The sequence below is a fragment of the Parasteatoda tepidariorum genome, chromosome 4 (assembly GCF_982258835.1).
Source record: "Parasteatoda tepidariorum strain Cologne lab strain chromosome 4, Ptep-v5.0, whole genome shotgun sequence".
Lineage (NCBI taxonomy): Eukaryota > Metazoa > Arthropoda > Arachnida > Araneae > Theridiidae > Parasteatoda > Parasteatoda tepidariorum.
Window position 1 is genome coordinate 2405235 of NC_141758.1, and position 72089 is coordinate 2477323.

Consider the following 72089-nt stretch of genomic DNA (forward strand, 5'->3'; position numbering starts at 1 on the left):
TCGTGGATGCCGATAGCATAAAACATATGGATGGTTGACCATGTGAAACTGCTGACACAAATATTTTGTAAAAATAACAAACTCATTCCTACTTAGTTAAAAGTGGTTGGTAAAATATGCATAAAGGAAACGAATTTGTTTACGTAAAATTTTACATAAACTTTACGTTTTTTAGACAGCCAATCTTAGCTATAATTCGGCTTTTCAGTTTTACGTAAATTTGTCCAATACTTAGTAAAATTTAAAAGAGAAATATACGCATTTTTGACGTAAAATGGATGGTTCTCAGCAACCTGGGTAACTATGATGATGTATTTTACTAATAAATCGAGGAGAAAAAATTAGTATCAGTATTAATATTTAGTATTGAAGATCTCTGGGGGAAATGTTTCAGTTTAGAGAGAGAAAAAGAGAGGGAATGAGATGCAGAACTGCGCCGCCTATTGCGTATTATTTTAGCCCTTTTTGGCTTTGGCATCGCAAATTTTGATCGAAAATGTTTGGCTGCTAACAGGAAGAACATTTAAACAAATAGATATATTGAACTCTATGTGGTTTAAAAAACAGTGGTTGTCTGAAAACGGTGGACGTTTCGAATGGTCTTAAATTTCAAGTGATTTTTAGAATGAAGGTTTTAAGACTGGATACTTTGTTGTTGTTGTTGTTGTTGTTGTTACTTTACATTGCACTAGAGCTGCACAATGGGCTATTGGCGACGGTCTGGGAAACTTCCCGGAGGATGATCCGAAGACATGCCATCACAATTTTGATCCTCTGCGAAAGGGATGGCACCCCCGCTTCGGTAGCCCGACGACCTGCGCGCGAAGTCGAGCACTTTACGGTAGCACAGTTTAACGAGGACCAATACCGCACACCCTCGGTCCCTACGCAGACTGATCTAAGTGGTGACCCACCCGCACACTGACCGTAGTCAGTGATGCTTGACTTCGGTGATCTGCTGGGAACCGTGTCTTAACGATCAGTCCACTGCGGGACCTGGATACTTTGCAACGGAACCGGTTAAATAAAAAATAGTTGGGTATTAAAAGCAAAAGATTCCAGAATTTTGTTTTGTTTTGAAAATTCTCATAAAGCTCAAGTGCGAAACATTGTGAGCAGAATGTCTTTTTAAGAATATGCTTGAATCATTTGGTTTGCAAAATCAGTTTGTATCGTATTTACTAAACCAAGAATCAAGTATTTAAATATGGATGGTGGACAGCGTAAAACTAAGCGCGGATGGCCCATGGGGTTAAAATTCGTCGGAAAACTTCCGGGTTTCTACTTACGATGGATTTTTACGCCTAAGCTTGAAAAAACGTACCATCCATTATTATAATTCTTCTAGGGTTTTCAATATAACACGTTCTTTCAATCTAACTTTCAACGAAACAAACAACAAATGAATTCGGAAGACTCTGCAAACTGGCTATGATGCTACCCAAAAAATAACAAACGGTGATATTTTGTGCAACTGTATCCAAATAAGGGATAAAACACAAAACATGACTAATCTAACGATTTATTTATGCTGTTATATTTATGCTGTGGTTATGCTTATTATGCCCTCGAACCCCTTAGAGTTTGGAATTAAGCAATATCAGGTATTTTGCACGGCAAATACCCACGGCCTAGAGTCTGTTCCCCGTGCCAAACTCTTAAAAGATCTACCAATTAACATCAAATAAAAGCTTCTTTTTTACCTGCTCTGTACCTCATCGTAGTTCGAGGGTGAAACGTCTTCGGGCTGCTAACGCAGACGGAGGGGACGGTAGACCGAAGACTGCTAGTTCTGAGTTGAGCCTTTTTAAGAGATCAGAATTGCTCGATTGAAGAGATTTTAATACAAAGCACATTTTAATTGTTTTTAAGAGATCTATTTTTAACCAGATTATGCCGTTGAGTGACATTGGAGAGGAGGAATTTCCAGAAGACCTATTTGAATCCTTCGAGAAAGCACAGCAAAAATGGGCCACCTCTACCTATTTCCTGAGAGAAAAGATGATGAGACTAATCAGCAACAACATAGGCAAATCACTTACTGAAACCTATATAGCGCAATTGTTTACAATTACTTTCGAGTTTAGCGATGTGGTCTTCCGTCAAAATAGATTACTTTTATACACTAGTGCCCTCTCAGCACGAGGCTGAGAGGGCACCCGATGAAATGATCAAGTCGAATAAGAAGAAGCAGAATAAGACTTATGCGGAAGTGCTAAAAAGAACCAACAGTGTTGGGGTCCCCCAAGTGATTCCATCACACTGAGTTACTATGTTACTATAAGACCAAGAGTTGTAGATGTCGACACGGACGTGGAAAAGGTCGTTAGAGAGAAAATAAATCCTTCGAATATCAAGTTAGATCTTAAAAAAATAAGAAAAATAAGAAGCGGAGGAATTCTCCTTCAGGTCGAAAAAAAGAACGACGTAAAGGGAATTGAAGATTAAAAGAAATTCAGAAGAGATTGAAGGACAGGGTCTCAACGAAGATTTTATTTGTGAAACTCCGAAAAGGAGGAATCCTAGAGTAAATCTTTATGAAGTGAATGAGACACTAAAAAAGCAGCACCTAATTGAACAGCTAATTAAAACCAACGAAGAGCTTGAAAACGCTGAAGTGAAGGGACTATTTTCAATAAAGGGTCGACAAGGAACTCATTGGATACTTGAACTTGATCCCAAGACATTCGCTAAGGCAATGAGAAGAGGAAGACTAAATCTGGGCTGGAGATCATACAAAGCTAGAGAATACGTACGTCCTCTCAGATGTTACAGCTGTAATCGTTTTGGCCATTGCTCAAATAAGGAAACTTGAGACAACTGTGGTGAAACGGGACATGCGGGAGAAAACTGTGAAAACAAGAGCTCATGTGTGAACTGTTAAGAAGCCAATACAAGGTTCAAGATCAGTCTCAAAACGAACCATAGTACCATACATGCTAGTTGCCCGTCATTACAGTGGGCGCGAAACTCACTGAGAGCTAAAACTCGATACCAGTAGAACTAGACCCGATCTTCGATGCTCAACGATTGATTGTATTTTTTAAACTTTTATCGATTTTAAATTTGCCATGTATTTTTGTAATTTTGTTTTTAATAAAGATTTCATGGTTTGTGGGTCTTCCATTTATGAGGCGTCTCGGTGGACCGCGGTATGGCTGACACCCACAACTGTCGGCCCGGCCCGAATGCAGATGGTTTGACGTCGCTGCCCAGTGAGTCCCGGACTCTCGTCCAAATTTTCCTTTCCTCCTTTGCCTGTCGAAAACGACATGTGGTGCCATTTGTCATGTGTGATTCGGGGCTGTGCCAATTGAGTCCCTTTGCTTGGTCCTCTGTGCTGTGCTGGGTTGTTGTTGCTGTTGCTGTTGTTGTTGCGACGAGATATCAAATTTTCCGGCTTATGGGCCCAATGGCCTGGGTCACCTTAAACTAACTCCCTTGTGCTGTGATATTAATTTTGTTACATTTGTTTTAGGCTAATTACCTGTCAGAATTCATAAATTACCGAAAACTCTTATGAATGGTAATAATTACGAGCAAATTTAGATACAGATTACAATTATAAAACTTCTTAGAATATTAAGCCTGTTCACACATCGCCTCGTAGGCATAACATAAGAGAAGGGATACACCGGAAGTTTTCTAAATTTCTTCCGGTTTTTGGGAGCTTGTTATTGTTTGCATTCAGTCAAAAATCCAAAGAATGGAATATATTTTATTTTTCAAGAAATTTTCGGTGTCAAAACGAAAAAATATAATTGCCAAGCTTTTACGGGGGAAATCGAGTGAAGAAATCAGGGGAAGGGGTTTCCTGTCAATTTTAAAAATCTGCACAATAGCGGGTTGGCAAGAAAGTAACTTCGGCTTTTTAGTGTGAAATAAAACTCAGTTTTTCGATTTAAAAATTTTTAATTTAAGTCTTAAAATATCTTTCATTCGCGATCGCAAAGCTTGAGTACACCTTCTAGCGGAGCCAGAAAATATCAGGCATTTAGTTATATCATAATCATTGGCAAAGTCGGACGCCATTTTCTTTGGAACAACTAAGAAGCAAAATTTCCCTAAAGATGGAAGAAGAACTTGAAAAACCGACCCACTACATTGGTAAATCTTTCAGAAACAGAACGCGCCAAACATTTGAAGAAATTTCTCAATAAATCGATAATTTCTCAATTTCTCAATTTAATAATTTCTCAATTTTCTCAAAATCAATATTTTGAGCTTCCACGCAAGCTATAGTAGCTCTATTGCATTAAACCTTAAAATTTGATATATACTTATATTATGATAGGTATATTTGTTGTAAAATGTTAACTGCTAAATTATATTTTGATCATAATTCGCCTTAGTTATTCATAGGTATTTCTTATTCGCGATCGCAACGAACTATAGGGGGCGTTGTTGTATGAGACGCATACCTGCGATTTCTATATGAACAATCATTCAGTTACTCTGGAGACGTCTTTAATGTAGCGTATAGCATTGTAACGTTCCTTCTTTAATGTGGCTTATTAAATTTAAAAAAGAAAAATGTTTGATATCCTTTCTTATACAACCGAAAACAAGATGGTATCTCTTTTTTTTAAAAGAAGGAACATCCAAAACACATCTGAAAAATATTTGTAAATAAACAGAAAAAAAATATGTATCTTCTTATTAGAGTTAAAACCTAATGATTGAAAAATAGTTTTACTAAATTTAATGATATAACATGAAAGGCCTATTTAAACTTTACATTCCATAGATTTAAGAATCATATTACTTCATTAAAATAAGCAAAAAGTATACGTAAGCCTCATAATTTTATATAATTTAATTTTGTAAAAAAAGTTTTTTGACAACAATTTTTATCAAAAAATTTTAAGTTTAAATAAAAACCATTATTTAGAAACTAAAAAACGCAAAATAAAGAATGCTTACGAAACAAAACAAAAAGCAATTCCAAAAATTCCTCGCATTAAAATAAAGAACTTTCATGTTCTTTGTTTCTTTTATTCATAATCGGACGTAGAAAACCATTCTATAGAAAAATATCATCAAATAAGAAAAAAAAATTTTTACTAGTAGAACTTTTTTTTTTTTTATAAATTATAACACTTACTTGCTTTGTAAATCCGGAGAATTCCAAAATAATATGTTCTTCATTTGACAACTTTATTCTAAAATAATGTATACACAGATTAAAATCTAAGGGATATATCCCTTCATTACTTTAAGATGACATACCACACAATAAAATTTTGTTATTGTAAGATCTCGATATGAATTTCAATATGTAACTTGCAAAGAGAATAGCTGAATTCTTGTTGAATTATTGGTACTTACGTACTAACGCTACCGCAGCAGAAATTGCTCTAATGCGCCAATAAAAAGCAATCTTGTTGTTCGTACACAGTTATCTCTTGGATTCCTTGTTGCCTTGCTGTTTGCTAATTTTTGACGCCATTTTTTTGTACTACGAAAATGCGTCTTTGGGATTTGCCAAAAACAGAACAAGGTGCAATTTTATTTTTTCAGGAGCGAAATATTTTACCAAAAATACGAAAATGTACCAATTCCCATGACATGAAACTTTATCTTAGTAAACGTACGTTTTGGAAATGTTATTTCATTTGGAATCTTATTTACTAGAGTTCATATGGCGACAGCATCAGGTGAAAGAAAATAGAGATTGTTTTGAATCTATGTTAAACTCTATGTCAGCCCATTTCCCAACGAAATCCGATTGACTTCTTTGATTTTAAATAAAGTGTTTTGAATTTTGAAAGTGTCTTGATTTTAAATAAAGTGTTTTATTTTATAATTTGTTGCAAAAATTCTAGGTGTAGATTGGCAGCACTTAAAAACCGCCAAATCTGTAGCTGCCGTGGCGTTAATACGCAAGTACCAAATTTTTATTCCATACTTTTCTAAATCATATTACTTCAAACATTAGAATATGCAAGAAGTATACATAAACACATAATGTTATACCATTTAATTCTTCAAAAGAGTATTTTGACAACAATTTTTATCAAAAAATTGCAAACTAAAAAACGTAAAATAAAGAATTTTTTAGTATAAAAATACAATTTTAAAAATTCCACATATTGAAATAAAAAAAAAACTTTCATATTTTGTTCTTTTTTTTATTCTCATAGTTCTTAATTAGACGTAAAAAACCATTCTGCAGAGAACTATCATCAAATAAGAAAAAAATTTATTTACAAGTAAATGTTTTATTTTAAAAATCATAAAACACACCTGCTTTATAAATCTGGAGAATTCCAAATGAAATGTTCTTCGTTTGAAAATTTGTATTTTCAAATAATATATACATAGATTATCCCTTCATTACTTTTAGATAACATACCATACAGCAAAATTTTAATGTTGTAAGATTTTGATATGAATTTTAATATATATAACTTAAAAAACAGAATAGCTGAATTCTAGTTGAAATTATTCTTTCAAAGCTAAAAAATACTTACCAAGAAAACTACAAAAAATTTCCTAATAATCAGCACAAATGATACTATTTCAAGTAATTTGGATGATTCTTTTGTTTTCAGAATTATATTGATGCAGAAATATATACTATTCTATGAGGAAGACGGATATTCTATATCTATTACAGTTCTGTGCGTTCTGAATTCACATTTATTCATTGTAATGAAGAAAGCAATGTTGACATCACTTTAATTTGTATTAAATTGAAGACAGAAAAAATGCATTTTACCGTAATACGCAAATCTGCAACAATATGCGATCCCGAAATCGGAAGTTATCAGTTGCAAGTTTGTTGATAACAGAAGTTAGAAATTATTGAGGAATTTTTCTTTAAATGTTTGGCATGTTCTGTTTCTGAGAGATTTACTATTCTGGAGAGTTTTTTCAAGTTCTTCGGCCTTTTCCTTAGGGAAATTTTGCTGCTTAGAAAATGGCGTCTGACTCAGCCAATGATTCTGACGGAACTAAATGAAAACTTAATAAATAAATGCCTGATATTTTCAGGCTCCCGCTAGAGGGCGTACTCGAGCGCTGCGATCGCGATTTATAAAATTTTATTGTGTGGTATGTCATCTTAAAGTAATGGAGGGATAATCTATGTATATATTATTTGAGAATAAAGTTCTCAAATGAAGGACATATCATTTTGGAATTCTCCAGATTTATGAAGCAGGTAAGTGTTATAATTTTTATAATAAAAAATTTTACTTGTAAACAATTACTTTTCTTATTTGACGATAATTTTCTATAGAATGGTATTCTACGTCCGATTATGAATTAAAAAAAAGAAAGAAACATGTGAATTTTTTTTTATGTGAGGAAATTTTAGAATCGTTTTTTTGTTTCGTAAGCATTCTTTATTTTACGTTTTTTAATTTCTAAATAATGATTTTTATTGAAACTTAAAATGTTTCGATAAAAATTGTTGCCAAAAAACTTTTTTTGCAAAATAAAATTATATAAAATTATGAGTTTTGTATACTTTTTGCATATTTTAATGTTTGAAGTAACATAATTCTTCGAACTATAGAATGTAAAGTTTAAATAGGCTTTTCATGTTATATCATTAAATTTAGTAACACTATTTCTCAGGCAATTAGGCTTTAACTCTAATAAGAAGATACATATTTTTTCCGTTTATTTACAAATATTTTTCCGATGTGTTCTGGATGTTCCTTCTCTAAAAAAAGAGATACCATTTTGTTTTCGCCTGCATAAGAAAGAATATCAAACATTTTTCTGTTTTAAATTTACTAAGCCACAATGAAGAAAGAACGTTACGATGCTGCACTGAAGACATTTCCAGAGAAACTGAATGACTGTTCTTATGGAAATCGTAGGAATTCGCCTCATACAACAACGCAACGCCCCCTATAGTTCGCTGCGATCGCGAATTCTGTTCATTGATTTTGTGCCATCTGTCTAGTGTTCTCTAGTATTTTAAAGCAATATGTAAATTACGTATTCAATGGATGGTGTTTTCTACACTAGGGAACGCTGCAAGCTCCATACTGTCTATACTTCTGGGTTACTGTTTCTGTTGTATTTTAAAACCATTTAACTCACAACGTGATCATTGTGTTTTGAGATTCTTGCAAACGTGGTATTTGATTTCTTATTACTTATGTTTACAATGCTAACAATACTTGTGTTAACAATGCTAAAGATACTAACACTAACGTAAGATGGTGCACAGCCTGAAACAGGAACAAACAGTAATAAACAAATGAAAAGAGGCCAAGTCAGAGCTGCCAAAAAAGCGAGTTATTCAAAATCTGGCAACCATGTCACCTTTTTTAACAATATATCTACGAATGACAAAAAAAAATTTCGCTTCAAGCTCACCAGAATTTCTTAACAACATTAATATCTTATTAAATACGGCAGATTTAAGCTCAGAAATTATCTAATTTACTTCTTTTATTGAAAACAAAATTATCCGTTTGAAAATATCGCCTCGCAGAATAAGCTGTAGCAAGCAGTTGCAATCTTTCTAACCGGAACTAGAGCAGGTATTGAGCTCGAGATTGTTATTGTTTACATTAATATTGAAAACACCATCCATATATAAACTGTGCAAATTAATGTTTTTTTTTTTTTTTTTCGTTTTCTTTTTCCTATATAAAGTTTCAAAAAAATCTCTGCTCGATTTAAGATTAACATTTAATTAGCAAATTATTTTAAAGAGAATTTTAGTGTGATCAATTTTTTAAGTGCAAAATGATTCGTATGATAACGTTGTTGATAATTTGCGCCCCCTATCAAAGTAATTTACTTGTTCATTTTTCCAATATAAAAACCTAAATTGTTTTTTTTTTCTCTTTTTTTATGAATAATTTTTTATTTTTTTTACGTTTAGAAGGGAAATTTTTTCTGAGCAGTATTAAAAAAGATACCTTACAAAATATTGTAATAATTATGTGAAGTTAAAAATAAATAAGCAATTTAATTTCAATGAAGTCCTTCTCTTTTAAATTTTTATTTCTCAAGAACTATTTGACTAAGTTTTTCAAATTTCGGATATGGTCATTTAAAATGATATAGTTTAAAATGTTGTATAATTATGGATGGTGTTTTCAATAGAAATGTAAACAATAACAATCTCGATCTCAGCACCTACTCTAGTTCCGGTTAAAAAGTTTACAGCTGCTTACTACATGTTATTCTGATAGGCGATATTTTCAAACGGATAATTTTGTTTTCAAAAAAAGAAATAAATTAGATAATTTCTGAGCTCAAATCAAATTTCATAAGATATTAATGTTAATATGTAATTCTGGTGAGTTTGAAGTGAAAATTTGTTTTAGTTTTTTAGAGATATATTGTTAAAAAGAGTGACATGGTTGCTAGATTTCGAATAACTCGCTTTTTTGGCAGTCTTGAAATGGCCTCTTTCCATAAGTTTATTACTGTTTGTTCTTGTTACAAGCTGTGCACCATCTTACGTTAGTGTTAACTCTTTTAGCATTGTAAACACCAGTATTGTTAGCATTGTAAACACCAGTATTGTTAGCATTGTAAACACAAGTAATAAGTAATCAAAATACATTGTTTGCAAGAATCTCAAAACACAATGATGCCAAACGGCTTTGAAATGCAACGGAAACTGTAACCCGGAAATTCAGGCGGTACCGAGCTTGCAGCGTTCCCTAGTGTAGAAAACACCATCCATATGTAGCTTATGATTCAAAAAGTTTTCGACTGTTATTAAATAAAATAATAATAATAAATTTTTATTAAAAAATATTTTACATCTTTGATACAAATCGAAGTTGAAAAATTCTTTCACTGGCAAGGATAAATTGTAATTTAAAAGAATAAAGTTTATATGCTGACACTCCATTTTCTATTTCTCGGTGGCGAACTCGTGTGCCACCGAGTGTAATGTGCTGTCCCAAGCAGCGATCGCTGCTTTGGGACATCACATTAATCTCCACCCTCATGAGCTCAGAACGAAGTGCACTTCGTTCTTCAAAAAATAGTGTAAACAGAGAAAATATGGAACACTGACTAAAAATCCTACAAAAAACACTAAGAACCACAAAATCTAATAAGTATTATGAAGGTTACGAAGGAAAATTTACCCAAATTTGGGTCACATTCATTTCATCGACAATCACTTCATCGACACACCATTTCATCGACACCATTTCATCGACACCACTTCATCGACAGACCGTTTCATCGACTAGGTCATTTCGTCGACAGGCCGTTTCCTCGACAGGGTTGTTTCGTCGACAGGCCATTTCGTCGACAGGGTCATTTCGTCGACAAGTCATTTCGTCGACAGGGTCATTTCGTCGACAGGGTCATTTCGTCGTCAAGTCATTTCGTCGACAAGTCATTTCGTCGACAGGGTCATTTCGTCGACAAGTCATTTCGTCGACAGGGTCATTTCGTCGACAAGTCGTTACGTCGACAGGGTCATTTCGTCGACAAGTCATTTCGTCGACAGGGTCATTTCGTCGACAAGTCATTTAGTCGACAGGATCATTTCATCGACAAGTCGTTTCGTCGACAGGGTCATTTTGACGACAGGGTCATTTCATCGATATGATCGTTTCATCGAAAGGGTCATTTCATCGTCATATCATTTCGTCGACGGGGTCATTTCGTCGACAGGGTCATTTCGTCAACAGGGTCATTTCGTCGACAAGTCATTTCGTAGACAGGTTCATTTCGTCGACAGGGTCATTTCGTCGTCAAGTCATTTCATCGACAGGGTCGTATCTTCACCTAGGTTATTACAGGGTTATTATCGACAGGGTAGTTTTGTCAGCAGGGTCATTTCGTCGACTGGGTCATTTTGTCGACTGGGTCATTTTGTCGACAGGGTCGTTTCATCAACATGATCGTTTCATCGACAAATCATTTCGTCGACAGGCCGTTTCGTCAACAGGTCATTTCGTCGACAAGTCATTTCATCGACAAGTCATTTCGTCGACATGATCGTTTCCTCGACAGGGTCATTTCATCGACAAATCATTTCGTCGACAGGGTTATTTTGTCGACAGGGTCATTTCTTCGACAGGGTAGTTTTGTCGACAGGGTCATTTTGTCGACAGGGTCATTTTGTCAACAGGGGTCATTTCGTCGACAATATTAAGAGAAGATTATTTTGTAGGCAAAGTCATGCGTAATTTTGAAACTAGTCTTATGATTCTTTTACAATAGACGTTATGCCCCTTGCACTTTTTTGTAATTTAGTATATTTCTGATGAAATTTTTTAAGCCCAGCCTTATGCAAAATCTTAATAGTATGTTGAAGTTGCCGGAAAAAAGCATTTCATTTGAAAATTGCCTACTCCTCTATTCATATCACGTTGCTAAAACGAAACATTAATTGTATTTTACACATTTAAGTTGTATATTACACAATTTTTTTCTAATCATATTTAACATATTTGTTTCTAAGATTAATTTTTAATGTACATTATTGTAGATTATCATCGCAAAAGCAATTGCAACAACTATTGTGAATGATTCTTGATGTAGGGAGTGAATGACGGGTGAAATTAGGAAGGAAAAAAATACGGTATAAAATGAATCTGTGAGATAATGAAACCATCTGGTCGATAGATAATTTCAATGACAAGGTTTTTTCGTTAACAGGCCATCTCAGCTGCAAAAATTTCCTGTCGATAAAAAAGAAAATTATACTTATATAACGTTCCCCCACAATGAGTAAAACGCATTAATACAGTTTAAAATCTTGTCCAAAAAAAAAAAAAAAGAGAAGGAAAAGGAACTAACTTTTGCAATGATAACAATGGTGATGTTTACGAAGAATTTAATCCGAAAAACACAAACCTTTTAGATAGTTAGCTAGTAAGATTACTTCTTGTTTTATCAAAAATTTATATATTCCCTGTGTTTAGATATTTATTTTTTTCAAGCTCAGTTGATTTTTTTTATATGCAAGTAATCGTTAATTTTGTTACTATTGACATATTAATAAAATTTTCTTACATGAAATTTCAATATTTATATATTTTCTCTTTAAAAGAAAGATCGATATAGGAAAAAAACAAACTAAGTTGTATGAGTGGCTATTACGAAGGTTGGCGAGCGAAGTGAGCAACGGGCTGAACTTTATAGTATTATAAAAATCTTGGGGGAAAAATGCATGGGGGGAAAAATAAAATGAAAATCCAACTTGGAAAACATATTGGGAAATAATGTTGATAAATTTTTTGTTCTAATCCTCTTCCTCATGTCTTTGTAAGCTATTCTGCTGAAGAGGGAAGTTTCTGACAATTCTTGTGAAATTTAAATGAAATATTATTTTAAACAAAAATCTAGTTCTCGCATTTCCAGTTTATTTTATTTCTTATTTAATTAATTATTTATAACTTTGTGGCGTTTAATATGTATTTTATCCTGTATGTTCCCTAAACATTTATAAGTTCTTTTACCTTGTAAAATAAACTTCGCTAAAGTAAAAAAAAAAGAAAGAAAAAACTCACAATGACTCCACATCCTCGGTATGCGATGCAATCGAAATGATATAAAAAATGGTTCTAAATCAGAGGAGGGGAGGAAACCTGTCTAATTGGTTTTTATGATCTAAAACATTTGGGGGAAAAAACGCAATTTACTACGATATAACAAATAAATTGACTTTTGAGTTTATAATTGAGGAGAGTTATCTATATGCATCTGATTTTATTCCCATTAATGTTTTATTAAAATAAGTTCAGCAAACTTGTTTTTTTACTCAAATATTAAAATGTTTTTCTTTTCGATTTGCAAGAGAATAAAAATTTATTTAAATTAATAAAATTTGCAGGGAGAGTATATATTTTAAGGCGAGCAATCAGTCCTTTAAAAAGTGTAAATTTTTAAATATCATGTTTGATATGCATACATGGCAGTACTTTTACTTTCGTTACTTGTACCGCCGGTACAAGTAAAAAGTACGTACTTTTACTTGTACTTCGTTACTTTTTAAATTTAGTACTTTTACTTGTACTTTCGTTACTTTTTTAGGGAAAAAGTAAAAGTATTTGTAACGGAAATATCGAATGAAATCGTTACTTTTTTCTAAAACTCGGTAAGCTTTCTTAAAAATAAATAAATAAATAAATAAATAAAGCTGTGAATGCAATATATATGCATTCACAGCTAACTTCGTTTTTAAATACCTTCTGTTTCAACTTATACTGCACATTCAATTATTTTTTACTAGCTCAAAGATCACAAAGCTATCTGAAACCCCGTGTTTGCTTTGTTTATGTTTGTGTTTTTAAAACGCGTTTCAAAAGAGTAAAACAATTTTAAATCAATGGTAATTTAATTAAACAAAAATAATAAACTAAAAATTAAAGTCAATAGACAAAATTTCTTTTTCGTGCAAATCCATAAAAAGTTTGATATTAAAATTATATTTGATTTTAAAATTATATTATACGATTATATTATAAAACTATATTATAATATTCCTCCGAATTTAAAAATAAATTAATATCCATAACTTTCAAAATTAAAAATAATTAAATAAATAACAACAATTTTGCAAAAACATTAAAGAACATAAGAATATTATTCAATAAAATTTTAAGTTACTTTGAATTTTCGATTTCCTAAAAATGTTCTTTTAAATCGTTACTTTCTTTGTTTAGTACTTGTACTTTTACTTGTACTTTTTACTCGTTACTTTTTAAAATAAGAACTTTTTACTTTTTACTCGTTACTTTTTCTAAAAATACTTGTACTTTTACTCGTTACTTTTTTAAAGTAACGTTGCCATATATGTTGATATGTGTCCTGATAAAGAAATGTGAATTTTCGTTACCAAAACGAAAAAAGTGGAATTTTGAATGTTGATAGAATATTTTGTGAAATTTTGTCCTTGTGGTTTTTGCTATGCGTGAAAATTTTTATAAATTGTTTTTCTCATTTGTAGTCTATTGAACAAACTTGATATTTTAAATACATATGCATTTTTTATTTTCATTTTTTCTACATTTTAGTTTTGAGTCTCCTGGCTTGTTCAGGCAGAAAATAATCAAAATTTTGATTGGCGATAAGTCGTGCTAATAGTGATCAGTAAGTGTTTGAAAATTGTGTTTTCATCCTGTGTAGAAAATCAGTTAAAAATTTCAGCAATTATACTAGTAAAAAATTGGTCAAATTTTAATTGCAAAATTTTTTTTTCTTTTTTGTAGAGTAGGAGTTATTTATTCTTACATTTAAATTCCAAGCTTGACTTTTTGTTAATTTTCTTTTAAGCAAAATGTGTCTAATTTAAATCCTGCAAATAAAAAATGAATTAATTCATCATTTACTTACTACTATTATTATTCTTATTAAATTATACTATTATTATTTCATTATAATAATAGTATAATGCAAAAATAGTATAATTTGATAGTATTAGATTAGAATTGAATAATTAATACTATTATTAAATTTACTATTCATAGAAAAAACATATTTTGTGAAGACCAAACACTAACAGGCTTGCAACGTTACGCCCGTGCTTCTAAACAATTTTGGTAAGGTGAGTAGCACTTTAAATATTGTGGGAATCTACAACCGCCTCGGTAAATACCTAAACATCAAGCTTGTGTTCCTATTGTTCTTCGAAATCTCTAATAGTAGTAACGAAACTAAGACTCAATTCGATTGTTCGAATACGCATATTCCTGTCCAAATGTTAAAGATGCTGAACAAAAAGTTTAAAATGGCAATTAAAGTGAACATTAAGAAATTACTTTTCCATCATAAAAAACCTAGAATTTTTTTTCTACTTAAGCAGATATAATAATTAGGTCTATGATTATTTTCATTTCTGTGAGAATTTGACTGATGTCTATGTTTTTGTTAAAATTTATGTAAAAATGTTGAAAATTTTTACAGCAATAAATTTAGCTTTCCTCTCCTTGAAATAGTGTCTACATTTTCATTGTAATATATTTTTATTGCTTTCAATTCTAAAAATATATTTTATTAATTTGATTTGATATTAAAACCAATTTGATTGTTAACGTCACACTATATTAACTGTAACCACGGTCCGGATATCATGCTTGGTAATGTTCTGAAGACAATCCTTACCTATCCTAAAAATAAGTGTCGAGCTATTACGATTTAGATATAGAAAAGTAGATTTCGATACATCAACCGTTTAAACGCTTCTCAACTACCTATTAATTAATTTAAAAAGCGAACTTCTTTTAGTGCAATTGGAACAATAAACCGCCATAAAGAATTTTACTTTAGTATAAAATTAAATAAGTGCATTTTTCTAATTAATAATAAAAATATTTAGATTAAATCTCTAAAATAGTTTCAGAATTACGCATGACACTAGCAACGAAATGACCCTGTCGACGAAATGACCCTGTCGACGAAATCACTTGTCGACGAAATGACCCTGAAGACGAAATCACTTGTCGACGAAATGACTTGTCGACGAAATGACCCTGTCGACGAAATGACCCTGTCGACGAAATCACTTGTCGACGAAATGACCCTGTCGACGAAATGACTTGTCAACGAAATGACCCTGTAAATGAAAAGACTCTGTCGACGAAATGACCCTGTCGACGAAATCACTTGTCGACGAAATGACCCTGTCGACGAAATGACCCTGTCGACGAAATGACCCTGTCGACGAAATGACCCTGTCAACGAAATGACTTGTCGACGAAATGACCCTGTCGACGAAATGACCCTGTCGACGAAATCACTTGTCGACGAAATGACCCTGTCGACGAAATGACTTGTCAACGAAATGACCCTGTAAATGAAAAGACTCTGTCGACGTTATGACCCTGTCGACGAAATGACCTGTCGACGAAATGACTTGTCGACGAAATGACCCTGTCGACGAAATGACTTGTCGACGAAATGACCCTGTCGACGAAATGACCCTGTAAATGAAAAGACCCTGTCGACGAAATGACCCTGTAAATGAAAAGACCCTGTCAACGAAATGACTTGTCGACGAAATGACCCTGTCGACGAAATGACCTTGTCGACGAAACGACCCTGTAAATGAAAAGACCCTGTCGACGAAATGACTTGTCGACGAAATGACCCTGTCGACGAAATCACTTGTCGACGAAATGACTTGTCGACGAAATGACTTGTCGACGAAATCACTTTTCGACGAAATGACTTGTCGACGAAATGACCCTGTCGACGAAATGACTTGTCGACGAAATGACCCTGTCGACGAAATGACTTGTCGACGAAATGACCCTGTCGACGAAATGACCCTGTCGACGAAATGACTTGTCGACGAAATGACCCTGTCGACGAAATGGCCTGTCGACGAAACAACCCTGTCGTGGAAACGGCCTGTCGACGAAATGACCTAGTCGATGAAATGGCCTGTCGATGAAGTGGTGTCGATGAAATGGCCTGTCGATGAAGTGATTGTCGATGAAATGAACCAGACCCGAAAATTTAAAAGGTCTCCTGCATGGAAGCAATTTTTGAAGAGATAGAAAAATTAAACACACCCTCATAATAACTCGCTATATTTGACACATAAAAAAATTCTTAGCTAGATAATTACGAAAAAAAAAAATCTTTCTTTTTCGTTTTTAACTTTGATGAATTCGTTGATGACTTATAAAAAGTTTCATTTCTTTCTCCGAAACAGTGTGGGAGATATTTAGAGACTTACAGGGAGGGAAATATACGAGAGTTGCTATTTATATTTCTGGCCTTAGCGACAGTAAGTGTTGCTAGGCGACCGCAGACGATTTTAATCGAAAGTTTGATATTTTTAAACATAAATTCAGCAGACGATTTACCATTATAGCTTCATTTGTGCTGTTGGCAGTAAATTGAAAAGTTCTTCTCTTTCAAAAAATGGAATTGAATCGTGAACACTTTCGTGCCATTATTTTTCATAACTTTCGACGTGGATTGTCAAGACAAGAGGGCTTCGATGAACTTAATTCTTTATTCAGCGATAAAGCGCCATCCTACAGCACTGTAAAAAATTGGTATAACGAATTTAATCGTGGTCGATGTTCGATCCAGGACGAATCCTGTGCAGGTCGTCCAAAATCCGTTGTTGTGCCGGAAAAGATCGATGCTGTGCGTGAACTGATAAAGTAAGATCGTCATGTGACATACTGTGAGATAGAGGCGTCTTTGGACATTAGTATGACTAGCATCAATAAAATATTGCATGAACATTTGAGCGAAAAAAAAATTTGTTCGCGTTTGATCCCGCATAATCTGACAAATGCTAAAAAAAAAGGCTCGTGTCGATTGGTGCAAAGGAAATGTTGAAAAAATACGTTCAAGGTACATCAAAGGCTGTGTATAACATCTACACAGGTGACGAATCATGGATCTATGCATATGAGCCGGAAACAAAACAGCAATCAACTGTATGGGTCTTCCAAGACGAGGCAAAACCAACAAAAGTTGTTCGAGGAAGAAGCACATCGAAACAAATGATTGCCTGTTTCTTCGGCATTAACGGCCATGTGGCAACAGTGGCTTTAGAGCAACGCAGGACGGTCAATTCTGAATGGTATACGACCATTTGTTTGCCAGAAGTCATCGGAGAAATTCGAACAAAGCAGAAGAACAGGCGAATGACAATGCTAGCGAATGACAATAACTTCATCATGACAATGCTAGCTCTCACACATCGATTCAAACAAAGGCATTTCTGACCAAGCGAAAGATCGAACTGATGGGTCATCCGCCGTACAGCCCTGATTTGGCACCCAATGACTTCTTATTCCCACACATCAAAAATAAATTACGTGGACAACGATTTTCGACCTCCGAAGAAGCGGTTGATGCATTCAAAACGCATGTTTTGGAGTTACCTCAATCGAACTGGAAAAAGTTCTTTGAAAATTGGTTCAAACGCATGCAAAAGTGTATTGATCATCATAGAGAATATTTTGAAAAACAATAAAACCAATTTCGATCCTACATATTTGTTTTTTCATTATTAGGCCAGAAATATAAATAGCAACCCTCGTACCCACCATTCTCCACGTCAACAGTCATGGTCTCATGAGCATTTCAATTCAAAATTTTAAATTTTGTAAAAAAAAGTCTGTGTTGTTATTAAATTTATTTATTTGAAACAAAAATTTTGCTAATTCTGTAAAAATTTACCAGAATTTTAAGAGAGTTTAAAGAAGAAGAAAAGCTTGCATTTACTGCATCTCTACCAATCCGCAAACTTTTACCAAGCTTATTTTTCTCAAAATCAATATTTTGAGCTTCCACGCAAGCTATAGTAGCTCTATTGCATTAAACCTTATAATTTGATATATACTTATATTATGATAGGTATATTTGTTGTAAAATGTTAACTGCTAAATTATATTTTGATCATAATTCGCCTTAGTTATTCATAGGTATTTCTTATTCGCGATCGCAACGAACTATAGGGGGCGTTGTTGTATGAGACGCATACCTGCGATTTCTATATGAACAATCATTCAGTTACTCTGGAGACGTCTTTAATGTAGCGTGTAGCATTGTAACGTTCCTTCTTTAATGTGGCTTATTAAATTTAAAAAAGAAAAATGTTTGATATCCTTTCTTATACAACCGAAAACAAGATGGTATCTCTTTTTTTTAAAAGAAGGAACATCCAAAACACATCTGAAAAATATTTGTAAATAAACAGAAAAAAATATGTATCTTCTTATTAGAGTTAAAACCTAATGCCTGAGAAATAGTTTTACTAAATTTAATGATATAACCTGAAAGGCCTATTTAAACTTTACATTCCATAGTTTTAAGAATCATATTACTTCAAACATTAAAATAAGCAAAAAGTATACATAAGCTTCAAAATTTAATGTAATTTAATTTCGTAAATAAAGTTTTTTGACAAGTATATTTGTCAAAAAATTTTAAGTTTCAATAAAAATCATTATTTAGAAACTGAAAAACGTAAAGTAAAGAATGCTTACGATACAAAAAAAAAAAAAAAAAAAAAACAATTCTAAAAATTTCTTATATTAAAATAAACAACTTTAATGTTTTCTCTTTTTTGATTCATAATCGGACGTAGAAAACCATTCTACAGAAAACTATCATTAAGAAAAAAACTACTTAAAAGTAAAATTTTTTATTTTATAAAAATTTACTCTTACCTGCTTTATAAATCAGAAGATGATTTGTTCTTCGATATTTGTTACCATTTTTTAGTGCTACGAAAATGCGTCTTTGCGATTTGCCAAAAATAGAACAAGATGCAATTTTATTTTTTCGTGAGCGAAATATTTTGCCCATTGTTCCCCGAAATCCGATAAACTAATTTGATTTTAAATAAAGTGTTTCGTTTTATGATTTGTCACAAAAATTTTAGGTGTAGATTGGCGGCACTTAAAAATCTGTAGCTGTTGTGGCGTTAATACATAAGTACCGAATTTTTATTCATACTTTTCTGAATTATATTACTTGAAACATTAGAATATGCAAGAAGTATACATAAACACATAATGTTATACCATTTATGTTTTCAAAAAAAGTTTTTTGACAACAATTTTTATCAAAAAATTATAAACTATAAAACGGAAAATAAAGAATTCTTAGGATAAAAAACGATTTTAAGAATTCTTTACATTGAAATAAAAACTTTCATGTAGTTTCTTTTCTTATAGTTCTTAATCAGACGTAAGAAACCATTCTGTAGAGAACTATCATCAAATAAGAAAAAAAAGTTTTACAAGCTAATTTTTTATTATAAAAATCATAACACTTACCTTCTTTATAAATCCGTAGAGTTCCAAATGAAATGTTCTTCGTTTGAAAGTTTTATTTTCAAATACATAATATGTGCATAGATTATCCCTTTATTACTTTTAGATAACATACCACACATCAAAATTTTATAATTGTAAGATCTCGATATGAATTTGAATATGTAGCTTAGAAACAGAACAGCTGAATTCTAGTTGAAATTATCTATTCTTTCAAAACTAAGAAATACTTACTAAGAAAACGATTAAAAAAATTATTAATCATCAGCACAAATGACACTATTTCAAGTAATTTGGTTGATTCTTTATTGTTGTTTTCCGAATTATATAGATACAGAAATATATACTGTTCTATAACAAAGAAGAATTCTATAACTATTGCAGTTCTTGACGTTCTGAATTCACATTTCTTTATTGGAATGACGAAAGCAATGTTAACTTCATTTTAATTTGTAATGAATTGAAGACAGAAAAAATTATTTTACCGTAATATACACATCTGTAGCAGCAAGTGATCATGAAATTGTAAGTTATTTTGTTGGTAATAGAAAGGTAAAAATCATTGAGAAATTGTTCTTCAAATGCTTGGCGTGTTCTGCTTCAATGTTTGGCATGTTCTGGTTAGTTTTTTCAAGTTCTTCAGCTGTTCCTTAGGGAAATTTTGATTTTCATTTGCTGCTACGAAAATGGCGTCCGTCATGGCCGATGATTTTGATGGAACTAAATGAAAACATGATAAATTAATGTCTGATATTTACAGGCTCCCGATAGAGGGCGTACTCGAGCGTTGCGATTGCGAATAGTTATAAAGAAAAAGATGAAAGGAATTTTGGTTGCTATATTTAGAAATACTTCGCTTTTTTTGGCAATCCTGATTCAGCGTCTTTTGACTTATTTATTACTGTTTGTTCTTGCTGCATGCAGTGCACCAAGCATACGTTAGTATTAGCATTTAATTAGAGTATCTAGATTGAATTTATATTGAAAATTATCGTTTAGAACAGAGAGCACACTCGACATAGTGAACACATTGAGCCAAATAGTCTCAAAATTCACCAAATACTCAGTTATACGGAAATATGAGCTGTAAAGAACCTACAGAACACTATGCACACATTTCAGCAGAGGAGGAAGGGAAAGGCGAAAGCTATATACATAAAACCGGTCTTCACAGCAGATGGCGTATTCGAATGTTGTGATTGCGAATTTCTTAGCTAAGTGTGTTCTGTTGAAAAATGATGAAATATTATGCTTTTATGTAGACCTCAACACTCCTAAGGGCCCTCAGTGGAAAACCTCGCATTATCGTTCTCAGCCAATTGCTCCGTAGCGTGTACGTATCGGTCTAAAATCCCGTCGTAGAGGATGGTATTTTTATTTTATTTTATAACCGTCATTAAACAGCAGACCCATTTTTTTCGGATTTACGACTACTAATTTTTTATTACCGTCGTTGAACAGCCGTTGGACATTTTGATGGAGTTAACCCGCTTTTGAGTTACATGGAGAGGAAGACCACAAGAGCCTCCCACGGTTAGCCTCACGGCAAGGGGACTCTAACCCATGATCCGTCTACCACTGAGGATATTTCACGTCAGCACTGTGATCGGTGCAAACCGGAAGCAGAATTCGTATCGACTAGGAATTGAACCCGGTTCGCCTCATTGGATGGTGAGCGCTCTATCCCCTGAGCCATTACGGCTCTATTTACGACTACTAATGTACAACTCCATAGCTCTGTAATTTTGAAAACAATACCGAAGACAAGGGATCTCCTGGATCAAGTAGTGGGAGAAATTTGCCTTCGCGCAGGACTTTTTGATGGAGCTAACCCGCATTTGAGTTACATGGAGAGGAAGACCACAAGAGCCTCCCACGGTTAGCCTCACGGCAAGGGGACTCTAACCCATGATCCGTCTACCACTGAGGATATTTCACGTCAGCACTGTGATCGGTGCAAACCGGATGCGGAATTCGTATCGACTAGGAATTGAAGCGGTTCGCCTCATTGGATGGTGAGCGCTCTATCCCCTGAGCCATTACGGCTCTATTTACTACTACTAATGTACAACTCCATAGCTCTGTAATTTTGAAAACAATACCGAAGACAAGGGATCTCCTGGATCAAGTAGTGGGAGAAATTTGCCTTCGCGGAGGACTTTTTGATGGAGCTAACCCGCATTTGCGTTACATAGAGAAGAAAACCGTGAGAACCTCCCATGGTTAGACTGACGGCAAGGGGACTCTTACCCATGATCCGTCTACCACTGAGGATATTTTATGTCAGCATTGTGGTTGGTGCAAGCCGGATGCGGAGTTTGAATCGACTAACCATTGCTGTTATTCAAACCCGCAGGGCCGGATTTACCTATAAGCTAAATAAGCTGTAGCTTGGGGCCCCGAGATGGCAAGGGCCCCCAGATTCAACTTTTTCCTTCTTTTTTTTAAGTTTTATTCAAAGCTGGAACCTTCTGAAAACTAAAATACATTTTTTTTTTAACATTGGCGAAGGTTTTCAAAATCTAATAGAAGTGTTTACAAATATAAAATAATTGTTACCCTTCACTTTTCTAAACAAAAGAGCAATAAAAAGGCCTTTTGACTGATGAAAATATCCTGTAGCTTTCGTAGCTACCAGTGATGGGAGTAGTCCATGGATCCAGAAAGCGGTACTCTAGACTCCATGGAGTGGTCAAATAGCCGCCTCAATTTTACACTGTGGGAAATGTTTACAGCTTCTTTAAATTGCTGTGGACTCTTTTGTCCTTCTCCACAGAAACACCCTTTTGTCTGATTTCTGGGCAAAAAATTTCTTGGGCTGTGGGAGAATCTTGTTTAGGGTCACTCTGTTTCGAGATTTCCGTTGTGTCTCATTGTCGTTAAAGAGCTTCTCGTTTAATTTTAACTTTTCTTTTTTGCAAAATATATTTTTTCCAATTTATTATAAAAGCTTTTTTTTCCTTTTAATTATCCTAAATGTTTCAACTAGCTTAATTGTTTAATTTACTTAATTATTGTAATTGATTTTAATTAGTTATTTTCCAAATTAATCGTACATAAATCTGTGAACTCCTTTCTTTCTTTATTTAAATGGTGGGCCACTATTCAATTCCCTCTTTGACAGGCCTATCTGCCAAAATTCTTGATTTGGTCTATTTTGGATGAAATTGAGATAACAGATGTGGTTTTACTTTAATTTTACTTACTGCTAATAGACAGAAGCAACATGTGATATTGCTTGATAGAGCATTGAAATCAAGTGATCATCAGCTACACAAATGTTTAAATATATGTGTAAAAAATATTGTTCAAACCTCCTGTCTGACCAAATTTTCCATATATCTCCGAAATATGAATTATGTTTAATTTGTAAAATATGATATTTCGTACACAAAATTCATTTATTTAGTTATCTTATGATTTTATTGCTTATTGATCATACTTGTTTCTATTTTTAACTCCCTGATTTTTGTTGTTATTATGTGTTTAAAGTTAATAAGGCATCTAAATTTTTTAATTAATAAGGATTTCAAATTTTTAAAGCAAAGTCGAAATAACTTCTTAAAATTGCAAATTAAAACTATTTATAAAATTTTGACAGATTTGTTTTTATTTTAAATCTGTGCATTTAATTTTATAAAATAAAAGCAAATAAAAAATAAGTTTAAAAAATATAAATAAATGACTAGATAAAATATAAAACTGTGTTGTCAATGAAAAGGAACATATCTTTTAAACATTTTGAGTATTAATAAATTATTTAAAAATAAACAATTTTAAAAGGTAGAAAAGTTTTTTTATTTGTTTAAAAGGCAAATTTTGTCCCATCATTTGATCAAGAGACTATTTAATATCTGTTTCTAAGAATCAGTCAGTCGCGTGTGGGTGTGTGGATGATGTAATCAAAAGAGGCATACAAAAAAAGCCAATTTAACTTCAGTTAATGCCCTCGCAATTATATTTTTAAACTCTTCGCAAAAATGTAGTAAAAAAGTTATACAAATTAATTGTCGCAAACAAATTAATATTAAGTAAGAACGAATCAAAAATGATATCGAAATATGCTGAATCACTAATGAGACAGGCGGGATGAAAGACATCGAAACCAATTTGATTAAATAGTAAAACTAGAAAGTGTTTCAAAAATCCGGACATGTATCAGGCTTCAATTTTTTTTACTGCCACAAAATTTATCAGAGACAATTCGTTAGATTTCAATACGGGTTATGTTTTTTCTTTAATTAAATATTAAACATTATCTAATATTTGTCTTTCAAAGCTTTTCATTCTGTAATAACGAATGTCAAGCATTTAAAGTATCCAGTTCAAGAATGTCAAGTATCCAAATGACTTCATTTATTAAATTTTAGAAAAAAATAATAATAATAATAAAATATCCGCAAGGCAGGTGTGTATATTTGGGGCTGATGATTAAGAAATTTAACACAAAACTGTAAGATCGCGGGCTCTATTCCAGCTGATGACAGTTTTTAATTATTATTTCTTAATACTGAAAAATGTATTTCTTATTTATTTTAAAGTATGCATGTTAAAAACTAATAATTTAACAAGTATTTAAAAAACTAGAAAGCTGCAGCACCTGTTCATGTTTCACACTAACCCTCATGGTTGCTTCTGACTAATCATTGCAGATTAAGAGGAAAAACGGTTTATTTCCATCTTTTTATTCCACAAAAATTACGATTGAATTTCTATTTACATTTTGAAGATGACTAAAATTTGGCAAATCAATAAAATTGGTTCCTCCTGCAGAGTTATTACCCAGTGAAGATGGACTCAAGGGCACTGAGTTCGAATCCCAGTGTTGACTGGTCGATACGAATTCTACACCCGGCTTACATCAGCCACTGTACCGAAGTAAAATATCCTCAGTGATAGACGGATCATAGGTTAGAGTCCCCTTGTTGTCAGACTGACAGTGGAAAGGTTTTGTGGTTTTCCTCATCATGTAACTTAAATTCTGGTCAGTTCCATCAAAACCTCCCCCTCCAAGACAAAAATTTCTTCCAATACCTGATGCTGGAGTTCCCTTGTGTTCTGAATTGAGTTTAAAATTAGAAGTCTAATAAGTTGAACATTAGTAGTCGTAAACTCAAAATTGGGTTGGCTGTTCAATGACTATTATAAAATGAACTAATAATTTGGCTGGGATAGCCTGTTTGGTAGGGCGTTGAACTCGTGTTCGTGAGAATAGGATTTCGAATCCAGCCGGCCGAAGAATACCCATGTATAAAATGGTGACTGGAGCATGTTAAATCTGCCGTGGTCACAAAGTCCTCTAAGTTCTCTCAACAAATCAATACCTCTGGGTACTGATCCAATTCTCTTGTCTTCTGGATTGAGTTCAAAATTATAAGATTATTATTCAATATTATACGGAGTTAAACATTCGTAGTCGTAAACTCAAAATAAAGTCGGTTGTTCAACGGCGGTTATAAAAAAAAATGAGACTAATAATCAAATTGTATTTTCTTATGTTCTTTCTAACTCCTTGCTTATTTTTGACACACATTCATAATTTCATGTTTCTAAGTCATAGAGCAGCAAGGCGAAAAGCAACGTTAAAAAAAAAATAAAAAAACAATTTAGAAAAATAATTCGCAAAAAAAACAAAAAAAAAACATTAATTAAAATTCCAAACATATATTCAAAATTTCAAGAAAAAAAAACTCTGTTAAGCATATAATGGTTCTTCTAACATGCCAAATCTTTACTCTGTTCTTAAAATATGCTTATGATGTTCTTAAAATGAGTTTCTGTTTTTTTTCTCGTTCAAAAAATATGTGCAATAATAGAAAGGCTCTACATTATAGTCCATCACAACCAATGTATTTAACAATCAAGCAATATTATCAAATTTTTAATAATATAATGTTAATATTCAGCAATAAAAAATACAACAGTTTACTTTAGGTGTATAGAAATAGAATTGAACTTAAAAGGGCCCCATCATTTTCAGTAGCTTAGGGCCCCGACAAGCTTAAATCCGGCCCTGCAAACCCGGTTCACCTCATTGGAAGCCGAATGCTCTATCCCTTGCGCCATCACGACTCCGTAATGAATGGTTGACCGTATGAAGCTAAACACTGATTGCGCTATGGGTTAATATTCACTGTGAGACTTCAGGGTTACTACTTACGATAGATTTTTTCGCATAATCTGGGAAAAGCACACTAACCAATATTGTTATCCCTAGTGTTCACAATATTAAGCGATCTTTCAATTTAACTGCGATTTTCTTACGTATTTTTCTACCTGTTAGTGTTTATTAATTACATTAAAATTTCACATAAATTTGTTTAAAAAAATCACAATAATATTACTTCCTAGAATATCAGGTCGTCGGGCTACCGAAGCGGGGATGCCATCCCCTCCGCAGAGGATCAAAATTGCGATGGCATGTCTTCGGATCATCCTCCGGGATGTTTCCCAGACCGTCGCCAATAGCCCATTGTGCAGCTCTAGTGCGACGTAAATTAACAACAACAACAACAACAACAACCTAGAATATCAAGCCTGTTCACACATCGCATTGTAAGCATAACGTAAGTGAAGGGATACACCGGAAGTTTTCTAAATTTCCTCCGGTCTTAGGAATTATGTTAAAGATCAACTTGACAAAGGTTTATAAGCCATTCAATATATAAAGACATCAGCGCCCTCTAGACTGCTGAATGCACATAAGACATTAATTAGTTTCGTTTTGGAAATAAGCAACAAGTGGCAACATGACACTTATGAAAAATTGTTTTTATATTTCGGCTGTCAAAAAAGATTTATTAGACTCTATATGTTAGACTATTTATTACGTTTTACGGAAAATAAAAAAATATTGGATTTTATTCAGACTTCATGTATTTGCTTCTACCCAAGTTGATTAGCTACTCTAATTAATTAATCTCATTAGATATATCCGTGTTCTGTTTCCATTATCAAAGTTTGACTTCAAAATGATCAGATAAGATGAGATTTTCCCATAGATACCATACTTCTTAAATTACCAGAGACAAATTTTGTTGTCTCTAGGATATCTGCTGTGATGGCTGCCGCTGAAGGAGGATTTTATTGTGGGACTAAATCATTTGCATGGCTTGCCGATCTTACGCGCTTGCCGCTTGATCAAGTATGATATTCCAGACGAAGTATAATTACTATAAGTTGCTTACATTTATATCTGTTTATGTTTTCATGCAAATGAATTGCGCCTTAAAAATGCGAGTACAGCTGCGATAACAACTAAATGATTTAGAATGTTTACATTTATCCTCTCCTCCTTATCCCACTATCTATCTCCCCTCTTTCTTCATGTATCATGGCACCCATTCATAAATTTCAAATCAGTGGATTACCATACTTACTAGATCTGAAAGTGAATCATTTCAGCTACTTATAAGACTGAAATATAGGACTTGTTAATTAGATCTCTGACTTAACACTTTAAAGCAGTTACAATTAAAAAAAAACAATGTACTACATTAGTTTTATGTGCTAATTTTCACAAGCTGCTTAAAGAATTGAGATGGGAAAAAAATATTAATTTAATTATCTTCCTTAATAATGCACTAATAGTTTTCAAATTATTATTTTGATCTGTAATTCAGTGCCATGCACATCCTTCTTCAAATTATTAAATGCCACAACTTTTTTTTAACAACATGCACTGAACTTATCATTCTTCGTTGTAAAAAAGTGTTTTGTGTGACCAAAGTCACAGAGGCGAGCAATATTACCCACGCCACAGATACCAGTTTTATAGGGTGAGCCACACATAACAGAGGACAACATACAAAGAGAAACATTCATGCCTTGCTGAACGGTATTCGAACTTGCAGTCAGGCAAAAATTATAATTGAGAATTTTCTAAACTCAGAATACATATAATTTTTCCTGCTCAAATTGTTACTTTTTTTCGTGAAGCCACAATCACCCTTGAATTGGTTTATTTACCCTTAAGTAATTTTAGTATGATATGTGTTTTTAATTATTTTGTTAAATTTTTATTTTTAATGTATTGCCAAAAATGAAATAATTATTAAAAGTTGATTTTTGAAGTCTGAGCAAAATCATGTATTTCAATGTGGTATATTTGTTCTGTGTTTGTAAGTTTAAATATTTACAATGGTAAAAAAGTTTATATAATTATAATTTTTCGCAAGAAATATGGCGAGAATAATTTTTGCAAATTGACCGCAAAATCGTACATTGATGTAATGTTTTGGATATTTTTAAGAAATTAAGTTAATTTTCAATGGAAAAAAATAGCAGAATTTTGAAAAAAGAAAAAATACACTTTTTTTATTTACAATATGTTGAATAAATTGTGAAAAGGGTATGCATTTATAAAAATTAAGTATTTCTCATCAAGCTTTTAAATTTTGAATAAAATAACTGAATTTAAGAATAAAGGATTATCGTTCTCTGATTCTCAACTTTTTTAGAAGCCATATTTTTTCCCCCTATTATTTATCCGTACTTGCATACACTAAGAACGAATTCATAGTATTAACTATTTCATTCTTCACATTAAATAATTGTTAGTCTCCCTTTTTTGGTTAGAACCTATATTCATATTGCTTATAAACTTTGTTTAAGAAGATTGAAAATTCAAGGTTCCATTATCGAAAAATATTGGGAACTGCAGATTTAAATCAGGGGTCTGTTTAGAAGAAGTTTGAGTCCGTTAACAAACTCTTCACTAAATATCTCCATAAAAACGAACCCTTCACAAAATAATTTATCTTTTAATCAGACCCTTCACAATTTTGTTTATCTTCATTATTGTTTTGTTAATCGAATAAACCCTTCCTGGGGGGGGGGAGACGATTCAAAGCAAACTAAGTTTTCCAAGTAGGGCAATTCCATATAAACAGTGACATGACCATAAAAAAATTTTTTCAATTATTTCTTAATAAATTAAGTGGATAATTAATCTGAACTATTGTAGCAGTTGTGACAACAGCTTATTTTTTGTTAGAGTTTCTTTTTATCAGGATGGCAACACTTTAAAGTCAGCTATTACAAGATTTTGTTCTACACCACTTCAATTTTCAGCAAAAGGTATGTTGATTTTGTTATTTTATAGCCATGAAAATTTTATTTCTTGATTGTTTCAGATTAATACATTCATAAGCCTTATAAAAATAATAAAATAAATTGTTAGAATCAAAGTAGTTATAACTATTATTCATAAATGATATTAGGGTCTACTACAAGTAGCATGAGTTACTAAAACATAGTTATGTTATCATTGCAAATCTATTAAACTATCAATTACCCTAAAAATATTTTTTTTTTAAATTTTTTATGTGTTTTAATCAAAAACAAATCTTTAAGAGAAGTAGCATCCAGTTTTGTTATGTTTTTTTGTAAAAAACTATTGTAGCATGAGTTACCATGTGGTAACTCATACTATATTTAGGAAGTGAATTAAGATGTTATTTGTATAAATATTATATAAAAATTAAGTTTTATTGCAATAAGTTAATAAGTATGATAAAGATAAGTTTGTTCTTCGCATGTTTATTCCATTCTTAATAAGTTGTTTTTATTATTGTCAACTTTTCCTTGCTTTGCTCCCTATCACAAACAAGTCTAAGTTTAAAACTTTATAAAAGTTATTGAAGGAGGAAATTACTCAAAGATGTTATTGGAAATTAATGGTATTAGTTAACGTAAAATTCAGACATTTCGATGTTATTGTTGTAAATAATCCATTAAATGTAAAAGGTATAACACATTGTACAATATATCTAAAAAAAATATCTATACACCAAAATTTTAATTTAAGGTAAAAGAATAGTGAAATCCTGCTAAGTTAAGCTCCATAAATTAAAACTTATCATATGTCTCTTTCTTACAGAATGGCCTTAACAGCTGCTGAAAAAATGAGAAGGAGAAGACAAAAACTTAAAGATGAAGGAAATCATGCGAAATATAAGGAGAAACACAGAGAGGCAGCTAAAAAAAGCCGCGATAAAAAGAAAAATGAAATTGATCAAATGACTCCAGTGGAAAGAGAAAAGGTGAGAAGACAACAAAGAAAGAGATCCAGAGAAAGTGTTGCAAAATCAAGATTCAACAAAAAGGAAAGGTCATTTAAATCACAACAATACCCATATAAATCACCTTGTTCATTGGGAAAAGCAGTTGCCCGTGCCAAACGGGCATTACCAAAGTCCCCACGTAAAAAGCAGGCAGTAGTGAAACAGCTTATGAAAAATATTGTCCCGAGTCAAGAACGCAATGTTGTAATACAGAATTATATTGGAAAAAATCCTATGAGCAGTGAAACTCTTCAGATAGTTAAAAACTTTTATATAAGAGATGATATCAGTCGACAAGCTCCAGGAATGAAAGATGTAGTAACAGTAAGAAATAGTGATGGTAAAATAAAAGAACAAATTCGGCATTTGTACAATTCTGTTTTGGAGACATTCTCTTTATTCTGTAATGATCATCCCGATATTAAGATTGGCAAGAGTAAGTTTGCTGCATAACGTCCAAAACACGTATTTTTAAGCAGCAAAATGCCTCATAATGTGTGCTTATGCAAACTTCATGAAAATTTTATTTCTGCTATCGAAAGCTTCAAGAAGTATTGCCCAGAATTCCCAGCTTATTCCTCAGGATTTATGAAAGATTTTCTTTGCGAGAATGCTACTGAAAATTGCTGGCAAACTTCTTGTAATAAATGTGAAAAGTTTTTTGAAAATGGTATTGAATCTTGTTTTGCTACATCTACTTCAAATATGGCTGAATGGAACAAGTGGAAAGATTTTGAAGGTAACTTAACAAAAGTTGTAGAAGAAGGTAGCCTCGAAGATCTTGGAAAATACATAGTTTCAATGAAAAAAGATTTTTTACTTCATTGTTTCATTAAAAATGAACAAGCTCTAGCATATCAGATGCAGAAAGGAGAGGTAGGCTCCCAAAGCACCGATTTTACCACTGCTTTGCTACAAATTGATTTTGCAGAGAATTACACTTGTGTTGCTCAGGATGAAATACAAAGTTTTCATTGGGTACAGCCGCAAGTGAGTCTGTTTACTATTTCGTCGTGGTATAATGGACAGCATCACCCTGCTGTTATTGTATCCAATGATTTAGATCATTCAAAAAGAAGTATAATTCCATATTTAGATAAAATCTTTGAAGATTTCCCAGAAAGTATTATTCTGGTCAATATATGGTCGGATGGCCCTTCATCGCAGTTTAAAAATCGTTTTATTGCAGCTGCAATCCCTATATTGGAAAACAAATTTAGAAAAAGAATTATTTGGAATTTCTTTGCAACATCACACGGCAAGAGCCCGGTTGACGGAATAGGTGGGGCTGTGAAACGCCAAGTTCGAAATTACGTAAAAGCACGCAAAGGCTCTGTTTTCAATGCCTCCGACTTCAAAGCTGCAGCTGAAAGAACTGGATCGGATATAAAAATAATTGAAATGAAGTGCAATGAAATAGAGGAACGAAATCAAAATTTAAATATGTGTTCAATATTTGAGGAAGCACTGCCATTAGAAAGTATAAAAAAAATGCATTGCATTTATGTGAACCAGGAGAAGGTGACGGGTGCTCTGTTAACCAAAAAAATACGTTCCAGCTTAGCAGAACAAAATTTACCAACTAAACCTCCAAAATTAAGCATTAAACTTGGTACTTACCTACTTATTAAATGTTTAGGTAAGAAGCAAATTTTTAGGTATGCTGCTATTTCACAAGGTGAAGTTGAAGATGACGGAGAAGTAAAGGTAATGTTTTTAAGAAAGAAAAACATGAATAAAAAAATTTTCATTTCAGATGAAAATGACATTTCCTATGTGACATTCGAAAACATCATAAAGATTTTACCAGATGCAGTAATAAAACAGAGTGGGAGCCGTTTCTTCTACGAATTTAAGGAAGAAATTGATGTTCTTGAACAACGTTAAATGTTTTAATATTTTTTTAATTTTCAATAAAATAATGTTTTTTTAAATACTTAATGTTAAATAAATATCAAAATAATATTTTATTTTGTTTCTGTAATCATTTTTAAAAGTTATTCATCTTTAATGTAGCATGAGTTACCAGTACTGTAGCATGAGTTACCTTATACTTGATATATTTTGTCAAATATTTAGTTTTTTTAAACTATTAAAAATAAAACTAGATGCTATTTTGTGATAAGAGTGATACATACAATCCACTCATAAGACTTAAAGTACTTAACATGTAGAATTTTAGCAGAAATACAGGTTTAACTTTTTTTCTCGTAACTGAGTGTCTTTTTTGGTAGCATGAGTTACCAAGCTATTTAATTAAAATTTCAAAAAGTTAGAGATTCTTAGGATTTTTAATGGTATCATTAAAAAAAACAGAAAAATTGTAATCAACCTAAATTTTGTTGAAAGAAAATAAGTGCAATATTTATTATTGCATCGTATTTGAAAGCTAGATTTCTAAAAATCTGTAGCATGAGTTACTGTGGAAGTACCCAGTAGCCCTAAGTTTAAAATCCAAATGTAGTATTCCAAGAAAATGTTTCTACTCTTACAAGCATTGTGTGCTAATTCTTATTGATATTAAATGATAATTTTGTTTTTTTTTGTAAATAATTGATTGATCAATTTATATTCATAAAATTAATTCATAGAATAATATTATGTAAATAAAAATTAATTTCTCACAATTTTTTAAATGAAATATTATAAATTTAAGATTTGTTTAAGTTTATTTAATGCGTAACACATAAAAATTAATACATAACTAAGTTGTGCTATTTAAAATATGTAAATTGAAATTATTACTGTAATTTTACTTTCATACACCGATCTAAATGGGACCAATAATCAAGTGTATATGCTACAGAAATAATTGTGCTCCGGAAAAAATCCGGATTTTTCGGTAAACGCTATCCGGAAATCCAAGATCGAAAAGTTTCAAGAAATTATTGATCACATTTATGCATTAAAAAAAAATTTATGTTTTATTTAGAAATATTAGAACTCGAATTTTTACTTGGCATCTTTCTCATTAGTAAATATTTTTTCTAGTAGAAAAATAAATGTTATTAGAGATAAAAGTAAACTTGTGCATAATTATTCATTTAAATTATGCTGCATATAATTTATTTAGAATTTCATGTTTTGAAAATATCAATGATTTAAATTTATAAGGACATTAATTTTTTGCAATACGTAATTAATGATTTTATTAGAGAAATTTTCAGGATTTTTGAGTTGGGCTCTCACTCACCCCTGATCAGGGTTCGCCAAGTGGGCCCACTTTGAAAAAACCCGCCCGGGTGTTATTGGGTGGGCCCATCTTGAAAAAACCCACTTAAAACGATGAGTGGTTTTTTTCATAAAAAATATAAATGTTTTGATTAATACTTATTGATGCACATTTAATTTTATATAATTTATTGTGCATCATAAATTTGTCAAATAGAGTTGCATGATTGATATGATTAAATTTTTTATATTTGAAAAGTAAAGGAAACTCGAATCTATAATTTTATAGTAATATTGAAAGATTTAAGTGGGTTTTTCAAAAAGTAATATTTTAATGAAATTGAATATTATCGAAATTTAAATAATATAGTCTGAAAAGAACAATTTTAAAATATATTTGCATGCTTTATATATTAATAAAAAGGTTATTATTATTAATTCCTACATTTAAAAAAATTGAAAAGAAAATTGAAAAAAAAAATTCCTTTATACTAAGTGATAAATTAACAAATTTAAACAGTTTTATTTTTCTAGCTTTAAATATATAAGTTAAAACTCTTCAAAATTATTTATCTAAATATGAAATCATTTTCCTAGAGTCATTTATTTGAAAAAAATTATTTACTGATTTAAATTTTATAATAGGAAATATGTGTATGTATATATATATATATCAGGGGTCTGCCCAGGCCTAATTTACTACCATTTAGCGGTACCTTCACAAATTCAACTTTACGAAAAACGATAGTTTCACGAAATACTTTTTCTTAAAATTTTATTTTTGTATCCCTTAAAAGAAGATAAATTAATATTTTTACCATATTTTTGTGTTGATTTTTCAATATAATTTTTAATTTTTCGCAAATTATGTCTAAATTTTCACAAAATAGGTACCTCTCAGAAAAACCTAGACAGACCGCTGCATATATATATATGTGTGTGTGTGTGCGTGTGTGTTTAATAAATATAGTAAATGTGTGTGAAAACAAAAAGATTAGTAAACTTGCTCCTTTTTTATTACTGCATTTATATTTTATAATGCTTAAGTTAAAAATTGTGAGGCGTTATGTACTTAGCAGTAGAGAAAATTGAAATATGTATTAGTGATAATGTGTTATTTAAACTTAATATAAAATACATATAACAAAATTAAGATAACTTTAGATTTACTTCTGTTTTTAAGCTTATACAACACTTTTTTATAAAAATATTTATGCACTAAAACTTAGTTTATGAACACGAAATGAAAAAAACCAATTTTCCCCCGGTTTTTTTTCAAATAAAACCCAATTTTCCCCTGGTTTTTTCAAACCCTGCCCCTAATGCTACACAGAAAATTTGAAATAATTTTTTTTTTTTATCTTTATTTTTTAGGTGAACTTCTTAGTCTGCCAATTTACTGCTCTGATCTTTGCCTTTATTTACCGAAGGGTATTTTCTCCTCAAAAAGTATCTACGGAAATTCGGCATGTTGTTGCTCTAGCTATAGGTGCTGGATTGGGCTATTTTTGTTTTGGATAGTAAGTATACTTTTACAATTTATAAATTTAGTTTTGCAGTTGACATGCTTTTTACTTAAAAGTAATCAAGTTCCTAACTTCATCTATTATGCGGTTATTAATATTCTATAGTTTAAATACTGTTATCATAGCTTATTGTTTTACAAAAAATAACTCTGAATTCATTATTGTGTGCAGGGAACCTTGTACAATTGGAACCAATTAGTTCTATATTCATCTGATTTTGTTTGTATTAATACTTTATAAGAATGACCTGTAACAGAAATTTTCCTCGCTTAAAGATACAAGTGCAAAGCATATGTCAAGATTTGAGGCATCAAAGACTTAATCTTATCTGCAAAAGAGGGAATCCCAAATTTTGAGCCATCTATGATTTATACTCTTAAAGTTTTGATTTCGTTAATATTGAAGGTTTTATTCAGAATAATAATGAGAAAGTAATGTATATAAGTTATTAATGTTTAAAAAAGTAAATAAAAAGGCAATACAAGTGCTTTTGAAACTTATTAAATTTGTGTAATAAAGACTGAATAAAAGACTTGTTCTGCCAAAAGTAATTCATTTGAGATCTAATTGACAAATCAGGTCTTTGTCTTTACAAATATATGAAAATATTGAGCTGAAATAAGAAATTAAAAACGATTATAATATTTAAATTTTCAGTTTTTGGTTGGTAATGATTATAATTATAACCATTTTAATTTTTTAAAAAAATGTTAAGTGCTTAAGTTATAGCGTTATTTTTAAGCATTAATTAAGCATTACAAATATATTTTAACAAAACTTTGATTAGTATATCATATACTGCATATGTAAAAAAGTAAATAAATAAATGATAGTTTTTGCCTACTCTGATTGAATAGTATTCTGTCATCAGAAGTTTGTTATGAACAAAAAAGAAATTGTCAAGGAAATAAAAATCAAAAATTAAGCTTTTCTTAAGTTTATGGAGGAAAAAGTATCTTAAAAGATAAAATGCATTTAATATCTATCTATTACAATTTGCATATAGCTTGTATTTCCCTTTTGTTTTGAAATGAAAGTAAATAAAACTAATGATTTGTAATAATTTTTCAAGAAAAAAACTCAAATTATTTCAATTTTGTCCAATAAAAACATTCAGTGCTCGGATAGTAATTTTTATTTATTTATCGATTTATTTAGATAATAGATATTAAAAAGACCTGTTGTGATTAATTTTGTTTTTCTTGCAGTATGATCTCTCACTTAGTAGTACAGTCAACTTTCTGTTATTTAATTATGAATTATGTTAGTCCTCAACTGATGCATAGGTAAGATTTAATTTTTTTTCTTCATGTTTGAGAACTTTTTGTGAATTGCATTTGCCTTGTTGCTGCATTTTTTTTTTTATTTCAATATTATATATTGCATGATGATTATAGATCATGTTATTTATATGTGGTCATTTTAGAAGAAATATGGATACTTTACAAAAAAAAATGTATTGTTTAAATGGATCCTTCCCAAAATAGTTTATACAGTAGAGAACCAATTATCCGGGATGCTCGGGACCATCGCTATCCCGGATATCTGAATTTCCCGGTTTTCTGGATCGACCAAAAAGTGTCGTTAATCGATGTTTTATCGAACCCGAAGTACAAGGAAAAAGTGTAATGCATAAAGTAAGAGAAAAAAGAAAGGTACTCCTAACTTTAAAAAGAAAAAAAAATGGTAGATATATAACATTTAAAAGAATTAAAAAAAAATTGCAAGTTTAGACAAGAAAATCAAGTTTAAAAAATACAAAATTCTCATATTTATTTTTTAAAAATAATTACAATTCCTAAATTAAATAATATAAACAAAACCAATGATTAAATAACGCAATATATATCATACCTAATTATACGGGAGGAAACGATAAAATAAAAGGAAAACTTATTAATCTAAATAAAAACACTTGAAAATTATCGAACCAAAACGATAGTTAAAAAAGGCACTAGCATAAATATTAAAACCCGGAACAAGGCAAGATCAACGGAATTCAAAAAAAAAAACCTAATGATAAAATTTATGAATAAAAAGAATTAATTTATTGAGTGCGAAGTTTATCGCGAAAAGAAAAAAAATCAAACGTAGTGGAATCAGAAAAACAAAACTGCAATCTGCTTCATAAAATAATCCTATGTTTAGATTAATAAACAATTCTCCTTTTATTTTATTTTTTTGTTGATAAAAACAAGATTTTTTATTACAGCAGATGTGATTCCACACCAAGAAAAACTTGCAATTGATACCGCACTTCCAAAGAATGAGAATTTATTCAAAACAAAAAGATTTTATTTTTATTAGTCGATGTCAAATAAATATATTTTTCTCTTTTCTTTTTCTGCTCACTGATATGCATGCAATGCATTCCCCCCCCCCCTCGTAAATCAAGCAGAAAACGAAATCAACATGCCACACCCTTGAGTTTGATTGACGGCCTAAAGGAAAAAATAAAACAATCCTCTCTTCCCTGCCTTCAAAGTCACGGAGGAAATGACGTTTCTCTGGGTAAACGGGGAAATTTTTTTTCCCCTTCCTTACATTTTCCTCTCTTCAACTTCAAGGATGAGTTCAATTTCCGCTTTTTTCATTCTAGTTCAAAATGGCGGGAAAATCGGCAAAATTTTTCCCGGTTTTCTGGATACCGGATAAATGGTTCTCTACTGTATTATAAATGGACTATTCACAATAACTGTTTCAATAATTAATGCATGGTGTGTAGCATTTTTAAAAATACTTATTTTTGTTTTTAAAAGCCGTTAAAGGGGCTTTCTATCATTGAGTGTCTGCTAAAAATGCTTGGTTTTCTCTCCAAAATCATTTTTTTTTTCTTTACCATGTCAATTGTTGCCATGAAGTATGCATAAAGCATTGTTTTCTCACTGTTCCATTTAATATTTTCACAATTCATTCAACCACAATCAATTTCAGCATACAAATGGATTACTGTTGGATATGAATTATTTCAACGTCCACATGCACTAAACTGGATTCTTTGGGATAGAATCTTGCATTCTCATATGCAATTCTGCTGCATTTTTTGAAAGGTTTCCGATTTCAGGCTTCACTTCCCGCCCTCTGACATCAAACTGAAAATCTCTCGAAATTTTTCAAAACACAGACATCAACTAAATATTGCCAAACTTTTTTTCTGAAATGGCAAGGAAAATTTTATTTCTCTTGTTAATTCCTTTACTTGTGAAGCACCATTATCTTTGTGACTGGCAAGTTAATAATGTTTTTGCACTGTTGTATTTATAGATCAACACCACAATCATTGAACTTCACTTAGGTCTCGCTTACTAATAAAATACTTTCATATGAAAGCAGTCAACAATCACAGAGCTTTATAACCTCAAATTTTTTGTCTCCCTTCTAATAATTTTCTTATTTTGTGAAAATTTAGATGTACTTTTGAGAAAATTACAGTAGGATCCCGATTATCCAAGTTAATTTGAACCGCGACTAACTCGGATAACCCAAAAACCCGGTTAAGCCAAGGAGTATAAAAAAGAAAAGTAAAAAAGCATGTATAAATGTAATATACTTAACAAATACAAAATTTATACCAGTGCAAAAATTCGTATTATAATCAAAGAGTTTGTATTTAAAAAAATCCTTCATCATTTTTTGTTTTGCATTACTTTGGCTCTTTTCTGCAGCAATGTTTTGCCATTTTTTTGCAATAACAGGAAAGCTAGTGTCGCCTCTTCTTATGGTTCTATATATTCAATAACACTTTCGATAGCTTTTAGTCCATCTGTATGACAGATTTTTATTTGTTGATTTTCATCGTTTCTGTCTTTATCATCTTTGCTAGATTCATTTTCATTATTAACGATAATGACAATCTTTTCATCCGGTCAAATTCTTGGATTTTGTTTTCTTGAGTGTTTGAAGGAAAATATTCAGAATCATTTCAGAGGTAGTATTAAAAATAAACTTGTGCAAAAAAAATCCTTGGAAACTTTTGATAGCTCGGTTAAAGCAGAAACTCGGATATTCAGGACTTTACTATATATTTAAAAAGCATCATAAAAATATGGTAAAGTAAGAAAATATTTTCAAAAATTGTCACTGCAAATAAATATCATTTAAGACTGGTAAATTTATATACATTTTCCCCTATATATTTAAAAACAATTTTGTTATTGTAAAATTTTGGGCTTAAAATTGTATTCATTCCAGCGACCAGTTAAGCTTACCACATTGCACTATCTGACCAAACTAGTGCTACCTATTTGTAGAAAACAATTGGCAGGTAAGCTTCTTTTTTCCATAGATTACGATGAGAACGCGGAACATTGTACTAGAGCCTTTTCTTCCACCTCAATTAAGGAACGGAGCGGCTAGCTTTTTTTCTCCTGAGGCGTTTTGGGATCCAGGCATAGGGTGGAAAAGTGCTCTTCTAACAAACCGGGTGAAAAGCGATCTCTTCTACGTCACATAATAGTAATTCTTGGGAGGTTTCCATTACAAATCAAATTGGGCTGTTAACCCAAGATTTATCGTTTTTTACGGGGATACAAAAACAAAATTTTAAGAGGCATGGAGAAGACTCTTAGAATTTGCTTTTTTAAAAGTATTTTGTGAAGGTACCGCTGAATGATAGGACATTTGTCCTGGACAGACCCCTGGATACCACTGCATTTTTGAAGGTGTTTCTAGTATAGTCTCTTTTAATGTCTTTTTCCAGAAAATGTTATTTTTAGCTTTAAAATTTTGCTTTAAGATATTTTTGTTCAATTTTTTCTTTTTAAAAAAATAACATTACAGCTTTATTTTTTATTTATTTATTTATAAAATATCTGTTAGTTTTTGTTTTCCAGTTGAGGAATTATATAATCAAGTTCCAAAATAAAAAGTAATGACTCCTCCAGATTGTAAATATTAATTCATACATTTATTCCTGCATCTATTTTACACTTATTTCATCACTATCACTGACTTTTGTTTAACAAAAATTAATCAAAAGATGTTTCCTTCACTAAACTCTGGTATGTAATCATAGCTATCAACTATACTGGATTTTCCAGCCGACTACTGAATTTTGCCAGTTTCTCCTTGTGTACCGGTTTAATAAAAATAGTTTTTGTACATGTTAGAAAGTTTCGTAAAATTTTTAAGTTCTCTATATAAATCCCTTTTTAAGTAGAATTTTAGGGCAGATATGTGAATATTTAAATAAATATTACTAATATATAGTGAATCAAGCCTCATTCATAAATTTAGTTTAAAACTTTTCTTTTGTTCTATCTCCATTTTTAAATTAATTAAAAAGTGTCTTTGAACTATCTTTGATGAATTGAATGCTTATTTGTATTCAAAGTTCTGAGTAAATGTAATATATAGCATCTCAAGTACATTTTATGTCAACCATAACTCAAAAATATTGCAGTCTTTCTATTTGGATGACTATAAAAATCCATGAAATTGCCTATATGTAAAATATTTAGTACATTATGCAACAATTATCATGAAATTTATATTATTTTGCAAAATCTACTGGATTTTTTTCCTATCCATGTTAGCAGCTATGTGTAATATTCTCTTCACATTAGTCAGAGTAAGAAATTTTGATAAATTCCACCAATGTGTTCTATTTCTATCTTTACAATTCATTGGTTTAGGCTGAAAATCCCTGACACAGTTACTAGCCTCTTTGAAAAAGTTTATATTATTATTGTCCAAAAGGTGTTTGATTCTAGAAATGCCTTTTTCCTACATGTAGTTTTAGCAATCATATTCTATTTTATTTGCTCTGCTATAACACTGTAGTAGTGTTACATCCTATTTGTTGCCTCTTTTCCAACACTTTGTTATAATGTATGGTTTTCTATTAAAAACTTCCTTTCATTTTGAATAATATCACCTTTTTTTTTTAGTTCTAGTTAGGAACATATCAATCTATCACCTGTCTTTTATTGTCTTTTAGTTGCTCGAGATCCAGTAAAATCTTTTTGAATGTGTTACATTTGAAATTCTGTGACGCAGGCTGAATAAAATCAGAAAGTAATCAGAATCACTATCTGCCCATCATCTTGAGGCTCGATTTGGTTATTCTAATTAGTTCCTGGAATATACCAAGTTTCTTTAACAAGTTAAGTTAAACAAGTTCAAGTTTAAGTTAGGCAAACAAGTATTATTAGCAGATGCCATAGTAATTACTATTCTTCCATTATCATTACATTGTGAGTGAAGACTGTGTTTCCTTATTACTTCTTCATAGGTTTCTTCTATTCCAATTTTTTGCTTTAAAATCTCCTTATATGATTAAACAGTCACTACTATTTTATGAATAAATGCCTGTAAATCTTTATAAAATTACCACTCTCTTTAGAATCTTACTAAGAAGAATGAACATTAATTAACGTAATAATGTGGAATTTTCCCCTAATTTTTACATTGCATATTTAGCCATTAGTGGGGCTGAAGCCAAGCATTGTTTTCAGCGCCTACGGGGAATCCTGTTGCTCCAAATGCCTCACCTTTACCGAGGTAAATGGGCTTGTGCATATCAAGGACCCAGTTAGCTATGCTGAGCAAGGTCACCCATGTGAGACAAGTCTCTGGTGAGCACCAGACTAAGAGTAACGCTGGTACTCCAGGTTGGGTTCAGGCTTGACTGATTTACCCCGTAAAAAACCCACTGTCAGGAATGCTGGACATAGAAATTCCGGTATGACTAAAGGTGACTACTGACCAGGGTAGGATTTTTGACATTCAAAACTAGTTTTTGACATTTGTCAAAGAATGTGTTAAGCTATCAAAATCCATTGAAAACCTAGGGCATGTTTCTTTTTTGGCATAGGAAACATTTTATTAGATACTAAATCATGCACAATGCTTGAATTATATACTTCTATAACTATGATTTATATTATATGTCACATAAAAAAATGCTGTCAAAATCATTGAAACTATTAATTGCTTTTTCTAATGGTTATCTTAATACTTTCAGACCCATATTATAACTATTCAGTTTATATTATAGGTTCTATGAGTTGTTGATCATTATCAATCAAAATATTGATTTTAATTCTTTTAAGTTACAATTCACACATATTTTTTTATTAAGTAAAATTAAAGTGTTTGCCAATAATTGTCTGATCTCATCATACAATTTTTTTCATTGATTCTTAATATTTGTCATTATGAATTATATTCAGGGGAGCAGGACATGTCTGGCCACTCAAACAAGGCTTAGGAGGAAATTCAGGCAGCAATTGGAAAATTTTTGTTTAAAAAAATTCCTACAAAATTTTGTTAACAATAGGTTGCTTTGCAAAACTTTTTCTTGTTAAAAAAAACATGTCAATTGATGTATTTATTAGTTTGAATTTATTAAATTAATAAGTGGGGCCTTTATTTTAATAAATTATTACTATTTCTATATATTTTGATTTATTTTATAACACATTCGCTCGTTTGTTCAAGAAATGTATCAAATCAAATGATCAGTTTTTTTCTTATATAAACTTAATTTTCTAAGAATATTTTGAAAAAGTTATTGTTCTGAAAAGAAGCTGAAATTTTGGGGAAATTTTTTGATCCAAAAAGAAACTTAGTTCATAGAAATTATTTGACTCTGAGAATTTTCTGTAATATTGCTTATATGTATGAATATTTCCAATGTTAGTGAACAAATATAAATTAGATTAATATATAATTTTTTCACTGATTTGTAAACTATTTATAAAAATTATAAATGTTTGTTTAAATGAGAGTTTTTCAATCAATCATTTCAAGGATTTAATTAAATTACGATTAATATTTAGTACAGTATTAGAATAAATTTCCTATTTCCCTTTTTTTTTATTATGTTATGATAGCTTTAGTACAGCTACTTTCTAAACTATGTAGCTCAACATCAATTGAAAGTATAAAGAATTGTTTCGAATTTCAGGCTTATTCAAATAAAATTAAATAAACTTAAAGTACAGAGAACTTAAAAAAAAAAAAATAATAATAATTCGTGTAATTGTATGCGTTTATTAAGCTGATTTTTTTCTTCATTTTTATTGATGATTATTTAATATTTTCTGCCCCAAACTTTGGATATTTGACAATAATTATCAAAACAAAGAGAGAGTTAAATATCAAAATAATTCTGGAATATAAGGGATTAATCACTTGTAATTTTATTGGTATGTTTATTTATAAATACTTCCTATTTGTAATATCTAATAATTATCTTTTCACTAAAATTTTGGGTTTTCGACTCTTGTCAAAATCTATATCAAAAAGTGTTTTTTGACATGATGGATAAAACCTCGATTAAAACCGGATAAAGCTGTCATTTGTCAAAAACTTGACAACCCTGCTACTGACCTAGACCAAATGTAGGAAAATGACATTTTAGAACAGTTTTATCTGTGGGGAAAATGATGGAGGTGGCTTTGATCATTAATCCTATTATGTTTTGGAATGTTTTTGTTGTCAACAATGCAATAATTTTTAAACTCTTTTTAATATTTATTTTATCCCTTTGTTTTATTATCTTTCTTTACATGATAGAGTTCCATTCTTGTTAAACTAGGGTATTATTACTTAATTTATTTTACCAAAGAAATCCTTCAATTTTGAAAATGCTTTATATGGTTGTAAAAACTAACTGAATGTCTTAAATATTAATCTTAATTATTTCTTATTTGATCTAGTGTTTAATGGTACAAAGTTTAACCTTTGTTATAAATCAATAGTAAAAGTTTAAGAAATTTTAATTCTTTCTATAGAATAGTGCTATGTGCCTCTCTTGTCTATTTATCAGTCATGCACCTGATGCGCCTCACCTATGATTATGGTGGCTGGACAGTAGACGTTACTGGGTAAGGAAGTTTTTTATTTACTTCGTTAAAATGCAATTAATGCTATATATTTCTAACTTTCTCTAAACTTTACGTCGCACAACAAAATTTTTCGACTCGAACACACTGCCTGACACGATTCTGAGAAAAAGAAAATGTAAAGAATTTTATGTTTTTCGTGTGGACTGACATGAGATGTGCATCTTATATTTAAAATTTGAGAAAAATAAATTATTGAGTTGGTAAAAAAGTAATTTTGTATTTTTTTAGCACCAAATAAAACTCAATTATTTTTCTGTATGCCGTCAAATTATTTATTTAAAAGTTGGAAACCATACTTTCAATTTTAGTTCCATTTGTATTTTTTTTTTCAGGCCATTAATGATCAGTACACAAAAAGTGAGCAGCCTCGCTTTCAGTCTTCACGATGGCCTCACAGAGAGTGATGGAAACCTCTCTCCAGAACAGAAGAGACGTGCCGTCAGGTTTGCAGTTATTTACTCAAATATCTCTTTTCTTGAATTTTGAACTGTTTCTAATTTCTGAGCTATGCTTTACGATCTGTGTCCAGGATAAGAAGCTCACCAACGTTTTGTCATTTCAATCCAAATCATTTTCTCGGGCAACGATAGAAGATGTATTACATAAAATAATAAATTGTAGATAATATAATAATAAAATGAGACAATTATTATATTAGAAATAACTTTTTATCCTTAAAATGGAAGTGTGGAGCTTTATATATGCTCATCAAAGATTTATCTTTTCAAAATAAAATTAATAAATACAAATTTTTAATAATGAAGTAAAGTGTACAGTGTGCTAATAAAAAAACCCACCCTGAATAACTTTTGATCTAATGATCGAATCTTCACCTTCAAAGATTCAATCTTAATGGTTCGAGGTACTTACCTAAAATATGCTAATTCGACGATATTTTAAGTTACAAAATTGAATATAGAAATGTATTTTCTCTGAATAAACATACCTTTTTTTTCGACAGATACGGATGTCTGACCCACGAAATATAGGGGATAGTCGCAATCTGGAAAATATAATCCCAATAGTTTGGTCTGAAGAATGTTCCTAAGTTTGGACTTCCTATTGTTAATTGTATTTATTATTATTATTTATTTATTTTTGCTTATTTCGCCATATCGCGAGAACTTTTTAAGGGAATTTAAAAAATTTTGCATGCAATTATAACATTTGTTTATCCAAAGCTAATTCCATGCAAAAAAAAAAAAAATATTAGTAAATATGTACTATTTTTTATCATTTTATTTGATAAGAGTCTAAAAACTTTAGTAAAGTATGTAAATTTTTACATAATTATAAAGTATATAATTTTACAAGGCAAAGTACAAAATTTGAGCGAAATTGGTTGAATAGTTCCTGAGAAATTGAATTTTAAATATACCGCTTTTTTAAAATTCGTTTCCTAAGGAACTATTCAACCAATTTTGATCAAATTTTGCATTTTGTGATGTGAAATTGAGATACTTTAAAAAAGTGGGAAAAATTTTATACCTTACAAATAAAAAAAAATTTTTACCCTTACTAAATAAAATAATAAATATTTACTAAAATTTATTTCTTCATGGATTTATCATCAGATAAATGAATTTTATAACTGTGTGCAAGAATTTTGAATTCGCTTGAAAAGTTCTCCACTGATAGCGAAGTATGCAAAAAGTAAAATTAACATTAAAGAGTCCAAGCTTTGGATCACTTTCTGACCAAACTATTGAGCTCCTATTTCCCAGATTGCGTCTACCCCTATATTTTGAGGGTCAGGTATCCAAATCAGTTGGAAAAAAAGTATGTTTATTTAGAAAAAGTACACTTTTGTATCTGATTTTGTAACTCAAAATATCATCTGTAATATCATTTATTACAGATGATTATCTCAAAATATCATTTATTAATTAGCTTATTTTCAGTCACCCCCTCAAACTATTAAGATTCAGCCTTAGAACATGAAGATCCAATAATTAGATCAAAAGTTATTCAGAGTAATCCTTTTCTTCTTCTTTTTTGTGCATTGCACAACTGAAAGGAATCTGAACTCGGCATATCATCATGGTTAAGCAAAGGTTCCATAATTTGCCTAGTAATTGGTTTTAAATGTTATAATTCTGTTTTAATTGACGCTTTAGAAATTTTAAAATTTGCTGTCCAAGAGGTATTAAAAACGACTATTCTAAGTTAAAACTAACTTTAAGCAAACTTTTAAGGTTTTTCTAATTTCACATAAAAGATATTCTATATTGATAAATTGATCACAGCTCTAGTGTGTTCTAACCCTAACAAGACAACATTCCCAAGTTAAAGTTTTGAAATTCAATAAAAATTTTACAAATATTAGAAGAACTGATTTAAAATTCATAGCCGGAAAATTAGTTGCTTAATTACAATGGTAAAACTACAACAAAAATTAATAAAAATGGACATTTTTAACGCCAAATGCAACCTTGCATGTCGAGAAAACCTTGAAAAACCAAAACTTCTGAAATAATTATTTTATCACATCATTTTAAATTTGTTGGAGAGTGATTTTGCATTCTAAAATATACATTTAATGTTCCATAGCACTTTTTCTACTACAATTTATAAAAAGTATAAGCAAAAGACTATAGTTTTCTGCCATTTTGTTTGACCCATTTTAAAAAAACTTGTATACATTTTTTTAAGTTAATCACGCATGGTATTATTTCTTTCATATCAGTTACACAGACTAACAAGGCGCTTTTTTTTCATTTTTATGTTAAAAAATATTGCATGTGGAATTGTTTATCTTTTTAAAAACTCTTTTTAAAAAAAAATAATAAATCTTTGTGAACATTTAAAATAGTAATGTCGCTGCATGTTAATATTGTGAATGTTGTATCATGACTTTTCTATTCAAGATTTTACGGAAACTGAAATAAGTTTTAAAGAATAAAACACTGAACCATTTTATGAAAACTGAATCTATTTGCGAAACGCTGAACAATGATTTAGAAAACATTTTGGATTTCGATAATAGAATAGAAATTTGATGAAATATTCGTAGGTGGGGAGGAGGAGGAGGAAACTGAAGAAATGTTTAATATTTCATTTGAAACAAAAGAGGAGATTGTTGGACACTAGCACAACAGTAAAAAAATAATAAATAATAAGCATTGCACACTACAGGCTGTTCAAAACAGTAATTCTAGGAAAAAAATGCATAAATTATGTGACATTTAAAAATATATTTTTATAAGGTTTGTGGATGCAAGGTGCGAAGCATTTAAACGTGTATGAATCACACTTTAAAAATTGTACTTTTAAAAAGTGCTCTCAATACAAATACCAGTAAAAAGTAATCTGGAATTAATAGTAAAGATCCGTGTTTGCTCAGGAAATAGAGCTTTTGTCTTCCAATGCGGTGGACCGGGTTCGAATCCCAGCAATGGCTCGTTGATAGGAATTCCACTCCCGGCTCGCGTCTACCACAATAGACTGATCATGAGTTAGAGTCTCCTTGCCATTAGGCTAAGCATGGGGGGGTTTTGTGGTTTACCACTCCATGTGAAACAAATGCAGGTTAGTTCTGTGGTGTACACAACATACTAGGTTCAAGTACCAAAGTTAGTGATCTGACAAACCTGTAAACTTCATTGTGTCATCAATGTATTTTTTTAATCTTCTTCCTGAAGTATAACGAACTGAACTGAATTTCAAATGAATGGAATGTATACGATTGACCTACCTAAAAATGCAGAAGTTAATACACGCAACCTATCTCACCAAAGTTCCCTCAAAAAGTCCTTCACGATATTAGGCTCTAAATTAAAAGGCTACGGCATTGAACATTAGTAGTCGTTAACCTTAGATTGGGCCGGCTGCGCAAGGAGGGTTATAAAGCTGTCTAAAAAAACCATGTTATGAAAAATGTCCAAGTATTTATAATTGTATGATTTTGGTAAGCCTAACCCAATATTCAGTATTATTTTACTCTCTTCTTAATGCAATTTAGCTGCTAATTTTTTGGATATGGTTAATCTATAAGTTTTAATATCTGTAAAAATGTCACTGAATTCTGTGAGTTTAGTTAGGGAATGTTTCCTTGTGGGAAAAAGATTTTATTGTAGAAAAGATTTGATAGAATATAAATAATTTGGCATGATAGCAACTGCATTGGAATTTTTTTTAATTTCATGATCAGCTTCCTGAAATGTCACCATTTCATCCCTCACTGTTGAACTATTGTAAACAAAAGAAATATGGAGCATTTCTGAATTAAACAGAATTTTTTGAGAATATTTTCTCTGAAGCTAATTTGGTTTCATTTTTTTTCCCTACATAAACAAGTCAGAAAGATAGATGTTAATTGACCTTGAGATGCTTATTGGTGCCAAAATGAAAGCCTTTTTAAAATTACTGTTATAACTAAAAACCTTCTAACTTCTTTTGTTAACTTATAATTTATACAAATTTTGATTGGTTAGAAGTAGTTCGGATAGATCCACTTTTTTTTGTTTTATAATTATTTTTTTATAAATATTTTTTACTGTGCAAAAGGTGATAATTCAAATCTTTTGTGAATTGCCATGTTTGAATGTTAATATAATGAATGTGCCAACAAAAGTTGCTGCTATGTTTCAGGCATGTGCCAACAGTACTTGAGTATTACAGTTACATCTTCCATTTTCAAGCCCTCATGTGTGGTCCACTCATCTTTTATAATGACTACCTTGACTTTGTAGAAGGAAAAACGTGTGTCAAAAACACTAGTCCAAATGTGAGTACCAGACATCCTCCTATTATAATAGCAGCCAACTGTAATAGATTTTCCAGTGGACTACTGGATTTTGCCAGTTACACCTGGTCTACTGGTTTAGTAAAAATTCGCTAGGTTTTTGTACATTTTAAAAAAATCCCTATTGAAATAAAAATTTTGTGCAGATTATTGCTTTCTCGAATATTTAAATAAGTGTTAATAGTACATAAAAAGGCAAGTTTCATTTTTACAAATCAGTTAATTATTTTTGATGAATTAAATACGTATTACTATTCAAAATTACAAGTAAACTTAATACATAACATTTCAAGTGCATTCAATGTCAATGATAACTGGAAAATATTGCAGTTTTTTTATTTTGATGATTATAAAAAAAACTAAAATTCCCTAGTTATAAAATATTTAGAACAATTTTTAGTACTTATCGAGAAATTTATATTTTGTAAAATCTACTGGATTTTTCCCTATCCATGTTGGCAGCTATGTATTATGTTCCCTCAACACTCACTTATTTTAATTGTTCTAATGATTGTTCCTCCCTAGATGATTGTGCTACGCAAAGTGCTGGTGAGCATTTTCTGTGCCCTCTTTTTAGTCACCATTGTACCATTCTTCCCTATCACTTATTTACAAGGTATGTTGAAGAAACTATTATTCTTTGGAAACGATAATTCAAATTAAATCTTAGAAGTTCCTTTATAAGAAAGTACAGTACTTTGGCATTATCCTGCCAACGCTCTTGAAATTGCACAAATCCTTTGACGCCATCATAATGAAAAGCAATTTCTCAAATAAATATTCTAAACCCTTTAAATTTATCAAATAATAGTAAAATAATAATAACAAAAAAAATGTAGGTGTAAAAATACTTTTTAAAAAATTATATAATAAAAAAAATAAAAACAGAATAAAAACCTCTATTTTTTTATAATTACACATTAAATAATTCTTGAATCTAACCATATATATTAAAATAAATAATTTTGGCTGCCAAGAGAAAATTGCTGTAATAATCTGTTTGAAATATGCTTTTTTCCCTCTAAATTAGCTAGAGTAATGAAATTTTGTTGTTTGCAACTAATCACCAAAAAAAAAAATTTCTACTCCTTGAACAATTCTAAAAAAGTAACTAAAAAACAAAGGATCTGAGAGACAAGAAATAAAAAAGCAAAGAGATCTCATATTTCACCCTTCCAACTAGCTGGTCTAAAACTTAATCTTTTCTCCTTATAGAAAGGCAAAAATATATAAAAACCTATGCTTAAATCTGAGATGTGAGCAAAATTTTTAGTGGTTCAAATGCAGGATGATAAAAAAGCAAGCAATAAGATATAATTTTTTTAATAATGTATAATTTTTAGTTCAGTACCTTTATCTAAGTGTTACTTTTATTTATTTAATAGTCAGAGATGATTGTGCTCCAGAAAAAATCTGGATTTCCGGATGTTTTGCAAATCGGGATCTGGAAAACCAAGGTTCAGAAGTTTCAAGAAATCATTGATCACTTTTATGATGAAAAATTCTTGTTTATTATATTTAAAAATATTAGAACTAGAATTTATACTTGGCATCTTTTTCATTTAAATTACGCTGCATATTATTTATTTAGAATTTCATGTTTTGAAAATATTAATGATTTAAATTCATTAAGACATTAATTTTTTTAAATGCGTCATTAATGATTTTACTCAAAAATTTTCAGGATTTTTGAGTTGGGCCCACAATCACCCCTGAATTGTTCACTCGTGCGTAATTTTATTAATATTCTATACCTACGTATTCTTCAATACTGTGTATATTTCTGTACTGTTATACTTTTGATTACTGATAGCAAGTTAGGAAAGTTAGCACGTCATGAAAAAGACTTAAATGCGGGGGGGGGGGACAAGTATTTTTAAAGAAGGTTGTTGTTTTTTTTTTTTTTCATTAAAATATGCTTAGATAGTCTATTTACATCGCACATACTTTAGTCCCTTTTTTCATTCTAGATCCAAAGTTCCTAAATTTCACTCCATGGTACTCCAAATTGATGTACCTCATTTTGTCAACTTCAGTAGTGAGATCTAAGTATTATCATGCATGGCTTTTTGGTAAGGAACATTACTCTTGAACTTACTTAATCAAAGAACCTTTTGCTGAATTATTTTCTTATTTAGGTGAAGCTGTATGCAATGCCTCTGGTATGGGTTTTAATGGTTACACAGCAGACGGTCATTCCAAGTGGGATCTTATGTCAAATGTTGACATAATAAGATTTGAGGTACATCATATTCTTTTTCCATTCTCTCAGTTGTTATTTAAGAAAAATGTTAAATGCATACATATATATATATATGCGTGTGTGTGTTATATATGTGTGCGTGTGTATATATATACACAAATAATAAAATAATATAAAATAGAATTTATGGGGAAAAGCAAAAGTCTTCCTCAGGACACGTCTGTTGTTATAATTTAATGCGATATTTCTGAATAAAGAACAATTATCCTAAGATAAAAATTATTCTTTGTAATGTGTCGATATCACTAAAAAATTCAGTTGAAAAAGAGAATGAAATAAAAGAAAGCAGAAACCAAACTTACCGCCGTGTAGCAAAATAAAATGTGCTTCAAAAGTAAAATACAAATTTGACAGTTAACAAATTTCACGAAGAAGAAAAATATTTAAAGTTGTGCTTATAGCTTGAATCGTACAAAATAAAATTAAAAAACATATTTGGTCGAAGAAAATTAATATGTGTATCTATATATATATATATATATATAGCATTGGGTATATTAATACAATATTTGAAAGCACACTTTCTTGTGGTTATAACAATGTGTACTGAAGACAAGGTTATATCTTTTCCTTATTTTATTTTCTGTTTTAGTTTTTTTTTTTTTTTAATTTTAAATATTTTATTTATTAAGAATTTGTCTTCTCTTTAAAAAATTAGTGTATTTTTAACTTATATTTTGGTTTCTATGTACTTCCAGCTTATGCGTAGTTAATAAAACTTATTGTTTTCTTTTTTAGTCTTTATTGTGTTATGTAATTGTTTAAAACAATTATAAAAAAAATTCACATGTTAAAACAAAAAGTTAGCTTACCTTTTTATTTACTAAAACATTTGTGAAATGAAGTGATTTTAAGTGAAATTGAAACATCATTAAATTTTTAAAAAAATGACTCTCATGTAATGTTTTTAGTACTGCAATATGCAGTTTAATCATTGTATATATTGTAGTTAACTAGAGACAGATTTTGTTTTTTTAGCTCTCTTTGAATTTTCGTGAAACCCTTGAGACGTGGAATAAATCTACTCAAATGTGGTTGAGATACATTGCATATGATCGTGCCCCTTCACACAAAACAGTCTGGACTTACCTCCTCTCAGCATTGTGGCATGGATTCTATCCAGGATACTATATCACCTTTCTTGGTGGAGCAATCTTCACTCTTGCTGCAAGATCTGTAAGTATCCTTTTTAAATTACAACTTTTTCTTTTCAAAAAAAAATTATTAATTGCATTATTATTATTTTGCATTATATTTCGAATATTTAAAGAAATAAAACAATGAAGTAGAACAGGAAATGTCCGGGAACTTAATTGAAATACCTAAAAAGTTAGGAAAATGAATAAATTTATGTTTGAAGCATGTTAAAGTCCAATATTTTCCTTAAAATATTGGCTTTGTAATGAATTGTAAAAAAGTAGATAATTTTCTACTCTAATCGCACATATTAGTGCATTTATAATGTATTTTAATTTGAAGAATTAAGCATTACTAAAAAAATTAATAATAAAATATGGATCACCTGTCATTAAAAACAGAAAAATTCAATACAGTCAGTCTACAGGAATTTCTTTTTCTGAGTATTTATCGTCCCACATGGTAACAGTTGTTAGACAAGTACAGAAGATTGCTAGACATAGATGTTACAGTTAATATTGGCTTTGTAATGAAGTGTAAAAAAGTAGATAATTTTCTACTCTAATCGCACATATTAGTGCTTTTATAATGTATTTTAATTTGAAGAATAAAGCATTACTAAAAAAATTAATAATAAAATATGGATCACCAGTCATTAAAAACAGAAAAATTCAATACAGTCAGTCTACAGGAATTTCTTTTTCTGAGTATTTATCGTCCCACATGGTAACAGTTGTTAGACAAGTACAGAAGATTGCTAGACATAGATGTTACAGTAAATAGCCAAAATCCATAATAACTCACAGTTTTCTTGTAAAAGCATCTGCTATTGTAACTACAGATTTCGAGAAAAAACAAGAATTTTATTTTCCAAGTTAGAATGCAATTTTCCCGTGCCCTGTATCAGCTTTGGAAATTTCTCCTGCATCCTTCAGAGCATGTATTTTCAAGTTTTATGGCAATATTGCCCATGAACAATGGGGCACCTCGGACAATCAGAGACAAGCTAAATTGTGACTGCCATAGCTTCTTAAGCTTAACAGGACCAGTGTGAGGAAGAACTCTCACTGGACACCTTTATACTTTCAAGAGACATAATGGGTATTGAATCTGATTCTCTTTGTCATCTTGAGGAGGAGACTTTGTGATTGTGAGATCTATTCTGCTCAAAGATTTGAGCATTTAGGGCAACACTGCATTAAGACCAGAGAATTACAAGATATTTCTGTCAGTTAAACTTTGTTTCAGCTATAAAGTTTTTCCGCTAGTCATGATTTAGTGTCTGTTCGATGTGCCCTGCTCTTCAGAGCTGCCCAACCTCTAACCGAGTTTAACTTTCAGTTAAAATTTGTTCTTGCTACAGGTTTTAAGAGCTCATCTGGCATTAGCTAGTAACCCACATTAATAATCAATGAATGATAAAATCTATAAATCAACTAATTAGAAAATCAATTAATTAAAAAATCGAAATGGGAACCAATCTAACCAATTAGCAAACTCATGAATAAGTAAAAGGAAGAATCAGCAAATAAATTCAGCTATGCTATGAAAGATTAGAGAAATCAGTGAATCACTGTTACAACAAATTAACTAATCACTAATTCTTAGACCTGCTGATTCATTAATTTGCTAATCTGTTAATACAATGACTTGTTTTTTGTTTTTAAATTTTATTGATGTTCTGATTCAATGTTTCAATGATTTGTTCTTTCTTTTATTAATCAGCCTGCTAATTTACTTTTAGTGGTTTTTTAGTCCATCTTGTTCTCTTGTTCATTTATTTATCCATTCACTTGTGTATTTACATAAATTTTTCTTTTGTTTGTGGATACATTAATTTGATGCTTCATTGATTCATCAGTTTGCTGGCCGGAATTAATGATTTACCTGCTGATTCACTTTTTTAAGTGAAATTCTGATCCGTTTATTGATTTACTCATTCATTAATTAACTCAATATTCAATGTGATTATTCATTAAATTACTAATTCATTGATTTGCTAATTAATTTATGAATTTGCTTATTTCTTTATTCTCTACATGGAAAACATTTTTCTTACATAATTTGGCTACTTACTGATATATAGTGAAAACGTGCTTTCACTAAGCGTTCAGTAAAAATCAGGAATGAAATTTTGCTTTGGATCTTAAAAAGATAATAATCTCTACGAGTTTAATATTCTCTTATAATAGATTTTTTTTGTTCTTATATTTTTTTATGAATTCTTTTAATACTTAATTTTTGTTTTGTGTACTAATATTAAACATGAAATTAAAAAATATGTTTTTCAATTATATTTTGTTTAAAAAAATTTAGTTTTATATTTTCTACAATAAGTACTAGAGGTATTCTTAAATGTTTGAGATACTCACAATACCTGTTTGCACCCACTACAATTGTTATGGCATCAAAGGTTTTTATACTTCAAAAAATATGTATTGTAATGTAAAATATGTACTTCTTACTTGTATATATGTGAAATATGTACTTCAAGAAATATGTAAAATATGTGGCTACGAGCTACACCGTTCAAATTAGCCTTGTTCTTTTTTCTTTTTAGTTTTTTGCAAGTCATGTTACTCCATTTAGGAAAATTCTTGACACATGTAGAGCAATACAAAAATCTCCCCAAAGGGCTTTATGTTCTTCAAAATCTTCCTGTTTAAAAAAAATTATTTATTACAAATTGAAAAATCATATGAATTTATTTCCTTGCTTGTTTCAGAACTTTTTTAAATTATGATAAAAACATAAACACCAAATGAATGCGTATAATAATGAAGAAATTTTCAGGCACAATTTAGTGAAGGAAAATTCAGAAATGTAAGACCGTGTATCAATATTGATTTTTTTTTTCAGATACGAAGGAGTGTTCGGCCATTATTCCAAAGCAAACGATCCCTGTCTAGGCTATATGATGTCATAACCTGCGTTACAACCAGAATTGCCCTGGCCTACATTGTCTTTCCCTTCATTCTTCTGGAATATCATGCATCCCTTGCAGTCTACAAGTAAGTCCTGCTTTCAGAAAGGCCACTTTTTTACGGAATTTTACATTTTTAATTAATTAGTATTAACTAGTTAATAATAATTAGTTAATTAAACTAAACCCTGAGTAAATTTAAGTTAAATTTAAAGTAACTCGAGGACAATCCAGAGATTATATAAAAAACAGTTTAAGTATCTAATCCAATGTTTCCTGCCTGATGTTTCGTTTCTGATTTTTTCTGATTCTTAAATAATATTATGTAAAAATTTTAAAAAAACTTAAACTTTCTTGTCATAAAATTTTAAACGGATTAATTGGATGCCATATACTTATTTACTATTTTTAGAAAATGAAATCAAATCTTATATGAAGATAAATTGTTTCAAAAATTTAAATTGTTCCCTTTGCCCTGTTTATTTAAAATGATTTTAATCCAATTTGCAATTCATTATACACCAAAATTTTATTATGACTCACAGGCTAATTTTTTGAATTGTCTAATTGCTACTAAAATTAGTGAAACTCTTTTAATTAAAAATATTAAAGCAAATTTCAATTGAGATTCTGTTAAGTCACGGCTTTTGAAACAACTAACGAAATAATTTTATAATTCAAAGTGAATTAACCTAAAATGTTTATAAAATAAGCTATATTTTATTTAATGTAATAACTATTTTAAGCTATAATTTTCTTTATAGTTTAATTCGTAATTTTGAAAGTTTTAATTTTTGTTACTAGCTCTTATTCTGAGTGGTATGTCTGCTCTTTTATTTTTAATACCTCCCTCAACCTGATTACTGCAACCCCTTAATTTTTGGGATCTTGAATTTCTGAAAGTGTTCTTCTATGAAAAAGTGTTTTCTGTGATAGTTTCCAAAAGCTGAATGAAGTATTTTTTTTATATTTTCAGAAGTATGGTTTGAAAATATGTTTATTGGGTGTTAATCTTTCAAATATGGGATTTTTTATTTGTCTTTAGCAAATCAGATATTATTTTGGTAGATTATAACATTTTAATAAGATGAATGGTTTATACCAAGAAAATTTTATTTCTTAAAATTTCATGTAAAGTGTAATGTAGTTACTATTACTTATGTTTGCATGGATGCAACTCGTCAGTCCTGGGAACTGAAATCAGTCTTGAGAGAAAATCAGTAGATTAGGTTTTCTAAATTAATATCTCTTTTCCATTTGTTTTTTTATGCTAAAATTTCTGTTTTTCATTAAAAATGTGAAAAATATTTTTATGTTCAATAAAATAAATATTACATTTTAATGTAAACATTGTTAATTTTTGTAATTGTTGCCAAATGATCAGGTAATGATGTAACTCAGCAATTAAAGAATGAGATTGCCTGCTTCAACGTCTTCTTGCTTAGACAAAATTTGTACGTTAGTATCTAAATTTGCTTGTTTTTTCCCCACTCCCTCTCAAATAACAGTGTAGGATGCTCATTAGCAACAATGCTGTAAGCAACGCACCTCACATTGTGATGTAGAAACTTTTAATGATGATAATTTTAAAAAAATTTAAAATCCATAAGCGGCAACACTGATTTTTTTTAATGAAGTATTACCGTATGCTGCAACAGTTGTATTTTATGAAATGTCTATTCTTCTGAAGTATAAACAGGCAAGAATGTGACTATCACATTGTAACTAACCCTCTTTTGTTTTAACATTGCTTGAATATGCATTAAAATTTTAAAGATATTATAAATTTGGCCCTACCATCTGTCCCCAAGTGTTTTTTTTTTTTTTTTTCTCATTAGACTTTAAGATTTAAATATGTACAATTTCTTCTCTTTTTTTCTTTTTTATATAGAATTTGCCATGAAACAAAGTAAGTAAAAAACTGATTGACAAAACTTCATTCCGCGTCAAATAGGATATTAATATACTTCCAGTATTAAAGACAACTGCCTCTGATTTGATGGCATAAAAGCATTCGATGTGGGAGAAATATATAAAAAGTTCTTATCACTCTAATCCCTCTTCATTATTATATCATATTCTAATGTTTTTCACGAGAATCCTCATAATTTGCTTTGACTTAGGTAATGATTTTCCAAATTTCGACTATTTTCTTCCCCCTTTTTTTTTTTTATTTATTTTTTTTTTTTTTTTTTTTTTTTTTTTTTTTTTTTTTGTAAAAAAAAAAAAAGGAAAGAAAGAGACCAAGAAAGACATGACCTTTGAAAAATAAAATTTGAGTTTTTTTTTTAATGTTTCTTTTATCACTTAAATGCCGAAACTACTAAAACTATTACCGATTGTATATCTGCGAATCCATGTTGGTATTATACAAATTGCTCTCATTACAATACAATACAATCAGCATCCTTAAATTGTTCTTAAGTTTGGAGGCAATTTTGTTCTTAATTTTCTAGCCCTGAACGGAACCAGTGTATTAAAAATAATACCTGTTTGTGTTTTTGTGGAAAAAGGGATTTGCAATAAATTTTGCATTAAGATCTGTGATACCTTTGCCCAGCCTCAATACTTCTCAAGGCCAAATACAGTACACTCTCGATATCTCAAAGTCGAAGGGACGCTAAAAAAAATATTGATATAGCGTGCGTTCGAGATAACAAGTTCAGTACTGAATATGTTTTAAAAAGTAGAAAAGTATTACTCTAAAAAGTGAAGTCATGAAACATAAGAATAACTACTGATAAATATGAATGTAATGATAGTTGACTATAAGACAAAATTAATTATGTGTTAAATATGAAAGAATTGGTTTACAATAAACTTGTTGTGATTTTTCTGTAAAAAAATTTGATTTCCATTTCGAAAAATGTGACATAGCAGGGTTTTGAGAAGAAACCCTTCGACATAGGAATTCAAGTTAACATTGGGTGTAGATATAATGCCAATACCGAAAATAATTTTGTCGACTCAACCAGTTTTTCGAGATATCGAGAGTATACTATATTTCCTTTATCTGAAGTAGGTCTGATCCCAATAACATTGAATAATCGAGATTCCTACTATTTTATGGCAATAATCCATGTAAATGTTCTTACTGATTTTCAGGAAATTCTATTTTTCGGGCCACCTCTTAGCTCTGACCGGCATCTTCATCCTTCCTCACCTCATCTCCCCCATCAGATCAAGTCTTCTCAGCAGTCGCAAGACCATCCACAATAAATAAATCTTCCCCCATAAAATATACTTATTTTTATGACATTCCCTTTTTACACGCTCTTTTTTGACGGAATTGTATGTCTGCCCTCAATTATATTTTAGAAGTCCCTCATTTGATAATGAACACATTTTTTGAAAACCAAAATTTAATGTCAAGTGTCATTTTTTAAATGCTGTTGGAGCACATGAAGCAGTATGATAGATATTTTTGCTCTTTTCTAGCTTTTAACTCCATATTTTATTTTACTTTATCAAGATTTGAACAGCTTTTGGAGTGCTACTCACCAAATTCATATTTTAAGTGTGAAAAGTTCTTAAGTCTTGCTATTTATTTTTTTCTTTGTGCATTATTTTTTTAATTTTAAATCCAAATATATCAAACAAATTAAATATAAACTTCAAATATTATTTTTTAATTTTACTCAAAACTGCATCTTTATATGGGACAATTAACCTCAAGTATGAAAGTTATTTCCTCTTATAAAGTTATGTTTTTGTAAATAATATGCATTTTTTTTTCGGTCATTTATGACAGTTTCTGACTCTATGCTGATGTTGAAAATACAAGTAATGTCAATAAGAAAAAGAAAAGCCACTTTAAAAGGAAAAAAAGTTTTTGTGATCTAATTTTTTAATATTTATAAAATTACACTAACACTGTGTTTGAATTTGTAAAAATGTTCAAAAAATTGAGAAATATTGATTTTTATGTATTTGTGCATATTTTTGTAGATATAATTTTTTTTTTTAATACTTGACTGTTTGATAGCCAAAAGTTTATATTCTGAGCATGATAATCTATATTGTTCAAAATTAACAGATTGATTCACACCATTATACAATGCTTTAAATGTTGGTGTGGAAAAAATACTGTGACTAGTGAGTAGCTTCAATATTTTTTTTTTTTTTTTGTCTGTGCATTTCTTCCCATAAATTTTTCTCATCAATTTAATTTTAAGTGTACAGGTTTTTTTTTTTTAATTACGATTTTTTAAAAAAGTAATCATTAGAAAATGTCTCAATATGTTTTATACAATTATCCATCTTGCACTAACTTCTGAAAAACTTCGTTTTTCTCAAAGATGTAAATTTCTTAGTGTGATATTTTCGAATTTTCTTTTTCTTGTTGATTCTTTTAAAGTCTAATTCATTGTTTTATTGTAATTTATTCCCAATGTATAATTTGATTTTTTTTCTCTTATATTTTTGAACTGCAAACATAGTCCTGAACTTTGAGTCAGTTGTATTTTAATAATGTAAATGATGCTGACAAAGGTAAGACGAAATGTTTTAAATTGGACTGATTCCATTTTTTTTCTAGATCATTTTAATGCATTTAACTACTATTTCAATGCTTTGTATAAAATGTCTCAGCTTCTGTGCATTTAAAAAAAAAGGGTGGCTCATTTGCATTAATTTTTTTTTCCAAAATTATACTTTTTTTCCTTAAAGAATTTCAGGAGAAACATAAAATGACAGAATACAATATGATAAGACCTGAAATATAGAAATTTTAAATATCTAGATTTTTCAAATAAAACAACCACACTGCTCAGAGCATTGCTTCGTATTATCAAATATTTGTCTAAGTGTTTTTATATGCATTTCAAGTAAAAAATAATTCTTTGCAGATTTAAAGTTGTCATAATTGATCTAAATTAAATTATGAGTTAAAAAAGCTTTTGTGTCAAAGATCAAAGTAATTAAAAAAAATTGTGTTTAAACCATTTAATGTACTCTTGCATTTATTTAAGCCTGACAAACAATGATTATTAAAAATCAATGTTGTGCCTAAAACAAAACTGCTCGTTCCTTTAATTGTTTATTTTATTCATTTGAAAGTTATACACTTAGTTGCAAATGATATTGTATTTCATATGAAAGTACATGTAAGAATTTAAAATGAATTAAATCGCAATTTAAAGAATTTGCTATTTTGTCATATGTAATATAGTATCATATACAGTAGAGCGCCGATTATCCGAACTATGTCCGAATTCATTTTTTTTTTTCTTTTTTTTTACAAGTTTAGAATACTTTTTAACTTATTGAAAATTTTTCTAAATTTAGTAGAATAAATAATATTCTCTACATCTGAAAGCAATACTTAATTTACAACCTTTTTTTAGCAGTTCACTTATAGTAGCTTACATGTATTACACAGTTAAACCTACATACCCCTTTATCCCTCTTCGACTGAAAATTATCTTCCAAGAATACGAGCTTCATTTTGACAGTCTACAATGGTTTTAATGCGGAAGGAGTTTATGAATAGATAAGTGCTGGAGTTCTACAATTGGGAGATGGGTAATTGTCACTTATGGTTAATTATTAATGATTAAAGTGCTTGGAATCTTAAATCTTGGAATAAAATTTTTAACAAAAAAACAAACAAAACTGTAGTTTCTGAATCAGTAAATTTTCCGGATGAAAAGATGCCAGGTTATACAGCAAAAAAGAAATAGAAGACTGCTGTCGAGACACTGAAAACAATCCAGAATTTTAAATTATGATGAAATTGTTGCTGAAATTTTGAATGAAAATCGGAACTCCTCAGATGAAGAGGAAGAAGTAGGTGATCAAGTTCAATAGGATAGGAGCATGCAATTCATTAGATATTGCATTAAATTGGCTAGAACGTCAAAATGATGTTAAGCCAGTTCAGTTGATTTATTTAGAAAGAATAAGGGATATGACTGCTCAAAAAAGAGCATCTTCTTTGAAACAAAAGTTTTTGCTGGATTTCTTTTGCAATGGAAAATAAAGAAAATGTGGTAAAATCAGTAATTGACAAAAAATTATAAAAAGCTGAAATGTGATAAAAATGATTCAAAATGAAAAAAAAGTTTTAAAAAATATTCAAAAATCGAAAAAAAAACAACTTTTAAACATGTCAGAGCTATTTTAAATAGCACTGCCGGTCCTAAGCTTAGAAAAAGTGTGAAGGAAAGTTAGTATATAAATAATCATTTAAACTAGATTTTAAACAACTTTCCAATTATCCGAACTTTTCATTATCTGAACCATGTTCGGTCCCGAGCAGTTCGGATAATCGGCGCTCTACTGTACTATATAATTTATATGTAGTTATATGAAGGATTCAGTGCTTTCCTTTCAAAGCTTCTAAATTATTTCATTTCATGAGCCACCTCTGATTGCTTTTATTTTTCGTGTGTTATGTATTGTCTTTTATTTTTATTATTTTTTTACACTAGTGCTTAATTTTTGCTTTATCATTTTTTTAATTAGCATTCCGAGCATCTTTTAGACATTTATTTATTCTTATATGCTTGTCAGTTGTTTTCAAGTGCTTTATTTTAGTATTTTGTTTTATCAGTTGTAAGCATTTACTTATTATTGGGCAATTAGTAATAGAACTGTTAGGTATAGTTAATTTGAAACATTATTTTAGTTTCCATGTTTGTAATCTCACTAAAATGGGTAAGACATGTTATAACTTTGATTAGAAAATTCTTTGTATAGTAATTTTAATGTATTGAATTTGATTGATTTGAAAAATAAGCATTTTTTTCTAAAAGATATAAAAATAAAATAAAATTTAGTATGTGTTCTGAAATGCATTGCATGTACAATCAATTATTTCCAAATTTTTTAGCAGTTTTATTTAAAGTATAAAGTAATTCTATCATTTAAAAGAAAAACAGCATGCATTTATTTTAAATTAAATTTAAAAAAAATTTTGAAAAATATTTTAAAAGTTTAAATTTTTTATATATTGTTTAAATTGTGAAAGATCCTTAATTATATGAATGATCAATATGTTGTACGCGTAATATATATATATATATATATATATATATATAAACCTTTTTTTTTTCTTGTTCATAATTTAAGTTAAATGCAATCTTTCAGATACTCTTATAAATTCTAATTCTTAATGTTTTTTAGATAAATTTTTAAAGCTTATTTTAAGATTTGTTTTGAAACAATTGAACTTGTAAAATATTAATCAAATGTTTCATTTTTACCTAACTGTATAAAATTATATCTACTGCAGAAAAAGAACAGATTTATAACTATTCAAAAGATTTGTTGCTGGTTTACATTCTGTATTAAATGGGCATATATTCAATTCTACTTGTTTCCTCCAATATTTCTAGAATCAAAATTTTTCTAAATGCTATACATTTTATAAAAAAATTTCTTTTGTTTAAACATCTTCAATATGATGCTATTGGCTTTAATTTCAGCAATATAATTTTGTAATTGCGACTAATACTAAAAAATTACAAAATTCAATAACTTTGTTATTTTTTAAAATTTCCCATTTAATGGGGAGAAAAATCATGAGATGTTTCTGAAATAGATTTTTTATTTTTTAATATCTCGTTAAAATTTATATAAAAGAGTAAGGATATAAGTCTATATAAAAGAGGGTCTATATAAGGAAGTCTATATAAAAGAGTAAGGAGCATAATTGTATTTATAAATTAGATGACCTTTTGTAAGCTTAAAATACTGTTTTTTATAACTGCAAAATCGAATAACTTCAATATTCTGATAACTACAAGTAAATCAGATGAACAGTAAAATTTTTCAAACCATCATTAACAAAAGTCTTTAAAGTGTGCTCTTGCATTTTTGATAATACATGTGCTTAGTTTTGCCGTTATAGTTTTTCAATTTAAATATAATTCACAATATCTAGAATTGTATATGATATATAAAATAGGAACTTGGCTCACAGTCCAGTATTTTTAGATATTTGATCCGAAGAGATCTTGCCTCACAGAGAAGAGCTAAATGTTGAGAGGATTTTCATAGAGGAAACAGCTCACAGTGTTTCTTGACTGTTCACATATTTTATTATTAAGAATAATTTTTAAACAACAAAACGAAGCTTCCTGTTTTTCGTATGAGAAATCTAACTTTAAATATACCAAGTCTTTTGGATTATAAGCATGTTTCTAGAATGTATTATGTTTGTGACTCAAGGTTCTATTGTATGTTTTTATTCATTTTCTGAACAATAGGTTTACTTCTGTAATACAAGCCTCTTTTTATAATTTTTACAGTTTCCCTTCTACATTTGCTTTTTTTTAATTACTTTGCATTTATTTAAATATTAGGCAAGATTCACTATTTTTCAGGTTTCATTCAATGCACAAAGCATTGTTTTGGCTTTTCTATCAAGCTTATATTGTATATTTGTAAAAATCAATAAACCATATAGTGTGCCAAAAACAATTTTTCATTTTTATTGCCATTGACTATTCAGTTTAAGTCGACTACTTACGAGATAGCTTCCCTGTCAATATCCAAAGTTTGTGGACATTTGTTTTTGAGTGTGCGGTTGTGATATCTGAAAAACTGTGTTTTGTCATAAGTTACTATTTTTCAGTTTTACATTCTTTGCTATTATGTTTTAGATAGCTGTTGTATGGATAACTATATATAGTGACTTTGAGCATGTTTTTAACTTGTATGTGTAAACATTTGTTTGGATGTCAATCATATGACTCAATGTTTTTGCATTATATCTATCTATCGAATGCAACTTTAAATTATGTCAAATTCGTCTCTGATGCAATTTTAATTCAGATATTTTGTATTAGAACTAATTGTTTTGAAACCAAACTAATTTAAACATTTTGTACTTGAGCTTCCTTTTTTAAGTGATATAACTCATTGCCTCCATGATTGCTCTAAAAATAATTTTTGATAGTAGATATTCAATCTTCTACTTAAATTATAAAAAAAAGTATATTAATAAATAAGTATAAAATAATAGTATGAAAGACATTTATATTGTGTTGGTTATAATACAAATTAGTTTTGATTCCAATTTTGGTAAAAAAAAAAAATAGTAAAGAAAGAAACAGGGCTTACCTATTTTGTAGATGGGCTGGTATCTATTCAAGAAAATAAATAAAGAATAAAAACTGTTGACTTTAATATTAACATTTATTACCTACATTTTTGTAGTACAAGTTTTTTTTTAAAAAAAAAATAATGGAGTTGATGGAAAATGAAGGGAAAATTTAAGGTAAGGCAATAAACTTGCAAAAAAAAAATGAAAGAAACATTTTTTGGTAAGTTTTAAAAACGTTTAAAAGTCTAGTTTCAATATGAAATGCTTCAAGTTTTGTAATTCAATAATGCAAAAATAAAATGTATTTTATTAGTAATTACAGTTAATCTTTTCTAAAGCCTATTTTTTAGAAAAATGCTTGTAAGAAAAATCTGAATAATGAATTTTATTATTCTCATTTGTTTCTTTAATTTTGTTTTCATACATTCTACTAATATCTGATTTTTATTTTTACTTGTGACGATGTAATGTGAATATAAATTGTTACCTTAAGAATTCTGCATATGTGTGTGTGTGTGTTTTATACTGTCCAATATGATGTGTGTTATTTTCATATACAAATGTGCCAGACCTGTTTTCCAAGCTAATTATAGTCATATTTTATTTTAATGTCTTTGTATTGTTAATTTATTTTGAATCAGCTGTTTTAAAAACATTAAACCATGCATAATATACTTCTTCGCATGAAATTGGTTTCCTTCCAGCAATCGTGGAAATTGGCGAGTATTGTTTACCGGCATTTTAAAATTTCGATATAGCTATGTGCACCAGGTTTAAATTGAACTGAGCCAAGGTTCTTGTAAGAATATACAAAATATTAATTTTAATTATAGTATATTTTAAATAAAACTCAGACCATACGAAGACAAATTAAAAATATGTATTATAAAGATCCTTTATTCTCTACTATAATTTCAATATTTTTTTTTAACAATAACTGATAACAGATATTATTTATAAAAAAAGCCTTAACGGCTCTTGTACTGAATATAATGTAGAAGGAAGTGAAAGCTGCAATTTGGGGCTGCTTTGAAAGCTTCCTTGGGGAGATTTAAAGCAAATATCTTTAAGAAGGAAAAAATTGAAACGAAGCACCTCAATTCGAAACTTATATTAGAACACGATTTAAACAATCACAAACCTTATCTCCTTATGCAAAACTGTTGTCAAATGAAATGAAAAGTTCAAGATGTGAACATCTTTTTTTTTAACTGTATCCATACACTTATCCAGAAGTAATCATACATCTGTGTAAAGCGACAACTGGCTGTGTATCCCTTCAGTGATCAACATATGGAAAGGGATGACTCAGTGGTTTTATTTTTATCATTATCATTTCTTATATAATGCTAATTTTAGATAACCGCGTTATTCACATATTTTTATAAATTAGTATCAATAAATATGCCTAAATATATATTTTTATTCGACTTTAAAGTTTCCATTTAGTAAGTACCTTATGTATTTTGAAAAATGATTTTAATTACAGAAATAATTAAAAAATTTACCTAAATTTAATATTAAGCTAATTAGCTTAAGAAAAGATAGGTTGCCTATTATTTTTTTTTATTATTATTATTTTCATAAAATATCGGTACACAAGAACATAAATACAATTATGAAATTAGACATATTCATTTCAACATTTAAAATTAGTTGTAGATCCAAACTTGGTTGTTTCAAAAGCCCTCAATAGTCTCCCATATTGTCAACTCACGAAGTTTAGTTCAACTTTTAATGTTATTTTACGAATTTTTAAAACACTTAACTTATAATAGCATAGCAAAATTTTCTGGAAAAAAAATTTTTTTTTCCATCTGAACTTATGGAGGGTTTTGAGTAACAATTAATAACACCCAAATTTGTCTCATTTTAGTGGTCAATATAAAGGTAGACAGATTACAAAGGTTTTGGTCCTTTTTATCATATGAGATAAGTTTGGTTCTTGAGAATCAAGTTAAACTTAACAGGGGTTGATTTACTTTAATCTCATCATTCTTATTAAATATATTTATTATTATCAGAAAAACAAAACATTTCTTGACTAAAAAAAAACTAAAATGTCCTTTAATAAGATCGTACTATCATTAAATATTATTTCAATGATATAAATACAGTCAAACCCCGCTATAGTGAACCTTCAAGGGACCGAAATTTTGGTTCACTATAACTGGGAGTTCACTATATCCGTTACGTAGGCAATTTAACTAATGGTTCCCAAACTCCTCCCTTTTATTACACATTATTCAAATGAATGACTGAAAAGTATTATTTAGCAGCAAAAAATGTGTTATTTTTCAATATTCTTCGTCTTGCGTGCAAAAAAATTAGTAATTTTTAGCTGATGAGCAATCCTCAACATCAGATACGGAAACACTTCCTGACTCTCAGATAATTTGTCCTGAATTTCTGTTATTCCGCTTCTTAAACCTGTCTACCCTGCCATTCGAGCACATGAAAGTAGTCTCTTAAAATCGCTTAATAAATTCATCGACATTTGTCCAGATACTGGAAGATGGCAGCTTCTTCGAATGGTGAACCACTTCAGTAATGCTTCTTCAACATCCTTGTGATCTGCTTTTCTCAACTTCCTTCCGCCATCTAAATTTTTTTCATGAGCAGAAATTATTAATTGCCTTTTTTTTCCCTATGTTGCAAACTGCAGATTTGAATAGTTTATATTCCCTGCAAACATCAACTTGATTACTCCATTTTAAATTTTTCTGATTATGCCCATTTTATCATCAATGGAGAACGTTTTACGTTTATTGGTCTCCATAGTTAAATTTGAGACACTTGTTTGCAGACTTTTTTAACTGAACTGAGAGCAAAAAGGAGGTGAAATGAGAGCCTTATAGACACATATTAGTGTCCAACCCTTTGACCAATACCGAAAAATTACTCATTCCCTCTGACAGAAAATGCATATTGATCCCACTAACACCTTACAGGTGCATCATCTACCCGAGTTGGAAACATCTGCTTGGTTTGTTTAGGGATTGAAAAGTGAGATAAAAGAAGCAAACAAGAAAAAAATGCTTATCACTACATTCCCCTCTGTAGATGGTTTTAAACATTGGTATATGTATTTATTTTGAAGTAGAAATTTTTAAAAAAATCAGTCGAAGACAGAAAAAAGTTCATTATATCCAACTTCCTCACTTTTTTTGTTCACTATATCCACAAAAAATAACATTATGCGTGTATAGCAAGGCACGGGACCGAATAATTTGTACGCTATGTCCGGGAGTTCACTATAAACCGTGTTCACTATAGCGGGGTTTGACTGTATAAGTTATTTAACATTGTGCTCGCGTGTACTTTTTTAACTAGTCAATTAAATTGTTAGGTGGACTTAGTGATATTAAAATATTTTCGAGGTTGTGTAAAATTTGCTACAAATCAGATGCTGGAAGATAAGGTGCAATCAACTATCATCCTAATTCTATCTATACATTAAATTTTAAAATTGTAATTTAATATCTTGTACTGACTGGAAAAAATTTTAAATTCTCATGATTAAAATTTTTTGCTGTAAAAAAAAATTTTGACCCTCCAGCTTTTTTTTTTGGTAATGTTTATTTAGAAAATAAGTTGTTCAAAAAGTTATGCATTTTTCCATTTACTTCCTAAAATTTGATTTTTTTTTTTTTTTTAAACTATGTTTTAATATCATTTGCTCTGAAAATTATTTTAGAAGTGAATTAATGAATTCTATTATGTAACTAATTTATTGAAATATTTATTTTTTGAGTATTTTATTCAAATAAAATTTCCTAATTAAATTTATTCATGAAAGTTAGCTTGTTTTCTGACATTTTTTGAAAAAAAAAAAAACTCATTTAACAAAACTTCTATATTTAATTTTATTTAATTAAGTTTTTAAAGTAATTATTTTTCTTCATGCCTTTAAATTTTAAAAAAAATTTTCTTTATCCTCTTAACAAATAATCAACATAATACTCATAAACAAATTTTTATGCATTATCTGATCAGTATTACTCTCTAATTGGCACCCTGTAAAAATATGTCACTTTGGGCAAGCATTCAGGGGGCAAAGGCCCCTTCAATAATTTCCCAAAGCTTTAAATTTTTTTTTTGAAAAAAAGTTGTTAGATTTGTAAATACAAAAATTTTGAAAAAATTACAAATTTTAGATTGTTTACATAGCTATAAACGAGACGACTTTTATGATTAATCTTTGTTTCAATAATTAAATTTCAAATGTATTTTTCCTTTCTGTCGGATGTGCTTTAACATTGATTTACTTTTTGTTTCATGGCAGCAAGAGCATGTTTTGAACTCTAAAATATGCAATCTGATTTGTTCTAAAGGCATAAATTTTTTGATAAAATTTGAGAGACTATCTATTTTTATTCTTAGTGAATAAATTCCATTCCATACGACACATCGTTTTTATTAAAAAAATTTTAATGTAGCGCGTGCGATTTTTCGACACGTTTCAAAATTGATTTGAAAATTTAACACCAACTTGGGAGATCAGGAGCATATATATGTATTCATGCTTCTCCAGAAACTTTTTTAACACTGCCCCCATGTATGTCACTCTTAGATTTGATTGGTATCGATTTCTATCTTACACTATGCATATTTAACGCTTGTATGGATATTTAATTTTTGAATTTATCTGAAAGGAATTCTCTGTGCATTTAATCATTTGAAAGCTGATCTTTAAATTAAAAAATGATAGATATATTTTTAGAAAACCTATATTTTATTGGTTATAAATGCCATGAAAATTTTAAAATTTGCACTTTGAAAACTTTTTTTAATTAATTAATGTACAAAACTGTATCTCTCTAAACTATTATTGGTTGTGTGTTTGAAAGATATATGTGTCTGTGACTTTTGAAACATATACTAAAATGTGACTTAAATCTTGTTTTTTTTCTTTTAAATGCCTGTCGAGTATTGTGCAACATAATTGAACCTGACTATTAAGCATTCAAGCTTATTTCTATCAACCTAACCCCAATGAACACGCTTTCCTCTTTTCTTTTTTTTTTCATGTGTACATTTTGAAATTTTGAAGATCTGTTTACTAAATTCATCTAAAAGTATACTTTTTAGACACTTAACCATTCTGTTAAGTAACAATAATGGATAGATTGCAAAATTTTCTTTCGATTAAAAAATCCTATATCTTTCTTTTCTTTTAAATTATAGTTTTATAAATTTGATTATTCTAATTACTAACACTATTGTATTTTAGGTTTATCGTCAAAAATTTCTTTTACTTTAATTTTAAAATTATTCTATATATTTTTCTCATGCTACATTATGAAATAAATTAAATATTGATCTTTTTATTTTAAATTTTTTCTCCTCTTTAAAATGCTGGACAAAATGGCGATTAGGAATTTCCTGGACTGATCTAATAACTGCTGAAAATATTATGTGAAATGCATACCAAGTTTCAAAGTAACCCTCATGTGCCATAATATATTTCAGAATCAACTTTTGAAATCCTCTTTCGAACTATTCTGACGCCCTTAATGTCTTCTCCACATCTTACCTTAGAGGCAAACCTAGACTAGAAGTATGGATCGTAGCCCTTGGCTACGTACGAAGAATTGCAACTTCTTTTAGCCAAGTGTAAGCATAACACCGGTTCGATACTCGTTTATACCGTTTTGAAAAACGTCGCAATTCTAACAAGTAAATAAAAATCCGTAGAAACTGTCAAGAAAGTGGTGTAATCGTTGCAAATCGATTTTCAAAGTCGTCAACCGCTATTCGTGAGCCGTGGTATGTGGAAATCCATAGAAAAAATAGTCAGAAAAAGGATCGAAATTGGACGTGGTTTTGCGATACAATCGGTGCTAATTGTGACTATTTTATTCTTTTATGTTAGACCTGTAACGTGGTCTCATCTTTTGGTGATTAGTAAGGCCCGGATTTTGATGACATTTGCATTTTTGGACATTTTTTGTCCTTTAGAGCATTTTTTGAAATTTATAGGGCATTTTCTTTAAATTTTGGGGCGTATTTTGCATTTTAAAGCATTTTTTAAATTTTTTTCTAATTTTTATTATTTTTTATATATGAAGAAAATCTCTAGGATATTAAAAGGTGAAGCAACATCTTTTCAAATTGAAGAAGAATTTTCAGTAAGTGTGAGCGTCCTTTTCAAGTATGCACCAATAACATCAGTAGACGTTGAAAGAAGCTTCTCCTGTATAAAAATTTGCTTTCAGACAAGAGACGCTCGTTTACATTTCAAAATAATTTTAAATAAATTTATAATCCACTGTAATTCTGATATTTAGTAATATTATGAGATGGAAGTTGTTATATTCATTTAAGTTTCTATACAAAATGAAAATGTTTTGGAGTCAATATATTTTCCTTTTTTTTTTTTTTTTTTTTTTTTTGCTACTTTAGGATATAAAACATATTTTTCAAACTTTAATGAACGTAGAACAAGTATTGCATTGCTTTATATTTTTGAAACGACTCAAAATAATTTTAAAGAATAAAACATTGTTTTAGTTCAATATTTTTACTTCTATTTAAGTCATGTCATAAGGCATTTTTAGCTCAATTTTCGCATTTTAAGGGCATTTTTTGCACTTTTAAGGGCATTTTTTGCACTTTTAAGGGCATTTTTTGCAGTTTGTAAGGGCATTAATTGAGATTTTTTAGGTCATCAAAATCCGGGCTCTAGTGATTAGGGTTTGATATGACTGTAGCCATTTTCTATGTAATGGTCGCCCGTTGGCCCCGCTTATTAACGTCAATCGTTTAAAAACTTTTCCGACAATTCTTTTACAAGCATATTATTTTTGAAAAAATATGTGCTTAAGATAAGAACCTCAAAATAGAAGAACAGAGTAAAACAATGCAGCAGGTTACTTCGAAACTTATTACGTATGAAATTCATGTCATATTTTCAAGAAGATTACCCTTTGTATTTATATTCTGAAATGCATTCTCACAGAAACTAAGTTTATTTTAATGAATACTCTTTTACGATTGCTATTATTGCGTTTGAAGACATAAAATAGTAAACACAGCAAAGTAATAGTTTATAAAGTAGCTGTCTACTTATTTGAAGTTGAACCTCTTAAATTTTGTTTTTGGAAAATTTCTTAAGATGGGAAAAATTGAAATTATTAGTTTGAACATTTTCTTTTTAAAAACTCAAGAATTGTTTTTTTATTTCTATTTTCAAATTAGTTTTAAAATACTTAATTTTATTATTTTTTCTAATAATAACTTTTATTGTTCAAAAATGTGCATTTAAGAAAATAATGCTAAGCTTATGTTTATTCAAGCCTATTCTGTTAGAATGATTGAAATTGAAAAATAGTATCGCCAATTTAAAGTTGATTGTCTCTATTTTTAGTGAGTTATGCTTTTAGGTTTTTTATTTTTTATTGTATGTTTTTTTCGGTAGTTAAACGAAATGATTCATTTACTTAAAATCTACTGTTATTTTTTTTTATGTGCTACAATGTAATAATACCCAATAGAGTTTTTATTATTCTTGAGATATATTCTCCAAAGTTTTTTTTTTTTTTTTTCATTTATTAATTTTCCAACAAAAATTTTCACCTTTTCATTTTTTTTTTCTTGTAAGAAAAATTATTTTCTGTAAAATTTGCGAAAAACAGTTTTATCGCTTGCTGAAGTGTTTGTGGTATCATCTTCAGAAATACGTTTTATAGAAATTGCATTTCAATTCTTACAAACTAAGTTTAACTTGTAGTCACAAGAGTTAGTGTTATGCGTGTGCATTGTGTTCATGGTTAAAACTTAACGTTTGCAACTCCTTATTTTTCCAATAACCGCAATTTTAATTACTTTCTTTTTTCTGGATTTTTAGTTAAGGGACAGCTGTTGACTTAGTGGTAAAGATTATTATTATTGCCACTATGTAAGTCGGAAACATTTTATTTGCTTCGATCTTTGTTAGTTTCCAAATATATGAAGAATAAGTTTTTTTAATATTATATTTTACAAAAAACAAGAATCTTATGTCAAGTATGCCTTTGTATGGATGGGGACCGTTCAAATATTACGTTAGCAACTAACGGGGGAAGGTTTGGGATTTGTTGAGGGGAGGGGTGAAAGAAATGCTTAATTAAGATATTAATATTCATTTGTTTTCACAATTATTTTCTTGAAAAGCAAAATAAAAAATTTAGCAAGAAAATTACTCGGGGGAAAAATTTCAAGTGTGCAGTAAAATTTGAATTCGTGGGAAAGAGAAAATTGGGAAAAAAAAGTATCTTCGTAAAGTTTCTGGGGTCAAAAATTTTGAGCAGAAAATAAGAAATCACAAAAAAATACTACCAAGTATCATACTCAGAATTTTATAAAATGAATCAAAACGTAAACTTTTAAGTTCTTTTTATTTGAATTGTGTCTTAAAACTAGATTATTGCAGTAAAAGTCACAGTTAAAAAAAAAAAAATCCGGGGTATGTTTCAACTTTTTTGCAACTGATATGCATTTTTCATATTTTGTGTTATTCAAAAAAGAAACAAATAATGTAATTTATAAAAGCTCTAATCACAGATTTTCAAAATATACTAACAATTTTGAGAGTAAAAAATTTCACATAATTGTTAAATATCAGTTTTAATTCCTTTAACTTAAAAACTCGAGATAACTCAACGAACCGAAATAACTCAGCA

General features: G+C 29.8%; 1 protein-coding gene across 2 annotated transcripts; it reads left to right on the top strand.

Moving 5' to 3' along the window:
- The first annotated feature begins 26412 nt into the window (after positions 1-26412).
- On the top strand, positions 26413-58184 carry oys (lysophospholipid acyltransferase 6). 2 transcript variants are annotated; one of them, XM_016062498.5, is made up of 12 exons: positions 26413-26841; positions 34307-34452; positions 35667-35744; positions 43197-43289; positions 43643-43753; positions 47901-48036; positions 48580-48670; positions 50025-50126; positions 50193-50296; positions 51296-51493; positions 54314-54465; positions 57483-58184. In XM_016062498.5, the coding sequence occupies exons 1-12, from the start codon at positions 26758-26760 to the stop codon at positions 57598-57600; spliced, it is 1413 nt and encodes a 470-aa protein (XP_015917984.1). In that variant the 5' UTR covers positions 26413-26757; the 3' UTR covers positions 57601-58184. The 2 variants fall into 2 exon arrangements, with proteins under 2 accessions (XP_015917984.1, XP_042905740.1); XM_043049806.3 differs by having other exon boundaries at positions 26437-26860.
- Positions 58185-72089: the final 13905 nt, after the last annotated feature.

Bases quoted from the DNA above. Each gene is read 5' to 3' on its own strand.
- oys (XM_016062498.5), top strand. From the start codon at position 26,758: ATGGCTGCCGCTGAAGGAGGATTTTATTGTGGGACTAAATCATTTGCA. The intron at 50,127-50,192 runs GTAAGGAACATT...TTTCTTATTTAG, and splicing joins TTATCATGCATGGCTTTTTG to GTGAAGCTGTATGCAATGCC. The intron at 51,494-54,313 runs GTAAGTATCCTT...TTTTTTTTTCAG, and splicing joins TCACTCTTGCTGCAAGATCT to ATACGAAGGAGTGTTCGGCC.